Source organism: Pongo abelii, chromosome 1 (genome assembly GCF_028885655.2).
Source record: "Pongo abelii isolate AG06213 chromosome 1, NHGRI_mPonAbe1-v2.0_pri, whole genome shotgun sequence".
NCBI lineage: Eukaryota > Metazoa > Chordata > Mammalia > Primates > Hominidae > Pongo > Pongo abelii.
In genome coordinates this window covers 107070152-107142240 of record NC_071985.2, presented here as the reverse complement: position 1 = coordinate 107142240, position 72089 = coordinate 107070152, and positions in this window count along the sequence as shown.

The window sequence follows — 72089 nt, the reverse complement described above, 5'->3', positions numbered from 1 at the left end:
AAAGAGTGTTTAGAAACTTCTCTGTCAAAAGGAATGTTCAACTCCGTGAGTTGAATGCACGCACCAAAAAGAAGTTTCAGAGAATTCTTCTGTATACTTGTTATGTGAAGATAGTTCCTTTTCCACCACATGCCTCAAAGCGCTCCAAATGTCCACATGCAGATGTTAGAAAAAGAGTGTTTCAAAACTACTCGATCAGAAGAAAAGTTCACCTCTGTGAGTTGAAAGCACACATCAAAAAGTAGTTTGTGAGAGTGCTTCTGTCTCATTTTTGTAAGAAGATGTCCCGTTTCCAACAAATTCCTATCAGTGGTCCAAATACCAACATGCAGATTCTACAAAAAGAGACTTTCAAACCTGCTCAAACAAAAGGAATGTTCAACTCCGTGAGTTGAATGCAAACATCACAAACTGGTTTTTGAGAATGCTTCTTTCTATGTTTTATATGAAGCTATTTCGTGATCTACCACAGGCCTCCGAGCTCTCCAAAGTCCAAATGCAGATTATACAAAAAGAGTGTTTCATGGATGCTCTAACAAAAGGAATGCTCCACTCTGTGAGTTGAATGCAAACAACACAGAGTAGCTTCGGAGAATGCTACTTTCTAGGTTATACGTGAATATATTTCCTTTTCAAACACAGGCCTCAAAGCGCTCGGAATGACCACTTGCATATACTGCAAAAGGAGTGTTTCAAAACTGCTTCATGAAAAGAAAGGTTAAACTCCGTGAGCTGAATGCACACATCACAGAGAAGTTTGTGAGAATGCTTCTGTCTAGTTTCTGCGTGAGGGTGTCCCGTTGCCAACAAGTTCCTATAAGCGGTCCAAATTTCCACTTGCAGATTCTAAAAAAAATGTGTTTCAAAACTTCTCCGTGAAAAGGAATGTTCAACACCTTGAGGTGAATGCACACCCCACAAATAAGTGTCAGAGAATGCTTCTGTCTAGTTTTTATGTGAAGATATTTCCTTTCCACTGCAGGCCTCAAAGCGCTCCAAATGTCCACTTGCAGATTCTTGAAAAAGAGTGTTTCAAAACTGCTCTATCAAAAGAAAGGTTCAGCTCTGTGAGTTGAATGCAAACATAACAAAGTTGTTTGTGAGAATGCTTCTGTCTCGTTTTTGTGTGAGGATGTCACGTTGCCAACAAATTCCTATAGGTGGTCCAAATACCCACATGCAGATTCTACAAAAAGAGTTTCTCAAACCTCCTCTACCAAAAGGAATGTTCAACTCCGTGAGTTGAATGCACACGTCACAAAGTGGTTTCTGTGAATGCTTCTTTCTATGTTTTATGTGAAGATCTTTCGTGTTCTACCACAGGCCCCAGAGCTCTCCAAATGTCCAATTGCAGATTATACAAAAAGAGTGTTTCATGGCTGCTCTAACAAAAGGAATGCTCCACTCTGTGAGTCGAATGTAACCAACACAAAGTAGCTTCTGAAAATGCTACTTTCTAGGTTATACGTGAAGATATTTCCTTTTCGAACACAGGCCTCAAAGCTCTCTGATGACCACTTGCATATACTGCAAAAAGAGTGTTTCAACACTGCTTCAGGAAAAGAAACGTTAAGCTCTGTGAGTTGAATGCACACATCACAGAGAAGTTTGTGAGAATGCTTCTGTCTAGTTTTTGTGTGAGGGTGTCCGGTTTCCAACGAGTTCCTATAAGTGGTCCAAATTTCCACTTTCAGATTCTAAAAAAAGAGTGTTTCAAAACTTCTCTGTCAAAAGGAATGTTCAACTTTTTGAGCTGAATGTGCACATCACATGGTGGTTACGGAGAATGCTTCTTTCTATGTTTTATGCGAAGATATTTCGTGTTCTACCACAGGCCTCAGAGCTCTCCCAATGTCCCATTGCAGACTATACAAAAAGAGTGTTTCATGGCTGCTCCAGAAAAAGGAATGCTCCACTCTGTGAGTTGAATGTAAACAACACAAAGTAGCTTCTAGAAGGCTACTTTCTAGGTTATATGTGAAGATATTTCCTTTTCTAACACAGGCCTCAAAGCTCTCTGAATGACCGCTTGCATATACTGCAAAAAGAGTGTCTCAATACTGCTTCATGAAAAGAAACGTTAAACTCTGTGAGTTGAATGCACACATCACAGAGAAGTTTGTGAGGATGCTTCCGTCTAGCTTTTATGTGAGGGTGTGCCGTTTCCAATGAGTTCCTATAGGTGGTCCAAATTTGCACTTTCAGATTCTAAAAAAGGAGTGTTTCAAAACTTCTCCGTCAAAAGGCAGTTCAACTCTTTGAGTTGAATGCACACAACACAGAGAAGTTTCAGAGAATGCTTCTATCTAGTGTTTATGTGAAGATATATCCTTTCCACCACAGGCCTCAAAGCGCTCCAAATGTCCACTTGCAGATTCCAGAAAAAGAGTGTTTCAAAAGTGCTCTATCAAAAGAAATGTTCTGCTCTGTGAACTGAATGAGGATACCAGGCAGAAATTTTTGAGAATACTTCCGTCTAGTTTTTGTGTGAGAGTGTCCCGTTTCCAACGAATTATTATAAGTGGTCCAAATATCCACTTGCAGATTCTGTAAAAGGAGTGTTTAAAAACTTCTCTGTCAAAAGGAATGTTCAATTCCTTGAGTTGAATGCACGCACCAAAAAGTAGTTTCAGAGAATTCTTCTGTCTACTTGTTATGTGAAGATAGATCCTTTTCCACCACAGGCCTCAAAGCGCTCCAAATGTCCACTTGCAGATACTAGAAAAAGAAAGTTTCAAAACTGCTCTATCAAAAGATAGCTTCAGCTCTGTGAGTTGAAAGCCGGCATCAAATTCATTGGTGAGAATGAGTCCGTCTAGTTTTTGTATGAGGGTGTCCCGTTTCCAACGAATTCCGATAAGCGGTCCAAATTTCCACTTGCAGATTCAACAAAAAGAGTGTTTCAAATCTTCTCTGTCAAAAGGAATGTTCAGCTCTGTGAATTCAATGCACACCACACAAAGAAGTTTCAGAGAATGCGTCTGTCCAGTTCTTATGGGAAGATATTTTCTTTCCACCACAGGCCTCAAAGCGCTCCGAGTGTCCATTTGCAGGTTATACAAAAAGAGTGTTTCATGGCGGCTCTAACTAGAGGAATGCTCCACTCTGTGAGTTGAATGCAAACAACGCGAAGTAGCTTCTGAGAATGCTACTTTCTAGGTTATATGTGAAGATATTTCCTTTTCGAACACAGGCCTCAAAGCTCTCCGAATGACCACATCCGTATACTGCAAAAAGAGTGTTTCAAAACTGCTTCATGAAAAGAAATGTTCAACTCTGTAAGTTGAATGCACACCTCAGAGAGAAGTTTGTGAGAATGCTTCTGTCTAGTTTTTGTGTGAGGGTGTCCCGTTTCCAACGAGTTCCTATAAGTGGTCCAAATTTCCACTTGCAGATATTAAAAAAAGAGTGTTTCAAAACTTCTCTGTCAAAAGGAATGTTCAACCCTTTGAGTTGAACGCACACAACACAAAGAAGTTTCAGAGAATGCTTCTATCTAGTGTTTATCTGAAGATACATCCTTTCCACCACAGGCCTCTAAGCGCACCAATTGTCCACTTGCAGATTCTAGAAAAAGAGTGTTTCAAAACTGCTCTATCAAAAGAAATGTTCTGCTCTGTGAACTGAATTCGCATATCACACAGAAGTTTGTGAGAATGCTTCTGTCTAGTTTTTATGTGAGAGTGTCCAGTTTCCAACGAATTCGTATAAGTGGTCCAAATTTCCACTTGCAGATTCTGTAAAAAGAGTGTTTAGAAACTTCTCTGTCAAAAGGAATGTTCAACTCCGTGAGTTGAATGCACGCACCAAAAAGAAGTTTCAGAGAATTCTTCCGTATACTTGTTATGTGAAGATAGTTCCTTTTCCACCACAGGCCTCAAAGCGCTCCAAATGTCCACATGCAGATGTTAGAAAAAGAGTGTTTCAAAACTACTCGATCAGAAGAAAAGTTCACCTCTGTGAGTTGAAAGCACACATCAAAAAGTAGTTTGTGAGAGTGCTTCTGTCTCATTTTTGTAAGAAGATGTCCCGTTTCCAACAAATTCCTATCAGTGGTCCAAATACCAACATGCAGATTCTACAAAAAGAGACTTTCAAACCTGCTCAAACAAAAGGAATGTTCAACTCCGTGAGTTGAATGCAAACATCACAAACTGGTTTTTGAGAATGCTTCTTTCTATGTTTTATATGAAGCTATTTCGTGATCTACCACAGGCCTCCGAGCTCTCCAAAGTCCAAATGCAGATTATACAAAAAGAGTGTTTCATGGATGCTCTAACAAAAGGAATGCTCCACTCTGTGAGTTGAATGCAAACAACACAGAGTAGCTTCGGAGAATGCTACTTTCTAGGTTATACGTGAATAGATTTCCTTTTCAAACACAGGCCTCAAAGCGCTCGGAATGACCACTTGCATATACTGCAAAAGGAGTGTTTCAAAACTGCTTCATGAAAAGAAAGGTTAAACTCCGTGAGTTGAATGCACACATCACAGAGAAGTTTGTGAGAATGCTTCTGTCTAGTTTCTGCGTGAGGGTGTCCCGTTGCCAACAAGTTCCTATAAGCGGTCCAAATTTCCACTTGCAGATTCTAAAAAAAATGTGTTTCAAAACTTCTCCGTGAAAAGGAATGTTCAACACCTTGAGGTGAATGCACACCCCACAAATAAGTGTCAGAGAATGCTTCTGTCTAGTTTTTATGTGAAGATATTTCCTTTCCACTGCAGGCCTGAAAGCGCTCCAAATGTCCACTTGCAGATTCTTGAAAAAGAGTGTTTCAAAACTGCTCTATCAAAAGAAAGGTTCAACTCTGTGAGTTGAATGCAAACATAACAAAGTTGTTTGTGAGAATGCTTCTGTCTCGTTTTTGTGTGAGGATGTCACGTTGCCAACAAATTCCTATAGGTGGTCCAAATACCCACATGCAGATTCTACAAAAAGAGTTTCTCAAACCTCCTCTACCAAAAGGAATGTTCAACTCCGTGAGTTGAATGCACACGTCACAAAGTGGTTTCTGTGAATGCTTCTTTCTATGTTTTATGTGAAGATCTTTCGTGTTCTACCACAGGCCCCAGAGCTCTCCAAATGTCCAATTGCAGATTATACAAAAAGAGTGTTTCATGGCTGCTCTAACAAAAGGAATGCTCCACTCTGTGAGTCGAATGTAACCAACACAAAGTAGCTTCTGAAAATGCTACTTTCTAGGTTATACGTGAAGATATTTCCTTTTCGAACACAGGCCTCAAAGCTCTCTGATGACCACTTGCATATACTGCAAAAAGAGTGTTTCAACACTGCTTCAGGAAAAGAAACGTTAAACTCTGTGAGTTGAATGCACACATCACAGAGAAGTTTGTGAGAATGCTTCTGTCTAGTTTTTGTGTGAGGGTGTCCGGTTTCCAACGAGTTCCTATAAGTGGTCCAAATTTCCACTTTCAGATTCTAAAAAAAGAGTGTTTCAAAACTTCTCTGTCAAAAGGAATGTTCAACTTTTTGAGCTGAATGTGCACATCACATGGTGGTTACGGAGAATGCTTCTTTCTATGTTTTATGCGAAGATATTTCGTGTTCTACCACAGGCCTCAGAGCTCTCCAAATGTCCCATTGCAGACTATACAAAAAGAGTGTTTCATGGCTGCTCCAGAAAAAGGAATGCTCCACTCTGTGAGTTGAATGTAAACAACACAAAGTAGCTTCTAGAAGGCTACTTTCTAGGTTATATGTGAAGATATTTCCTTTTCGAACACAGGCCTCAAAGCTCTCTGAATGACCGCTTGCATATACTGCAAAAAGAGTGTCTCAATACTGCTTCATGAAAAGAAACGTTAAACTCTGTGAGTTGAATGCACACATCACAGAGAAGTTTGTGAGGATGCTTCTGTCTAGCTTTTGTGTGAGGGTGTGCCGTTTCCAATGAGTTCCTATAGGTGGTCCAAATTTGCACTTTCAGATTCTAAAAAAGGAGTGTTTCAAAACTTCTCTGTCGAAAGGAAGTTCAACTCTTTGGGTTGAATGGACACAACACAAAGAAGTTTCAGAGAATGCTTCTATCTAGTGTTTATGTGAAGATATATCCTTTCCACCACAGGCCCCAAAGCGCTCCAAATGTCCACTTGCAGAGTCTAGAAAAAGAGTGTTTCAAAACTGCTCTATCAAAAGAAATGTTCTGCTCTGTGAACTGAATGAGGATACCACGCAGAAATTTTTGAGAATACTTCCGTCTAGTTTTTGTGTGAGAGTGTCCCGTTTCCAACGAATTATTATAAGTGGTCCAAATATCCACTTGCAGATTCTGTAAAAGGAGTGTTTAAAAACTTCTCTGTCAAAAGGAATGTTCAATTCCTTGAGTTGAATGCACGCACCAAAAAGAAGTTTCAGAGAATTCTTCTGTCTACTTGTTATGTGAAGATAGTTCCTTTTCCACCACAGGCCTCAAAGCGCTCCAAATGTCCACTTGCAGATACTAGAAAAAGAAAGTTTCAAAACTGCTCTATCAAAAGATAGCTTCAGCTCTGTGAGTTGAAAGCCGGCATCAAATTCATTGGTGAGAATGAGTCCGTCTAGTTTTTGTATGAGGGTGTCCCGTTTCCAACGAATTCCGATAAGCGGTCCAAATTTCCACTTGCAGATTCAACAAAAAGAGTGTTTCAAATCTTCTCTGTCAAAAGGAATGTTCAGCTCTGTGAATTCAATGCACACCACACAAAGAAGTTTCAGAGAATGCGTCTGTCCAGTTCTTATGGGAAGATATTTTCTTTCCACCACAGGCCTCAAAGCGCTCCGAGTGTCCATTTGCAGGTTATACAAAAAGAGTGTTTCATGGCGGCTCTAACTAGAGGAATGCTCCACTCTGTGAGTTGAATGCAAACAACGCGAAGTAGCTTCTGAGAATGCTACTTTCTAGGTTATATGTGAAGATATTTCCTTTTCGAACACAGGCCTCAAAGCTCTCCGAATGACCACATCCGTATACTGCAAAAAGAGTGTTTCAAAACTGCTTCATGAAAAGAAATGTTCAACTCTCTAAGTTGAATGCACACCTCAGAGAGAAGTTTGTGAGAATGCTTCTGTCTAGTTTTTGTGTGAGGGTGTCCCGTTTCCAACGAGTTCCTATAAGTGGTCCAAATTTCCACTTGCAGATATTAAAAAAAGAGTGTTTCAAAGCTTCTCTGTCAAAAGGAATGTTCAACTCTTTGAGTTGAACGCACACAACACAAAGAAGTTTCAGAGAATGCTTCTATCTAGTGTTTATCTGAAGATACATCCTTTCCACCACAGGCCTCTAAGCGCACCAATTGTCCACTTGCAGATTCTAGAAAAAGAGTGTTTCAAAACTGCTCTATCAAAAGAAATGTTCTGCTCTGTGAACTGAATTCGCATATCACACAGAAGTTTGTGAGAATGCTTCTGTCTAGTTTTTGTGTGAGAGTGTCCAATTTCCAAACGAATTCGTATAAGTGGTCCAAATTTCCACTTGCAGATTCTGTAAAAAGAATGTTTAGAAACTTCTCTGTCAAAAGGAATGTTCAACTCCGTGAGTTGAATGCACGCACCAAAAAGAAGTTTCAGAGAATTCTTCTGTATACTTGTTATGTGAAGATAGTTCCTTTTCCACCACATGCCTCAAAGCGCTCCAAATGTCCACATGCAGATGTTAGAAAAAGAGTGTTTCAAAACTACTCGATCAGAAGAAAAGTTCACCTCTGTGAGTTGAAAGCACACATCAAAAAGTAGTTTGTGAGAGTGCTTCTGTCTCATTTTTGTAAGAAGATGTCCCGTTTCCAACAAATTCCTATCAGTGGTCCAAATACCAACATGCAGATTCTACAAAAAGAGACTTTCAAACCTGCTCAAACAAAAGGAATGTTCAACTCCGTGAGTTGAATGCAAACATCACAAACTGGTTTTTGAGAATGCTTCTTTCTATGTTTTATATGAAGCTATTTCGTGATCTACCACAGGCCTCCGAGCTCTCCAAAGTCCAAATGCAGATTATACAAAAAGAGTGTTTCATGGATGCTCTAACAAAAGGAATGCTCCACTCTGTGAGTTGAATGCAAACAACACAGAGTAGCTTCGGAGAATGCTACTTTCTAGGTTATACGTGAATATATTTCCTTTTCAAACACAGGCCTCAAAGCGCTCGGAATGACCACTTGCATATACTGCAAAAGGAGTGTTTCAAAACTGCTTCATGAAAAGAAAGGTTAAACTCCGTGAGCTGAATGCACACATCACAGAGAAGTTTGTGAGAATGCTTCTGTCTAGTTTCTGCGTGAGGGTGTCCCGTTGCCAACAAGTTCCTATAAGCGGTCCAAATTTCCACTTGCAGATTCTAAAAAAAATGTGTTTCAAAACTTCTCCGTGAAAAGGAATGTTCAACACCTTGAGGTGAATGCACACCCCACAAATAAGTGTCAGAGAATGCTTCTGTCTAGTTTTTATGTGAAGATATTTCCTTTCCACTGCAGGCCTCAAAGCGCTCCAAATGTCCACTTGCAGATTCTTGAAAAAGAGTGTTTCAAAACTGCTCTATCAAAAGAAAGGTTCAGCTCTGTGAGTTGAATGCAAACATAACAAAGTTGTTTGTGAGAATGCTTCTGTCTCGTTTTTGTGTGAGGATGTCACGTTGCCAACAAATTCCTATAGGTGGTCCAAATACCCACATGCAGATTCTACAAAAAGAGTTTCTCAAACCTCCTCTACCAAAAGGAATGTTCAACTCCGTGAGTTGAATGCACACGTCACAAAGTGGTTTCTGTGAATGCTTCTTTCTATGTTTTATGTGAAGATCTTTCGTGTTCTACCACAGGCCCCAGAGCTCTCCAAATGTCCAATTGCAGATTATACAAAAAGAGTGTTTCATGGCTGCTCTAACAAAAGGAATGCTCCACTCTGTGAGTCGAATGTAACCAACACAAAGTAGCTTCTGAAAATGCTACTTTCTAGGTTATACGTGAAGATATTTCCTTTTCGAACACAGGCCTCAAAGCTCTCTGATGACCACTTGCATATACTGCAAAAAGAGTGTTTCAACACTGCTTCAGGAAAAGAAACGTTAAGCTCTGTGAGTTGAATGCACACATCACAGAGAAGTTTGTGAGAATGCTTCTGTCTAGTTTTTGTGTGAGGGTGTCCGGTTTCCAACGAGTTCCTATAAGTGGTCCAAATTTCCACTTTCAGATTCTAAAAAAAGAGTGTTTCAAAACTTCTCTGTCAAAAGGAATGTTCAACTTTTTGAGCTGAATGTGCACATCACATGGTGGTTACGGAGAATGCTTCTTTCTATGTTTTATGCGAAGATATTTCGTGTTCTACCACAGGCCTCAGAGCTCTCCCAATGTCCCATTGCAGACTATACAAAAAGAGTGTTTCATGGCTGCTCCAGAAAAAGGAATGCTCCACTCTGTGAGTTGAATGTAAACAACACAAAGTAGCTTCTAGAAGGCTACTTTCTAGGTTATATGTGAAGATATTTCCTTTTCTAACACAGGCCTCAAAGCTCTCTGAATGACCGCTTGCATATACTGCAAAAAGAGTGTCTCAATACTGCTTCATGAAAAGAAACGTTAAACTCTGTGAGTTGAATGCACACATCACAGAGAAGTTTGTGAGGATGCTTCCGTCTAGCTTTTATGTGAGGGTGTGCCGTTTCCAATGAGTTCCTATAGGTGGTCCAAATTTGCACTTTCAGATTCTAAAAAAGGAGTGTTTCAAAACTTCTCCGTCAAAAGGCAGTTCAACTCTTTGAGTTGAATGCACACAACACAGAGAAGTTTCAGAGAATGCTTCTATCTAGTGTTTATGTGAAGATATATCCTTTCCACCACAGGCCTCAAAGCGCTCCAAATGTCCACTTGCAGATTCCAGAAAAAGAGTGTTTCAAAAGTGCTCTATCAAAAGAAATGTTCTGCTCTGTGAACTGAATGAGGATACCAGGCAGAAATTTTTGAGAATACTTCCGTCTAGTTTTTGTGTGAGAGTGTCCCGTTTCCAACGAATTATTATAAGTGGTCCAAATATCCACTTGCAGATTCTGTAAAAGGAGTGTTTAAAAACTTCTCTGTCAAAAGGAATGTTCAATTCCTTGAGTTGAATGCACGCACCAAAAAGTAGTTTCAGAGAATTCTTCTGTCTACTTGTTATGTGAAGATAGATCCTTTTCCACCACAGGCCTCAAAGCGCTCCAAATGTCCACTTGCAGATACTAGAAAAAGAAAGTTTCAAAACTGCTCTATCAAAAGATAGCTTCAGCTCTGTGAGTTGAAAGCCGGCATCAAATTCATTGGTGAGAATGAGTCCGTCTAGTTTTTGTATGAGGGTGTCCCGTTTCCAACGAATTCCGATAAGCGGTCCAAATTTCCACTTGCAGATTCAACAAAAAGAGTGTTTCAAATCTTCTCTGTCAAAAGGAATGTTCAGCTCTGTGAATTCAATGCACACCACACAAAGAAGTTTCAGAGAATGCGTCTGTCCAGTTCTTATGGGAAGATATTTTCTTTCCACCACAGGCCTCAAAGCGCTCCGAGTGTCCATTTGCAGGTTATACAAAAAGAGTGTTTCATGGCGGCTCTAACTAGAGGAATGCTCCACTCTGTGAGTTGAATGCAAACAACGCGAAGTAGCTTCTGAGAATGCTACTTTCTAGGTTATATGTGAAGATATTTCCTTTTCGAACACAGGCCTCAAAGCTCTCCGAATGACCACATCCGTATACTGCAAAAAGAGTGTTTCAAAACTGCTTCATGAAAAGAAATGTTCAACTCTGTAAGTTGAATGCACACCTCAGAGAGAAGTTTGTGAGAATGCTTCTGTCTAGTTTTTGTGTGAGGGTGTCCCGTTTCCAACGAGTTCCTATAAGTGGTCCAAATTTCCACTTGCAGATATTAAAAAAAGAGTGTTTCAAAACTTCTCTGTCAAAAGGAATGTTCAACCCTTTGAGTTGAACGCACACAACACAAAGAAGTTTCAGAGAATGCTTCTATCTAGTGTTTATCTGAAGATACATCCTTTCCACCACAGGCCTCTAAGCGCACCAATTGTCCACTTGCAGATTCTAGAAAAAGAGTGTTTCAAAACTGCTCTATCAAAAGAAATGTTCTGCTCTGTGAACTGAATTCGCATATCACACAGAAGTTTGTGAGAATGCTTCTGTCTAGTTTTTATGTGAGAGTGTCCAGTTTCCAACGAATTCGTATAAGTGGTCCAAATTTCCACTTGCAGATTCTGTAAAAAGAGTGTTTAGAAACTTCTCTGTCAAAAGGAATGTTCAACTCCGTGAGTTGAATGCACGCACCAAAAAGAAGTTTCAGAGAATTCTTCCGTATACTTGTTATGTGAAGATAGTTCCTTTTCCACCACAGGCCTCAAAGCGCTCCAAATGTCCACATGCAGATGTTAGAAAAAGAGTGTTTCAAAACTACTCGATCAGAAGAAAAGTTCACCTCTGTGAGTTGAAAGCACACATCAAAAAGTAGTTTGTGAGAGTGCTTCTGTCTCATTTTTGTAAGAAGATGTCCCGTTTCCAACAAATTCCTATCAGTGGTCCAAATACCAACATGCAGATTCTCCAAAAAGAGACTTTCAAACCTGCTCAAACAAAAGGAATGTTCAACTCCGTGAGTTGAATGCAAACATCACAAACTGGTTTTTGAGAATGCTTCTTTCTATGTTTTATATGAAGCTATTTCGTGATCTACCACAGGCCTCCGAGCTCTCCAAAGTCCAAATGCAGATTATACAAAAAGAGTGTTTCATGGATGCTCTAACAAAAGGAATGCTCCACTCTGTGAGTTGAATGCAAACAACACAGAGTAGCTTCGGAGAATGCTACTTTCTAGGTTATACGTGAATAGATTTCCTTTTCAAACACAGGCCTCAAAGCGCTCGGAATGACCACTTGCATATACTGCAAAAGGAGTGTTTCAAAACTGCTTCATGAAAAGAAAGGTTAAACTCCGTGAGTTGAATGCACACATCACAGAGAAGTTTGTGAGAATGCTTCTGTCTAGTTTCTGCGTGAGGGTGTCCCGTTGCCAACAAGTTCCTATAAGCGGTCCAAATTTCCACTTGCAGATTCTAAAAATAATGTGTTTCAAAACTTCTCCGTGAAAAGGAATGTTCAACACCTTGAGGTGAATGCACACCCCACAAATAAGTGTCAGAGAATGCTTCTGTCTAGTTTTTATGTGAAGATATTTCCTTTCCACTGCAGGCCTCAAAGCGCTCCAAATGTCCACTTGCAGATTCTTGAAAAAGAGTGTTTCAAAACTGCTCTATCAAAAGAAAGGTTCAGCTCTGTGAGTTGAATGCAAACATAACAAAGTTGTTTGTGAGAATGCTTCTGTCTCGTTTTTGTGTGAGGATGTCCCGTTGCCAACAAATTCCTATAGGTGGTCCAAATACCCACATGCAGATTCTACAAAACGAGTTTCTCAAACCTCCTCTACCAAAAGGAATGTTCAACTCCGTGAGTTGAATGCACACGTCACAAAGTGGTTTCTGTGAATGCTTCTTTCTATGTTTTATGTGAAGATATTTCGTGTTCTACCACAGGCCCCAGAGCTCTCCAAATGTCCAATTGCAGATTATACAAAAAGAGTGTTTCATGGCTGCTCTAACAAAAGGAATGCTCCACTCTGTGAGTCGAATGTAACCAACACAAAGTAGCTTCTGAAAATGCTACTTTCTAGGTTATACGTGAAGATATTTCCTTTTCGAACACAGGCCTCAAAGCTCTCTGATGACCACTTGCATATACTGCAAAAAGAGTGTTTCAATACTGCTTCAGGAAAAGAAACGTTAAACTCTGTGAGTTGAATGCACACATCACAGAGAAGTTTGTGAGAATGCTTCTGTCTAGTTTTTGTGTGAGGGTGTCCCGTTTCCAACGAGTTCCTATAAGTGGTCCAAATTTCCACTTTCAGATTCTAAAAAAAGAGTGTTTCAAAACCTCTCTGTCAAAAGGAATGTTCAACTTTTTGAGCTGAATGTGCACATCACATGGTGGTTACGGAGAATGCTTCTTTCTATGTTTTATGCGAAGATATTTCGTGTTCTACCACAGGCCTCAGAGCTCTCCAATTGTCCCATTGCAGACTATACAAAAAGAGTGTTTCATGGCTGCTCCAGAAAAAGGAATGCTCCACTCTGTGAGTTGAATGTAAACAACACAAAGTAGCTTCTAGAAGGCTACTTTCTAGGTTATATGTGAAGATATTTCCTTTTCGAACACAGGCCTCAAAGCTCTCTGAATGACCGCTTGCATATACTGCAAAAAGAGTGTCTCAATACTGCTTCATGAAAAGAAACGTTAAACTCTGTGAGTTGAATGCACACAACACAGAGAAGTTTGTGAGGATGCTTCTGTCTAACTTTTGTGTGAGGGTGTGCCGTTTCCAATGAGTTCCTATAGGTGGTCCAAATTTGCACTTTCAGATTCTAAAAAAGGAGTGTTTCAAAACTTCTCTGTCGAAAGGAAGTTCAACTCTTTGGGTTGAATGGACACAACACAAAGAAGTTTCAGAGAATGCTTCTATCTAGTGTTTATGTGAAGATATATCCTTTCCACCACAGGCCCCAAAGCGCTCCAAATGTCCACTTGCAGAGTCTAGAAAAAGAGTGTTTCAAAACTGCTCTATCAAAAGAAATGTTCTGCTCTGTGAACTGAATGAGGATACCACGCAGAAATTTTTGAGAATACTTCCGTCTAGTTTTTGTGTGAGAGTGTCCCGTTTCCAACGAATTATTATAAGTGGTCCAAATATCCACTTGCAGATTCTGTAAAAGGAGTGTTTAAAAACTTCTCTGTCAAAAGGAATGTTCAATTCCTTGAGTTGAATGCACGCACCAAAAAGAAGTTTCAGAGAATTCTTCTGTCTACTTGTAATGTGAAGATAGTTCCCTTTCCACCACAGGCCTCAAAGCGCTCCAAATGTCCACTTGCAGATACTAGAAAAAGAAAGTTTCAAAACTGCTCTATCAAAAGATAGCTTCAGCTCTGTGAGTTGAAAGCCGGCATCAAATTCATTGGTGAGAATGAGTCTGTCTAGTTTTTGTATGAGGGTGTCCCGTTTCCAACGAATTCCGATAAGCGGTCCAAATTTCCACTTGCAGATTCAACAAAAAGAGTGTTTCAAATCTTCTCTGTCAAAAGGAATGTTCAGCTCTGTGAATTCAATGCACACCACACAAAGAAGTTTCAGAGAATGCATCTGTCCAGTTCTTATGTGAAGATATTTTCTTTCCACCACAGGCCTCAAAGCGCTCCGAGTGTCCATTTGCAGGTTATACAAAAAGAGTGTTTCATGGCGGCTCTAACTAGAGGAATGCTCCACTCTGTGAGTTGAATGCAAACAACGCGAAGTAGCTTCTGAGAATGCTACTTTCTAGGTTATATGTGAAGATATTTCCTTTTCGAACACAGGCCTCAAAGCTCTCCGAATGACCACATCCGTATACTGCAAAAAGAGTGTTTCAAAACTGCTTCATGAAAAGAAATGTTCAACTCTCTAAGTTGAATGCACACCTCAGAGAGAAGTTTGTGAGAATGCTTCTGTCTAGTTTTTGTGTGAGGGTGTCCCGTTTCCAACGAGTTCCTATAAGTGGTCCAAATTTCCACTTGCAGATATTAAAAAAAGAGTGTTTCAAAACTTCTCTGTCAAAAGGAATGTTCAACTCTTTGAGTTGAACGCACACAACACAAAGAAGTTTCAGAGAATGCTTCTATCTAGTGTTTATCTGAAGATACATCCTTTCCACCACAGGCCTCTAAGCGCACCAATTGTCCACTTGCAGATTCTAGAAAAAGAGTGTTTCAAAACTCCTCTATCAAAAGAAATGTTCTGCTCTGTGAACTGAATTCGCATATCACACAGAAGTTTGTGAGAATGCTTCTGTCTAGTTTTTGTGTGAGAGTGTCCAGTTTCCAACGAATTCGTATAAGTGGTCCAAATTTCCACTTGCAGATTCTGTAAAAAGAGTGTTTAGAAACTTCTCTGTCAAAAGGAATGTTCAACTCCGTGAGTTGAATGCACGCACCAAAAAGAAGTTTCAGAGAATTCTTCCGTATACTTGTTATGTGAAGATAGTTCCTTTTCCACCACAGGCCTCAAAGCGCTCCAAATGTCCACATGCAGATGTTAGAAAAAGAGTGTTTCAAAACTACTCGATCAGAAGAAAAGTTCACCTCTGTGAGTTGAAAGCACACATCAAAAAGTAGTTTGTGAGAGTGCTTCTGTCTCATTTTTGTAAGAAGATGTCCCGTTTCCAACAAATTCCTATAAGTGGTCCAAATACCAACATGCAGATTCTCCAAAAAGAGACTTTCAAACCTGCTCAAACAAAAGGAATGTTCAACTCCGTGAGTTGAATGCAAACATCACAAACTGGTTTTTGAGAATGCTTCTTTCTATGTTTTATATGAAGCTATTTCGTGATCTACCACAGGCCTCCGAGCTCTCCAAAGTCCAAATGCAGATTATACAAAAAGAGTGTTTCATGGATGCTCTAACAAAAGGAATGCTCCACTCTGTGAGTTGAATGCAAACAACACAGAGTAGCTTCGGAGAATGCTACTTTCTAGGTTATACGTGAATAGATTTCCTTTTCAAACACAGGCCTCAAAGCGCTCGGAATGACCACTTGCATATACTGCAAAAGGAGTGTTTCAAAACTGCTTCATGAAAAGAAAGGTTAAACTCCGTGAGTTGAATGCACACATCACAGAGAAGTTTGTGAGAATGCTTCTGTCTAGTTTCTGCGTGAGGGTGTCCCGTTGCCAACAAGTTCCTATAAGCGGTCCAAATTTCCACTTGCAGATTCTAAAAAAAATGTGTTTCAAAACTTCTCCGTGAAAAGGAATGTTCAACACCTTGAGGTGAATGCACACCCCACAAATAAGTGTCAGAGAATGCTTCTGTCTAGTTTTTATGTGAAGATATTTCCTTTCCACTGCAGGCCTCAAAGCGCTCCAAATGTCCACTTGCAGATTCTTGAAAAAGAGTGTTTCAAAACTGCTCTATCAAAAGAAAGGTTCAGCTCTGTGAGTTGAATGCAAACATAACAAAGTTGTTTCTGAGAATGCTTCTGTCTCGTTTTTGTGTGAGGATGTCCCGTTGCCAACAAATTCCTATAGGTGGTCCAAATACCCACATGCAGATTCTACAAAAAGAGTTTCTCAAACCTCCTCTACCAAAAGGAATGTTCAACTCCGTGAGTTGAATGCACACGTCACAAAGTGGTTTCTGTGAATGCTTCTTTCTATGTTTTATGTGAAGATATTTCGTGTTCTACCACAGGCCCCAGAGCTCTCCAAATGTCCAATTGCAGATTATACAAAAAGAGTGTTTCATGGCTGCTCTAACAAAAGGAATGCTCCACTCTGTGAGTCGAATGTAACCAACACAAAGTAGCTTCTGAAAATGCTACTTTCTAGGTTATACGTGAAGATATTTCCTTTTCGAACACAGGCCTCCAAGCTCTCTGATGACCACTTGCATATACTGCAAAAAGAGTGTTTCAATACTGCTTCAGGAAAAGAAACGTTAAACTCTGTGAGTTGAATGCACACATCACAGAGAAGTTTGTGAGAATGCTTCTGTCTAGTTTTTGTGTGAGGGTGTCCGGTTTCCAACGAGTTCCTATAAGTGGTCCAAATTTCCACTTTCAGATTCTAAAAAAAGAGTGTTTCAAAACCTCTCTGTCAAAAGGAATGTTCAACTTTTTGAGCTGAATGTGCACATCACATGGTGGTTACGGAGAATGCTTCTTTCTATGTTTTATGCGAAGATATTTCGTGTTCTACCACAGGCCTCAGAGCTCTCCAAATGTCCCCTTGCAGACTATACAAAAAGAGTGTTTCAAGGCTGCTCCAGAAAAAGGAATGCTCCACTCTGTGAGTTGAATGTAAACAACACAAAGTAGCTTCTAGAAGGCTACTTTCTAGGTTATATGTGAAGATATTTCCTTTTCGAACACAGGCCTCAAAGCTCTCTGAATGACTGCTTGCATATACTGCAAAAAGAGTGTCTCAATACTGCTTCATGAAAAGAAACGTTAAACTCTGTGAGTTGAATGCACACAACACAGAGAAGTTTGTGAGGATGCTTCTGTCTAGCTTTTGTGTGAGGGTGTGCCGTTTCCAATGAGTTCCTATAGGTGGTCCAAATTTGCACTTTCAGATTCTAAAAAAGGAGTGTTTCAAAACTTCTCTGTCGAAAGGAAGTTCAACTCTTTGGGTTGAATGGACACAACACAAAGAAGTTTCAGAGAATGCTTCTATCTAGTGTTTATGTGAAGATATATCCTTTCCACCACAGGCCCCAAAGCGCTCCAAATGTCCACTTGCAGAGTCTAGAAAAAGAGTGTTTCAAAACTGCTCTATCAAAAGAAATGTTCTGCACTGTGAACTGAATGAGGATACCACGCAGAAATTTTTGAGAATACTTCCGTCTAGTTTTTGTGTGAGAGTGTCCCGTTTCCAACGAATTATTATAAGTGGTCCAAATATCCACTTGCAGATTCTGTAAAAGGAGTGTTTAAAAACTTCTCTGTCAAAAGGAATGTTCAATTCCTTGAGTTGAATGCACGCACCAAAAAGAAGTTTCAGAGAATTCTTCTGTCTACTTGTTATGTGAAGATAGTTCCTTTTCCACCACAGGCCTCAAAGCGCTCCAAATGTCCACTTGCAGATACTAGAAAAAGAAAGTTTCAAAACTGCTCTATCAAAAGATAGCTTCAGCTCTGTGAGTTGAAAGCCGGCATCAAATTCATTGGTGAGAATGAGTCTGTCTAGTTTTTGTATGAGGGTGTCCCGTTTCCAACGAATTCCGATAAGCGGTCCAAATTTCCACTTGCAGATTCAACAAAAAGAGTGTTTCAAATCTTCTCTGTCAAAAGGAATGTTCAGCTCTGTGAATTCAATGCACACCACACAAAGAAGTTTCAGAGAATGCGTCTGTCCAGTTCTTATGTGAAGATATTTTCTTTCCACCACAGGCCTCAAAGCGCTCCGAGTGTCCATTTGCAGGTTATACAAAAAGAGTGTTTCATGGCGGCTCTAACTAGAGGAATGCTCCACTCTGTGAGTTGAATGCAAACAACGCGAAGTAGCTTCTGAGAATGCTACTTTCTAGGTTATATGTGAAGATATTTCCTTTTCGAACACAGGCCTCAAAGCTCTCCGAATGACCACATCCGTATACTGCAAAAAGAGTGTTTCAAAACTGCTTCATGAAAAGAAATGTTCAACTCTCTAAGTTGAATGCACACCTCAGAGAGAAGTTTGTGAGAATGCTTCTGTCTAGTTTTTGTGTGAGGGTGTCCCGTTTCCAACGAGTTCCTATAAGTGGTCCAAATTTCCACTTGCAGATATTAAAAAAAGAGTGTTTCAAAACTTCTCTGTCAAAAGGAATGTTCAACTCTTTGAGTTGAACGCACACAACACAAAGAAGTTTCAGAGAATGCTTCTATCTAGTGTTTATCTGAAGATACATCCTTTCCACCACAGGCCTCTAAGCGCACCAATTGTCCACTTGCAGATTCTAGAAAAAGAGTGTTTCAAAACTGCTCTATCAAAAGAAATGTTCTGCTCTGTGAACTGAATTCGCATATCACACAGAAGTTTGTGAGAATGCTTCTGTCTAGTTTTTATGTGAGAGTGTCCAGTTTCCAACGAATTCGTATAAGTGGTCCAAATTTCCACTTGCAGATTCTGTAAAAAGAGTGTTTAGAAACTTCTCTGTCAAAAGGAATGTTCAACTCCGTGAGTTGAATGCACGCACCAAAAAGAAGTTTCAGAGAATTCTTCCGTATACTTGTTATGTGAAGATAGTTCCTTTTCCACCACAGGCCTCAAAGCGCTCCAAATGTCCACATGCAGATGTTAGAAAAAGAGTGTTTCAAAACTACTCGATCAGAAGAAAAGTTCACCTCTGTGAGTTGAAAGCACACATCAAAAAGTAGTTTGTGAGAGTGCTTCTGTCTCATTTTTGTAAGAAGATGTCCCGTTTCCAACAAATTCCTATCAGTGGTCCAAATACCAACATGCAGATTCTCCAAAAAGAGACTTTCAAACCTGCTCAAACAAAAGGAATGTTCAACTCCGTGAGTTGAATGCAAACATCACAAACTGGTTTTTGAGAATGCTTCTTTCTATGTTTTATATGAAGCTATTTCGTGATCTACCACAGGCCTCCGAGCTCTCCAAAGTCCAAATGCAGATTATACAAAAAGAGTGTTTCATGGATGCTCTAACAAAAGGAATGCTCCACTCTGTGAGTTGAATGCAAACAACACAGAGTAGCTTCGGAGAATGCTACTTTCTAGGTTATACGTGAATAGATTTCCTTTTCAAACACAGGCCTCAAAGCGCTCAGAATGACCACTTGCATATACTGCAAAAGGAGTGTTTCAAAACTGCTTCATGAAAAGAAAGGTTAAACTCCGTGAGTTGAATGCACACATCACAGAGAAGTTTGTGAGAATGCTTCTGTCTAGTTTCTGCGTGAGGGTGTCCCGTTGCCAACAAGTTCCTATAAGCGGTCCAAATTTCCACTTGCAGATTCTAAAAAAAATGTGTTTCAAAACTTCTCCGTGAAAAGGAATGTTCAACACCTGGAGGTGAATGCACACCCCACAAATAAGTGTCAGAGAATGCTTCTGTCTAGTTTTTATGTGAAGATATTTCCTTTCCACTGCAGGCCTCAAAGCGCTCCAAATGTCCACTTGCAGATTCTTGAAAAAGAGTGTTTCAAAACTGCTCTATCAAAAGAAAGGTTCAGCTCTGTGAGTTGAATGCAAACATAACAAAGTTGTTTGTGAGAATGCTTCTGTCTCGTTTTTGTGTGAGGATGTCCCGTTGCCAACAAATTCCTATAGGTGGTCCAAATACCCACATGCAGATTCTACAAAACGAGTTTCTCAAACCTCCTCTACCAAAAGGAATGTTCAACTCCGTGAGTTGAATGCACACGTCACAAAGTGGTTTCTGTGAATGCTTCTTTCTATGTTTTATGTGAAGATATTTCGTGTTCTACCACAGGCCCCAGAGCTCTCCAAATGTCCAATTGCAGATTATACAAAAAGAGTGTTTCATGGCTGCTCTAACAAAAGGAATGCTCCACTCTGTGAGTCGAATGTAACCAACACAAAGTAGCTTCTGAAAATGCTACTTTCTAGGTTATACGTGAAGATATTTCCTTTTCGAACACAGGCCTCAAAGCTCTCTGATGACCACTTGCATATACTGCAAAAAGAGTGTTTCAATACTGCTTCAGGAAAAGAAACGTTAAACTCTGTGAGTTGAATGCACACATCACAGAGAAGTTTGTGAGAATGCTTCTGTCTAGTTTTTGTGTGAGGGTGTCCGGTTTCCAACGAGTTCCTATAAGTGGTCCAAATTTCCACTTTCAGATTCTAAAAAAAGAGTGTTTCAAAACCTCTCTGTCAAAAGGAATGTTCAACTTTTTGAGCTGAATGTGCACATCACATGGTGGTTACGGAGAATGCTTCTTTCTATGTTTTATGCGAAGATATTTCGTGTTCTACCACAGGCCTCAGAGCTCTCCAATTGTCCCATTGCAGACTATACAAAAAGAGTGTTTCATGGCTGCTCCAGAAAAAGGAATGCTCCACTCTGTGAGTTGAATGTAAACAACACAAAGTAGCTTCTAGAAGGCTACTTTCTAGGTTATATGTGAAGATATTTCCTTTTCGAACACAGGCCTCAAAGCTCTCTGAATGACCGCTTGCATATACTGCAAAAAGAGTGTCTCAATACTGCTTCATGAAAAGAAACGTTAAACTCTGTGAGTTGAATGCACACATCACAGAGAAGTTTGTGAGGATGCTTCTGTCTAGCTTTTGTGTGAGGGTGTGCCGTTTCCAATGAGTTCCTATAGGTGGTCCAAATTTGCACTTTCAGATTCTAAAAAAGGAGTGTTTCAAAACTTCTCTGTCGAAAGGAAGTTCAACTCTTTGGGTTGAATGGACACAACACAAAGAAGTTTCAGAGAATGCTTCTATCTAGTGTTTATGTGAAGATATATCCTTTCCACCACAGGCCCCAAAGCGCTCCAAATGTCCACTTGCAGAGTCTAGAAAAAGAGTGTTTCAAAACTGCTCTATCAAAAGAAATGTTCTGCTCTGTGAACTGAATGAGGATACCACGCAGAAATTTTTGAGAATACTTCCGTCTAGTTTTTGTGTGAGAGTGTCCCGTTTCCAACGAATTATTATAAGTGGTCCAAATATCCACTTGCAGATTCTGTAAAAGGAGTGTTTAAAAACTTCTCTGTCAAAAGGAATGTTCAATTCCTTGAGTTGAATGCACGCACCAAAAAGAAGTTTCAGAGAATTCTTCTGTCTACATGTTATGTGAAGATAGTTCCTTTTCCACCACAGGCCTCAAAGCGCTCCAAATGTCCACTTGCAGATACTAGAAAAAGAAAGTTTCAAAACTGCTCTATCAAAAGATAGCTTCAGCTCTGTGAGTTGAAAGCCGGCATCAAATTCATTGGTGAGAATGAGTCTGTCTAGTTTTTGTATGAGGGTGTCCCGTTTCCAACGAATTCCGATAAGCGGTCCAAATTTCCACTTGCAGATTCAACAAAAAGAGTGTTTCAAATCTTCTCTGTCAAAAGGAATGTTCAGCTCTGTGAATTCAATGCACACCACACAAAGAAGTTTCAGAGAATGCATCTGTCCAGTTCTTATGTGAAGATATTTTCTTTCCACCACAGGCCTCAAAGCGCTCCGAGTGTCCATTTGCAGGTTATACAAAAAGAGTGTTTCATGGCGGCTCTAACTAGAGGAATGCTCCACTCTGTGAGTTGAATGCAAACAACGCGAAGTAGCTTCTGAGAATGCTACTTTCTAGGTTATATGTGAAGATATTTCCTTTTCGAACACAGGCCTCAAAGCTCTCCGAATGACCACATCCGTATACTGCAAAAAGAGTGTTTCAAAACTGCTTCATGAAAAGAAATGTTCAACTCTGTAAGTTGAATGCACACCTCAGAGAGAAGTTTGTGAGAATGCTTCTGTCTAGTTTTTGTGTGAGGGTGTCCCGTTTCCAACGAGTTCCTATAAGTGGTCCAAATTTCCACTTGCAGATATTAAAAAAAGAGTGTTTCAAAACTTCTCTGTCAAAAGGAATGTTCAACTCTTTGAGTTGAACGCACACAACACAAAGAAGTTTCAGAGAATGCTTCTATCTAGTGTTTATCTGAAGATACATCCTTTCCACCACAGGCCTCTAAGCGCACCAATTGTCCACTTGCAGATTCTAGAAAAAGAGTGTTTCAAAACTCCTCTATCAAAAGAAATGTTCTGCTCTGTGAACTGAATTCGCATATCACACAGAAGTTTGTGAGAATGCTTCTGTCTAGTTTTTGTGTGAGAGTGTCCAGTTTCCAACGAATTCGTATAAGTGGTCCAAATTTCCACTTGCAGATTCTGTAAAAAGAGTGTTTAGAAACTTCTCTGTCAAAAGGAATGTTCAACTCCGTGAGTTGAATGCACGCACCAAAAAGAAGTTTCAGAGAATTCTTCCGTATACTTGTTATGTGAAGATAGTTCCTTTTCCACCACAGGCCTCAAAGCGCTCCAAATGTCCACATGCAGATGTTAGAAAAAGAGTGTTTCAAAACTACTCGATCAGAAGAAAAGTTCACCTCTGTGAGTTGAAAGCACACATCAAAAAGTAGTTTGTGAGAGTGCTTCTGTCTCATTTTTGTAAGAAGATGTCCCGTTTCCAACAAATTCCTATAAGTGGTCCAAATACCAACATGCAGATTCTCCAAAAAGAGACTTTCAAACCTGCTCAAACAAAAGGAATGTTCAACTCCGTGAGTTGAATGCAAACATCACAAACTGGTTTTTGAGAATGCTTCTTTCTATGTTTTATATGAAGCTATTTCGTGATCTACCACAGGCCTCCGAGCTCTCCAAAGTCCAAATGCAGATTATACAAAAAGAGTGTTTCATGGATGCTCTAACAAAAGGAATGCTCCACTCTGTGAGTTGAATGCAAACAACACAGAGTAGCTTCGGAGAATGCTACTTTCTAGGTTATACGTGAATAGATTTCCTTTTCAAACACAGGCCTCAAAGCGCTCGGAATGACCACTTGCATATACTGCAAAAGGAGTGTTTCAAAACTGCTTCATGAAAAGAAAGGTTAAACTCCGTGAGTTGAATGCACACATCACAGAGAAGTTTGTGAGAATGCTTCTGTCTAGTTTCTGCGTGAGGGTGTCCCGTTGCCAACAAGTTCCTATAAGCGGTCCAAATTTCCACTTGCAGATTCTAAAAAAAATGTGTTTCAAAACTTCTCCGTGAAAAGGAATGTTCAACACCTTGAGGTGAATGCACACCCCACAAATAAGTGTCAGAGAATGCTTCTGTCTAGTTTTTATGTGAAGATATTTCCTTTCCACTGCAGGCCTCAAAGCGCTCCAAATGTCCACTTGCAGATTCTTGAAAAAGAGTGTTTCAAAACTGCTCTATCAAAAGAAAGGTTCAGCTCTGTGAGTTGAATGCAAACATAACAAAGTTGTTTGTGAGAATGCTTCTGTCTCGTTTTTGTGTGAGGATGTCCCGTTGCCAACAAATTCCTATAGGTGGTCCAAATACCCACATGCAGATTCTACAAAAAGAGTTTCTCAAACCTCCTCTACCAAAAGGAATGTTCAACTCCGTGAGTTGAATGCACACGTCACAAAGTGGTTTCTGTGAATGCTTCTTTCTATGTTTTATGTGAAGATATTTCGTGTTCTACCACAGGCCCCAGAGCTCTCCAAATGTCCAATTGCAGATTATACAAAAAGAGTGTTTCATGGCTGCTCTAACAAAAGGAATGCTCCACTCTGTGAGTCGAATGTAACCAACACAAAGTAGCTTCTGAAAATGCTACTTTCTAGGTTATACGTGAAGATATTTCCTTTTCGAACACAGGCCTCAAAGCTCTCTGATGACCACTTGCATATACTGCAAAAAGAGTGTTTCAATACTGCTTCAGGAAAAGAAACGTTAAACTCTGTGAGTTGAATGCACACATCACAGAGAAGTTTGTGAGAATGCTTCTGTCTAGTTTTTGTGTGAGGGTGTCCCGTTTCCAACGAGTTCCTATAAGTGGTCCAAATTTCCACTTTCAGATTCTAAAAAAAGAGTGTTTCAAAACCTCTCTGTCAAAAGGAATGTTCAACTTTTTGAGCTGAATGTGCACATCACATGGTGGTTACGGAGAATGCTTCTTTCTATGTTTTATGCGAAGATATTTCGTGTTCTACCACAGGCCTCAGAGCTCTCCAAATGTCCCCTTGCAGACTATACAAAAAGAGTGTTTCATGGCTGCTCCAGAAAAAGGAATGCTCCACTCTGTGAGTTGAATGTAAACAACACAAAGTAGCTTCTAGAAGGCTACTTTCTAGGTTATATGTGAAGATATTTCCTTTTCGAACACAGGCCTCAAAGCTCTCTGAATGACTGCTTGCATATACTGCAAAAAGAGTGTCTCAATACTGCTTCATGAAAAGAAACGTTAAACTCTGTGAGTTGAATGCACACAACACAGAGAAGTTTGTGAGGATGCTTCTGTCTAGCTTTTGTGTGAGGGTGTGCCGTTTCCAATGAGTTCCTATAGGTGGTCCAAATTTGCACTTTCAGATTCTAAAAAAGGAGTGTTTCAAAACTTCTCTGTCGAAAGGAAGTTCAACTCTTTGGGTTGAATGGACACAACACAAAGAAGTTTCAGAGAATGCTTCTATCTAGTGTTTATGTGAAGATATATCCTTTCCACCACAGGCCCCAAAGCGCTCCAAATGTCCACTTGCAGAGTCTAGAAAAAGAGTGTTTCAAAACTGCTCTATCAAAAGAAATGTTCTGCACTGTGAACTGAATGAGGATACCACGCAGAAATTTTTGAGAATACTTCCGTCTAGTTTTTGTGTGAGAGTGTCCCGTTTCCAACGAATTATTATAAGTGGTCCAAATATCCACTTGCAGATTCTGTAAAAGGAGTGTTTAAAAACTTCTCTGTCAAAAGGAATGTTCAATTCCTTGAGTTGAATGCACGCACCAAAAAGAAGTTTCAGAGAATTCTTCTGTCTACTTGTTATGTGAAGATAGTTCCTTTTCCACCACAGGCCTCAAAGCGCTCCAAATGTCCACTTGCAGATACTAGAAAAAGAAAGTTTCAAAACTGCTCTATCAAAAGATAGCTTCAGCTCTGTGAGTTGAAAGCCGGCATCAAATTCATTGGTGAGAATGAGTCTGTCTAGTTTTTGTATGAGGGTGTCCCGTTTCCAACGAATTCCGATAAGCGGTCCAAATTTCCACTTGCAGATTCAACAAAAAGAGTGTTTCAAATCTTCTCTGTCAAAAGGAATGTTCAGCTCTGTGAATTCAATGCACACCACACAAAGAAGTTTCAGAGAATGCGTCTGTCCAGTTCTTATGTGAAGATATTTTCTTTCCACCACAGGCCTCAAAGCGCTCCGAGTGTCCATTTGCAGGTTATACAAAAAGAGTGTTTCATGGCGGCTCTAACTAGAGGAATGCTCCACTCTGTGAGTTGAATGCAAACAACGCGAAGTAGCTTCTGAGAATGCTACTTTCTAGGTTATATGTGAAGATATTTCCTTTTCGAACACAGGCCTCAAAGCTCTCCGAATGACCACATCCGTATACTGCAAAAAGAGTGTTTCAAAACTGCTTCATGAAAAGAAATGTTCAACTCTCTAAGTTGAATGCACACCTCAGAGAGAAGTTTGTGAGAATGCTTCTGTCTAGTTTTTGTGTGAGGGTGTCCCGTTTCCAACGAGTTCCTATAAGTGGTCCAAATTTCCACTTGCAGATATTAAAAAAAGAGTGTTTCAAAACTTCTCTGTCAAAAGGAATGTTCAACTCTTTGAGTTGAACGCACACAACACAAAGAAGTTTCAGAGAATGCTTCTATCTAGTGTTTATCTGAAGATACATCCTTTCCACCACAGGCCTCTAAGCGCACCAATTGTCCACTTGCAGATTCTAGAAAAAGAGTGTTTCAAAACTGCTCTATCAAAAGAAATGTTCTGCTCTGTGAACTGAATTCGCATATCACACAGAAGTTTGTGAGAATGCTTCTGTCTAGTTTTTCTGTGAGAGTGTCCAGTTTCCAACGAATTCGTATAAGTGGTCCAAATTTCCACTTGCAGATTCTGTAAAAAGAGTGTTTAGAAACTTCTCTGTCAAAAGGAATGTTCAACTCCGTGAGTTGAATGCACGCACCAAAAAGAAGTTTCAGAGAATTCTTCCGTATACTTGTTATGTGAAGATAGTTCCTTTTCCACCACAGGCCTCAAAGCGCTCCAAATGTCCACATGCAGATGTTAGAAAAAGAGTGTTTCAAAACTACTCGATCAGAAGAAAAGTTCACCTCTGTGAGTTGAAAGCACACATCAAAAAGTAGTTTGTGAGAGTGCTTCTGTCTCATTTTTGTAAGAAGATGTCCCGTTTCCAACAAATTCCTATCAGTGGTCCAAATACCAACATGCAGATTCTCCAAAAAGAGACTTTCAAACCTGCTCAAACAAAAGGAATGTTCAACTCCGTGAGTTGAATGCAAACATCACAAACTGGTTTTTGAGAATGCTTCTTTCTATGTTTTATATGAAGCTATTTCGTGATCTACCACAGGCCTCCGAGCTCTCCAAAGTCCAAATGCAGATTATACAAAAAGAGTGTTTCATGGATGCTCTAACAAAAGGAATGCTCCACTCTGTGAGTTGAATGCAAACAACACAGAGTAGCTTCGGAGAATGCTACTTTCTAGGTTATACGTGAATAGATTTCCTTTTCAAACACAGGCCTCAAAGCGCTCAGAATGACCACTTGCATATACTGCAAAAGGAGTGTTTCAAAACTGCTTCATGAAAAGAAAGGTTAAACTCCGTGAGTTGAATGCACACATCACAGAGAAGTTTGTGAGAATGCTTCTGTCTAGTTTCTGCGTGAGGGTGTCCCGTTGCCAACAAGTTCCTATAAGCGGTCCAAATTTCCACTTGCAGATTCTAAAAAAAATGTGTTTCAAAACTTCTCCGTGAAAAGGAATGTTCAACACCTGGAGGTGAATGCACACCCCACAAATAAGTGTCAGAGAATGCTTCTGTCTAGTTTTTATGTGAAGATATTTCCTTTCCACTGCAGGCCTCAAAGCGCTCCAAATGTCCACTTGCAGATTCTTGAAAAAGAGTGTTTCAAAACTGCTCTATCAAAAGAAAGGTTCAGCTCTGTGAGTTGAATGCAAACATAACAAAGTTGTTTGTGAGAATGCTTCTGTCTCGTTTTTGTGTGAGGATGTCCCGTTGCCAACAAATTCCTATAGGTGGTCCAAATACCCACATGCAGATTCTACAAAACGAGTTTCTCAAACCTCCTCTACCAAAAGGAATGTTCAACTCCGTGAGTTGAATGCACACGTCACAAAGTGGTTTCTGTGAATGCTTCTTTCTATGTTTTATGTGAAGATATTTCGTGTTCTACCACAGGCCCCAGAGCTCTCCAAATGTCCAATTGCAGATTATACAAAAAGAGTGTTTCATGGCTGCTCTAACAAAAGGAATGCTCCACTCTGTGAGTCGAATGTAACCAACACAAAGTAGCTTCTGAAAATGCTACTTTCTAGGTTATACGTGAAGATATTTCCTTTTCGAACACAGGCCTCAAAGCTCTCTGATGACCACTTGCATATACTGCAAAAAGAGTGTTTCAATACTGCTTCAGGAAAAGAAACGTTAAACTCTGTGAGTTGAATGCACACATCACAGAGAAGTTTGTGAGAATGCTTCTGTCTAGTTTTTGTGTGAGGGTGTCCGGTTTCCAACGAGTTCCTATAAGTGGTCCAAATTTCCACTTTCAGATTCTAAAAAAAGAGTGTTTCAAAACCTCTCTGTCAAAAGGAATGTTCAACTTTTTGAGCTGAATGTGCACATCACATGGTGGTTACGGAGAATGCTTCTTTCTATGTTTTATGCGAAGATATTTCGTGTTCTACCACAGGCCTCAGAGCTCTCCAATTGTCCCATTGCAGACTATACAAAAAGAGTGTTTCATGGCTGCTCCAGAAAAAGGAATGCTCCACTCTGTGAGTTGAATGTAAACAACACAAAGTAGCTTCTAGAAGGCTACTTTCTAGGTTGTATGTGAAGATATTTCCTTTTCGAACACAGGCCTCAAAGCTCTCTGAATGACCGCTTGCATATACTGCAAAAAGAGTGTCTCAATACTGCTTCATGAAAAGAAACGTTAAACTCTGTGAGTTGAATGCACACAACACAGAGAAGTTTGTGAGGATGCTTCTGTCTAACTTTTGTGTGAGGGTGTGCCGTTTCCAATGAGTTCCTATAGGTGGTCCAAATTTGCACTTTCAGATTCTAAAAAAGGAGTGTTTCAAAACTTCTCTGTCGAAAGGAAGTTCAACTCTTTGGGTTGAATGGACACAACACAAAGAAGTTTCAGAGAATGCTTCTATCTAGTGTTTATGTGAAGATATATCCTTTCCACCACAGGCCCCAAAGCGCTCCAAATGTCCACTTGCAGAGTCTAGAAAAAGAGTGTTTCAAAACTGCTCTATCAAAAGAAATGTTCTGCTCTGTGAACTGAATGAGGATACCACGCAGAAATTTTTGAGAATACTTCCGTCTAGTTTTTGTGTGAGAGTGTCCCGTTTCCAACGAATTATTATAAGTGGTCCAAATATCCACTTGCAGATTCTGTAAAAGGAGTGTTTAAAAACTTCTCTGTCAAAAGGAATGTTCAATTCCTTGAGTTGAATGCACGCACCAAAAAGAAGTTTCAGAGAATTCTTCTGTCTACTTGTTATGTGAAGATAGTTCCTTTTCCACCACAGGCCTCAAAGCGCTCCAAATGTCCACTTGCAGATACTAGAAAAAGAAAGTTTCAAAACTGCTCTATCAAAAGATAGCTTCAGCTCTGTGAGTTGAAAGCCGGCATCAAATTCATTGGTGAGAATGAGTCTGTCTAGTTTTTGTATGAGGGTGTCCCGTTTCCAACGAATTCCGATAAGCGGTCCAAATTTCCACTTGCAGATTCAACAAAAAGAGTGTTTCAAATCTTCTCTGTCAAAAGGAATGTTCAGCTCTGTGAATTCAATGCACACCACACAAAGAAGTTTCAGAGAATGCATCTGTCCAGTTCTTATGTGAAGATATTTTCTTTCCACCACAGGCCTCAAAGCGCTCCGAGTGTCCATTTGCAGGTTATACAAAAAGAGTGTTTCATGGCGGCTCTAACTAGAGGAATGCTCCACTCTGTGAGTTGAATGCAAACAACGCGAAGTAGCTTCTGAGAATGCTACTTTCTAGGTTATATGTGAAGATATTTCCTTTTCGAACACAGGCCTCAAAGCTCTCCGAATGACCACATCCGTATACTGCAAAAAGAGTGTTTCAAAACTGCTTCATGAAAAGAAATGTTCAACTCTCTAAGTTGAATGCACACCTCAGAGAGAAGTTTGTGAGAATGCTTCTGTCTAGTTTTTGTGTGAGGGTGTCCCGTTTCCAACGAGTTCCTATAAGTGGTCCAAATTTCCACTTGCAGATATTAAAAAAAGAGTGTTTCAAAACTTCTCTGTCAAAAGGAATGTTCAACTCTTTGAGTTGAACGCACACAACACAAAGAAGTTTCAGAGAATGCTTCTATCTAGTGTTTATCTGAAGATACATCCTTTCCACCACAGGCCTCTAAGCGCACCAATTGTCCACTTGCAGATTCTAGAAAAAGAGTGTTTCAAAACTGCTCTATCAAAAGAAATGTTCTGCTCTGTGAACTGAATTCGCATATCACACAGAAGTTTGTGAGAATGCTTCTGTCTAGTTTTTGTGTGAGAGTGTCCAGTTTCCAACGAATTCGTATAAGTGGTCCAAATTTCCACTTGCAGATTCTGTAAAAAGAGTGTTTAGAAACTTCTCTGTCAAAAGGAATGTTCAACTCCGTGAGTTGAATGCACGCACCAAAAAGAAGTTTCAGAGAATTCTTCCGTATACTTGTTATGTGAAGATAGTTCCTTTTCCACCACAGGCCTCAAAGCGCTCCAAATGTCCACATGCAGATGTTAGAAAAAGAGTGTTTCAAAACTACTCGATCAGAAGAAAAGTTCACCTCTGTGAGTTGAAAGCACACATCAAAAAGTAGTTTGTGAGAGTGCTTCTGTCTCATTTTTGTAAGAAGATGTCCCGTTTCCAACAAATTCCTATCAGTGGTCCAAATACCAACATGCAGATTCTACAAAAAGAGACTTTCAAACCTGCTCAAACAAAAGGAATGTTCAACTCCGTGAGTTGAATGCAAACATCACAAACTGGTTTTTGAGAATGCTTCTTTCTATGTTTTATATGAAGCTATTTCGTGATCTACCACAGGCCTCCGAGCTCTCCAAAGTCCAAATGCAGATTATACAAAAAGAGTGTTTCATGGATGCTCTAACAAAAGGAATGCTTCACTCTGTGAGTTGAATGCAAACAACACAGAGTAGCTTCGGAGAATGCTACTTTCTAGGTTATACGTGAATAGATTTCCTTTTCAAACACAGGCCTCAAAGCGCTCGGAATGACCACTTGCATATACTGCAAAAGGAGTGTTTCAAAACTGCTTCATGAAAAGAAAGGTTAAACTCCGTGAGTTGAATGCACACATCACAGAGAAGTTTGTGAGAATGCTTCTGTCTAGTTTCTGCGTGAGGGTGTCCCGTTGCCAACAAGTTCCTATAAGCGGTCCAAATTTCCACTTGCAGATTCTAAAAAAAATGTGTTTCAAAACTTCTCCGTGAAAAGGAATGTTCAACACCTTGAGGTGAATGCACACCCCACAAATAAGTGTCAGAGAATGCTTCTGTCTAGTTTTTATGTGAAGATATTTCCTTTCCACTGCAGGCCTCAAAGCGCTCCAAATGTCCACTTGCAGATTCTTGAAAAAGAGTGTTTCAAAACTGCTCTATCAAAAGAAAGGTTCAGCTCTGTGAGTTGAATGCAAACATAACAAAGTTGTTTGTGAGAATGCTTCTGTCTCGTTTTTGTGTGAGGATGTCCCGTTGCCAACAAATTCCTATAGGTGGTCCAAATACCCACATGCAGATTCTACAAAAAGAGTTTCTCAAACCTCCTCTACCAAAAGGAATGTTCAACTCCGTGAGTTGAATGCACACGTCACAAAGTGGTTTCTGTGAATGCTTCTTTCTATGTTTTATGTGAAGATATTTCGTGTTCTACCACAGGCCCCAGAGCTCTCCAAATGTCCAATTGCAGATTATACAAAAAGAGTGTTTCATGGCTGCTCTAACAAAAGGAATGCTCCACTCTGTGAGTCGAATGTAACCAACACAAAGTAGCTTCTGAAAATGCTACTTTCTAGGTTATACGTGAAGATATTTCCTTTTCGAACACAGGCCTCAAAGCTCTCTGATGACCACTTGCATATACTGCAAAAAGAGTGTTTCAATACTGCTTCAGGAAAAGAAACGTTAAGCTCTGTGAGTTGAATGCACACATCACAGAGAAGTTTGTGAGAATGCTTCTGTCTAGTTTTTGTGTGAGGGTGTCCGGTTTCCAACGAGTTCCTATAAGTGGTCCAAATTTCCACTTTCAGATTCTAAAAAAAGAGTGTTTCAAAACTTCTCTGTCAAAAGGAATGTTCAACTTTTTGAGCTGAATGTGCACATCACATGGTGGTTACGGAGAATGCTTCTTTCTATGTTTTATGCGAAGATATTTCGTGTTCTACCACAGGCCTCAGAGCTCTCCAAATGTCCCATTGCAGACTATACAAAAAGAGTGTTTCATGGCTGCTCCAGAAAAAGGAATGCTCCACTCTGTGAGTTGAATGTAAACAACACAAAGTAGCTTCTAGAAGGCTACTTTCTAGGTTATATGTGAAGATATTTCCTTTTCGAACACAGGCCTCAAAGCTCTCTGAATGACCGCTTGCATATACTGCAAAAAGAGTGTCTCAATACTGCTTCATGAAAAGAAACGTTAAACTCTGTGAGTTGAATGCACACATCACAGAGATGTTTGTGAGGATGCTTCTGTCTAGCTTTTATGTGAGGGTGTGCCGTTTCCAATGAGTTCCTATAGGTGGTCCAAATTTGCACTTTCAGATTCTAAAAAAGGAGTGTTTCAAAACTTCTCTGTCAAAAGGCAGTTCAACTCTTTGAGTTGAATGCACACAACACAAAGAAGTTTCAGAGAATGCTTCTATCTAGTGTTTATGTGAAGATATATCCTTTCCACCACAGGCCCCAAAGCGCTCCAAATGTCCACTTGCAGATTCCAGAAAAAGAGTGTTTCAAAAGTGCTCTATCAAAAGAAATGTTCTGCTCTGTGAACTGAATGAGGATACCAGGCAGAAATTTTTGAGAATACTTCCGTCTAGTTTTTGTGTGAGAGTGTCCCGTTTCCAACGAATTATTATAAGTGGTCCAAATATCCACTTGCAGATTCTGTAAAAGGAGTGTTTAAAAACTTCTCTGTCAAAAGGAATGTTCAATTCCTTGAGTTGAATGCACGCACCAAAAAGAAGTTTCAGAGAATTCTTCTGTCTACTTGTTATGTGAAGATAGTTCCTTTTCCACCACAGGCCTCAAAGCGCTCCAAATGTCCACTTGCAGATACTAGAAAAAGAAAGTTTCAAAACTGCTCTATCAAAAGATAGCTTCAGCTCTGTGAGTTGAAAGCCGGCATCAAATTCATTGGTGAGAATGAGTCCGTCTAGTTTTTGTATGAGGGTGTCCCGTTTCCAACGAATTCCGATAAGCGGTCCAAATTTCCACTTGCAGATTCAACAAAAAGAGTGTTTCAAATCTTCTCTGTCAAAAGGAATGTTCAGCTCTGTGAATTCAATGCACACCACACAAAGAAGTTTCAGAGAATGCGTCTGTCCAGTTCTTATGTGAAGATATTTTCTTTCCACCACAGGCCTCAAAGCGCTCCGAGTGTCCATTTGCAGGTTATACAAAAAGAGTGTTTCATGGCGGCTCTAACTAGAGGAATGCTCCACTCTGTGAGTTGAATGCAAACAACGCGAAGTAGCTTCTGAGAATGCTACTTTCTAGGTTATATGTGAAGATATTTCCTTTTCGAACACAGGCCTCAAAGCTCTCCGAATGACCACATCCGTATACTGCAAAAAGAGTGTTTCAAAACTGCTTCATGAAAAGAAATGTTCAACTCTCTAAGTTGAATGCACACCTCAGAGAGAAGTTTGTGAGAATGCTTCTGTCTAGTTTTTGTGTGAGGGTGTCCCGTTTCCAACGAGTTCCTATAAGTGGTCCAAATTTCCACTTGCAGATATTAAAAAAAGAGTGTTTCAAAACTTCTCTGTCAAAAGGAATGTTCAACTCTTTGAGTTGAACGCACACAACACAAAGAAGTTTCAGAGAATGCTTCTATCTAGTGTTTATCTGAAGATACATCCTTTCCACCACAGGCCTCTAAGCGCACCAATTGTCCACTTGCAGATTCTAGAAAAAGAGTGTTTCAAAACTGCTCTATCAAAAGAAATGTTCTGCTCTGTGAACTGAATTCGCATATCACACAGAAGTTTGTGAGAATGCTTCTGTCTAGTTTTTCTGTGAGAGTGTCCAGTTTCCAACGAATTCGTATAAGTGGTCCAAATTTCCACTTGCAGATTCTGTAAAAAGAGTGTTTAGAAACTTCTCTGTCAAAAGGAATGTTCAACTCCGTGAGTTGAATGCACGCACCAAAAAGAAGTTTCAGAGAATTCTTCCGTATACTTGTTATGTGAAGATAGTTCCTTTTCCACCACAGGCCTCAAAGCGCTCCAAATGTCCACATGCAGATGTTAGAAAAAGAGTGTTTCAAAACTACTCGATCAGAAGAAAAGTTCACCTCTGTGAGTTGAAAGCACACATCAAAAAGTAGTTTGTGAGAGTGCTTCTGTCTCATTTTTGTAAGAAGATGTCCCGTTTCCAACAAATTCCTATCAGTGGTCCAAATACCAACATGCAGATTCTCCAAAAAGAGACTTTCAAACCTGCTCAAACAAAAGGAATGTTCAACTCCGTGAGTTGAATGCAAACATCACAAACTGGTTTTTGAGAATGCTTCTTTCTATGTTTTATATGAAGCTATTTCGTGATCTACCACAGGCCTCCGAGCTCTCCAAAGTCCAAATGCAGATTATACAAAAAGAGTGTTTCATGGATGCTCTAACAAAAGGAATGCTCCACTCTGTGAGTTGAATGCAAACAACACAGAGTAGCTTCGGAGAATGCTACTTTCTAGGTTATACGTGAATAGATTTCCTTTTCAAACACAGGCCTCAAAGCGCTCAGAATGACCACTTGCATATACTGCAAAAGGAGTGTTTCAAAACTGCTTCATGAAAAGAAAGGTTAAACTCCGTGAGTTGAATGCACACATCACAGAGAAGTTTGTGAGAATGCTTCTGTCTAGTTTCTGCGTGAGGGTGTCCCGTTGCCAACAAGTTCCTATAAGCGGTCCAAATTTCCACTTGCAGATTCTAAAAAAAATGTGTTTCAAAACTTCTCCGTGAAAAGGAATGTTCAACACCTGGAGGTGAATGCACACCCCACAAATAAGTGTCAGAGAATGCTTCTGTCTAGTTTTTATGTGAAGATATTTCCTTTCCACTGCAGGCCTCAAAGCGCTCCAAATGTCCACTTGCAGATTCTTGAAAAAGAGTGTTTCAAAACTGCTCTATCAAAAGAAAGGTTCAGCTCTGTGAGTTGAATGCAAACATAACAAAGTTGTTTGTGAGAATGCTTCTGTCTCGTTTTTGTGTGAGGATGTCCCGTTGCCAACAAATTCCTATAGGTGGTCCAAATACCCACATGCAGATTCTACAAAACGAGTTTCTCAAACCTCCTCTACCAAAAGGAATGTTCAACTCCGTGAGTTGAATGCACACGTCACAAAGTGGTTTCTGTGAATGCTTCTTTCTATGTTTTATGTGAAGATATTTCGTGTTCTACCACAGGCCCCAGAGCTCTCCAAATGTCCAATTGCAGATTATACAAAAAGAGTGTTTCATGGCTGCTCTAACAAAAGGAATGCTCCACTCTGTGAGTCGAATGTAACCAACACAAAGTAGCTTCTGAAAATGCTACTTTCTAGGTTATACGTGAAGATATTTCCTTTTCGAACACAGGCCTCAAAGCTCTCTGATGACCACTTGCATATACTGCAAAAAGAGTGTTTCAATACTGCTTCAGGAAAAGAAACGTTAAACTCTGTGAGTTGAATGCACACATCACAGAGAAGTTTGTGAGAATGCTTCTGTCTAGTTTTTGTGTGAGGGTGTCCGGTTTCCAACGAGTTCCTATAAGTGGTCCAAATTTCCACTTTCAGATTCTAAAAAAAGAGTGTTTCAAAACCTCTCTGTCAAAAGGAATGTTCAACTTTTTGAGCTGAATGTGCACATCACATGGTGGTTACGGAGAATGCTTCTTTCTATGTTTTATGCGAAGATATTTCGTGTTCTACCACAGGCCTCAGAGCTCTCCAATTGTCCCATTGCAGACTATACAAAAAGAGTGTTTCATGGCTGCTCCAGAAAAAGGAATGCTCCACTCTGTGAGTTGAATGTAAACAACACAAAGTAGCTTCTAGAAGGCTACTTTCTAGGTTGTATGTGAAGATATTTCCTTTTCGAACACAGGCCTCAAAGCTCTCTGAATGACCGCTTGCATATACTGCAAAAAGAGTGTCTCAATACTGCTTCATGAAAAGAAACGTTAAACTCTGTGAGTTGAATGCACACAACACAGAGAAGTTTGTGAGGATGCTTCTGTCTAACTTTTGTGTGAGGGTGTGCCGTTTCCAATGAGTTCCTATAGGTGGTCCAAATTTGCACTTTCAGATTCTAAAAAAGGAGTGTTTCAAAACTTCTCTGTCGAAAGGAAGTTCAACTCTTTGGGTTGAATGGACACAACACAAAGAAGTTTCAGAGAATGCTTCTATCTAGTGTTTATGTGAAGATATATCCTTTCCACCACAGGCCCCAAAGCGCTCCAAATGTCCACTTGCAGAGTCTAGAAAAAGAGTGTTTCAAAACTGCTCTATCAAAAGAAATGTTCTGCTCTGTGAACTGAATGAGGATACCACGCAGAAATTTTTGAGAATACTTCCGTCTAGTTTTTGTGTGAGAGTGTCCCGTTTCCAACGAATTATTATAAGTGGTCCAAATATCCACTTGCAGATTCTGTAAAAGGAGTGTTTAAAAACTTCTCTGTCAAAAGGAATGTTCAATTCCTTGAGTTGAATGCACGCACCAAAAAGAAGTTTCAGAGAATTCTTCTGTCTACTTGTTATGTGAAGATAGTTCCTTTTCCACCACAGGCCTCAAAGCGCTCCAAATGTCCACTTGCAGATACTAGAAAAAGAAAGTTTCAAAACTGCTCTATCAAAAGATAGCTTCAGCTCTGTGAGTTGAAAGCCGGCATCAAATTCATTGGTGAGAATGAGTCTGTCTAGTTTTTGTATGAGGGTGTCCCGTTTCCAACGAATTCCGATAAGCGGTCCAAATTTCCACTTGCAGATTCAACAAAAAGAGTGTTTCAAATCTTCTCTGTCAAAAGGAATGTTCAGCTCTGTGAATTCAATGCACACCACACAAAGAAGTTTCAGAGAATGCATCTGTCCAGTTCTTATGTGAAGATATTTTCTTTCCACCACAGGCCTCAAAGCGCTCCGAGTGTCCATTTGCAGGTTATACAAAAAGAGTGTTTCATGGCGGCTCTAACTAGAGGAATGCTCCACTCTGTGAGTTGAATGCAAACAACGCGAAGTAGCTTCTGAGAATGCTACTTTCTAGGTTATATGTGAAGATATTTCCTTTTCGAACACAGGCCTCAAAGCTCTCCGAATGACCACATCCGTATACTGCAAAAAGAGTGTTTCAAAACTGCTTCATGAAAAGAAATGTTCAACTCTCTAAGTTGAATGCACACCTCAGAGAGAAGTTTGTGAGAATGCTTCTGTCTAGTTTTTGTGTGAGGGTGTCCCGTTTCCAACGAGTTCCTATAAGTGGTCCAAATTTCCACTTGCAGATATTAAAAAAAGAGTGTTTCAAAACTTCTCTGTCAAAAGGAATGTTCAACTCTTTGAGTTGAACGCACACAACACAAAGAAGTTTCAGAGAATGCTTCTATCTAGTGTTTATCTGAAGATACATCCTTTCCACCACAGGCCTCTAAGCGCACCAATTGTCCACTTGCAGATTCTAGAAAAAGAGTGTTTCAAAACTGCTCTATCAAAAGAAATGTTCTGCTCTGTGAACTGAATTCGCATATCACACAGAAGTTTGTGAGAATGCTTCTGTCTAGTTTTTGTGTGAGAGTGTCCAGTTTCCAACGAATTCGTATAAGTGGTCCAAATTTCCACTTGCAGATTCTGTAAAAAGAGTGTTTAGAAACTTCTCTGTCAAAAGGAATGTTCAACTCCGTGAGTTGAATGCACGCACCAAAAAGAAGTTTCAGAGAATTCTTCCGTATACTTGTTATGTGAAGATAGTTCCTTTTCCACCACAGGCCTCAAAGCGCTCCAAATGTCCACATGCAGATGTTAGAAAAAGAGTGTTTCAAAACTACTCGATCAGAAGAAAAGTTCACCTCTGTGAGTTGAAAGCACACATCAAAAAGTAGTTTGTGAGAGTGCTTCTGTCTCATTTTTGTAAGAAGATGTCCCGTTTCCAACAAATTCCTATCAGTGGTCCAAATACCAACATGCAGATTCTACAAAAAGAGACTTTCAAACCTGCTCAAACAAAAGGAATGTTCAACTCCGTGAGTTGAATGCAAACATCACAAACTGGTTTTTGAGAATGCTTCTTTCTATGTTTTATATGAAGCTATTTCGTGATCTACCACAGGCCTCCGAGCTCTCCAAAGTCCAAATGCAGATTATACAAAAAGAGTGTTTCATGGATGCTCTAACAAAAGGAATGCTTCACTCTGTGAGTTGAATGCAAACAACACAGAGTAGCTTCGGAGAATGCTACTTTCTAGGTTATACGTGAATAGATTTCCTTTTCAAACACAGGCCTCAAAGCGCTCGGAATGACCACTTGCATATACTGCAAAAGGAGTGTTTCAAAACTGCTTCATGAAAAGAAAGGTTAAACTCCGTGAGTTGAATGCACACATCACAGAGAAGTTTGTGAGAATGCTTCTGTCTAGTTTCTGCGTGAGGGTGTCCCGTTGCCAACAAGTTCCTATAAGCGGTCCAAATTTCCACTTGCAGATTCTAAAAAAAATGTGTTTCAAAACTTCTCCGTGAAAAGGAATGTTCAACACCTTGAGGTGAATGCACACCCCACAAATAAGTGTCAGAGAATGCTTCTGTCTAGTTTTTATGTGAAGATATTTCCTTTCCACTGCAGGCCTCAAAGCGCTCCAAATGTCCACTTGCAGATTCTTGAAAAAGAGTGTTTCAAAACTGCTCTATCAAAAGAAAGGTTCAGCTCTGTGAGTTGAATGCAAACATAACAAAGTTGTTTGTGAGAATGCTTCTGTCTCGTTTTTGTGTGAGGATGTCCCGTTGCCAACAAATTCCTATAGGTGGTCCAAATACCCACATGCAGATTCTACAAAAAGAGTTTCTCAAACCTCCTCTACCAAAAGGAATGTTCAACTCCGTGAGTTGAATGCACACGTCACAAAGTGGTTTCTGTGAATGCTTCTTTCTATGTTTTATGTGAAGATATTTCGTGTTCTACCACAGGCCCCAGAGCTCTCCAAATGTCCAATTGCAGATTATACAAAAAGAGTGTTTCATGGCTGCTCTAACAAAAGGAATGCTCCACTCTGTGAGTCGAATGTAACCAACACAAAGTAGCTTCTGAAAATGCTACTTTCTAGGTTATACGTGAAGATATTTCCTTTTCGAACACAGGCCTCAAAGCTCTCTGATGACCACTTGCATATACTGCAAAAAGAGTGTTTCAATACTGCTTCAGGAAAAGAAACGTTAAGCTCTGTGAGTTGAATGCACACATCACAGAGAAGTTTGTGAGAATGCTTCTGTCTAGTTTTTGTGTGAGGGTGTCCGGTTTCCAACGAGTTCCTATAAGTGGTCCAAATTTCCACTTTCAGATTCTAAAAAAAGAGTGTTTCAAAACTTCTCTGTCAAAAGGAATGTTCAACTTTTTGAGCTGAATGTGCACATCACATGGTGGTTACGGAGAATGCTTCTTTCTATGTTTTATGCGAAGATATTTCGTGTTCTACCACAGGCCTCAGAGCTCTCCAAATGTCCCATTGCAGACTATACAAAAAGAGTGTTTCATGGCTGCTCCAGAAAAAGGAATGCTCCACTCTGTGAGTTGAATGTAAACAACACAAAGTAGCTTCTAGAAGGCTACTTTCTAGGTTATATGTGAAGATATTTCCTTTTCGAACACAGGCCTCAAAGCTCTCTGAATGACCGCTTGCATATACTGCAAAAAGAGTGTCTCAATACTGCTTCATGAAAAGAAACGTTAAACTCTGTGAGTTGAATGCACACATCACAGAGATGTTTGTGAGGATGCTTCTGTCTAGCTTTTATGTGAGGGTGTGCCGTTTCCAATGAGTTCCTATAGGTGGTCCAAATTTGCACTTTCAGATTCTAAAAAAGGAGTGTTTCAAAACTTCTCTGTCAAAAGGCAGTTCAACTCTTTGAGTTGAATGCACACAACACAAAGAAGTTTCAGAGAATGCTTCTATCTAGTGTTTATGTGAAGATATATCCTTTCCACCACAGGCCCCAAAGCGCTCCAAATGTCCACTTGCAGATTCCAGAAAAAGAGTGTTTCAAAAGTGCTCTATCAAAAGAAATGTTCTGCTCTGTGAACTGAATGAGGATACCAGGCAGAAATTTTTGAGAATACTTCCGTCTAGTTTTTGTGTGAGAGTGTCCCGTTTCCAACGAATTATTATAAGTGGTCCAAATATCCACTTGCAGATTCTGTAAAAGGAGTGTTTAAAAACTTCTCTGTCAAAAGGAATGTTCAATTCCTTGAGTTGAATGCACGCACCAAAAAGAAGTTTCAGAGAATTCTTCTGTCTACTTGTTATGTGAAGATAGTTCCTTTTCCACCACAGGCCTCAAAGCGCTCCAAATGTCCACTTGCAGATACTAGAAAAAGAAAGTTTCAAAACTGCTCTATCAAAAGATAGCTTCAGCTCTGTGAGTTGAAAGCCGGCATCAAATTCATTGGTGAGAATGAGTCCGTCTAGTTTTTGTATGAGGGTGTCCCGTTTCCAACGAATTCCGATAAGCGGTCCAAATTTCCACTTGCAGATTCAACAAAAAGAGTGTTTCAAATCTTCTCTGTCAAAAGGAATGTTCAGCTCTGTGAATTCAATGCACACCACACAAAGAAGTTTCAGAGAATGCGTCTGTCCAGTTCTTATGTGAAGATATTTTCTTTCCACCACAGGCCTCAAAGCGCTCCGAGTGTCCATTTGCAGGTTATACAAAAAGAGTGTTTCATGGCGGCTCTAACTAGAGGAATGCTCCACTCTGTGAGTTGAATGCAAACAACGCGAAGTAGCTTCTAAGAATGCTACTTTCTACGTTATATGTGAAGATATTTCCTTTTCGAACACAGGCCTCAAAGCTCTCCGAATGACCACATCCGTATACTGCAAAAAGAGTGTTTCAAAACTGCTTCATGAAAAGAAATGTTCAACTCTCTAAGTTGAATGCACACCTCAGAGAGAAGTTTGTGAGAATGCTTCTGTCTAGTTTTTGTGTGAGGGTGTCCCGTTTCCAACGAGTTCCTATAAGTGGTCCAAATTTCCACTTGCAGATATTAAAAAAAGAGTGTTTCAAAACTTCTCTGTCAAAAGGAATGTTCAACCCTTTGAGTTGAACGCACACAACACAAAGAAGTTTCAGAGAATGCTTCTATCTAGTGTTTATCTGAAGATACATCCTTTCCACCACAGGCCTCTAAGCGCACCAATTGTCCACTTGCAGATTCTAGAAAAAGAGTGTTTCAAAACTGCTCTATCAAAAGAAATGTTCTGCTCTGTGAACTGAATTCGCATATCACACAGAAGTTTGTGAGAATGCTTCTGTCTAGTTTTTATGTGAGAGTGTCCAGTTTCCAACGAATTCGTATAAGTGGTCCAAATTTCCACTTGCAGATTCTGTAAAAAGAGTGTTTAGAAACTTCTCTGTCAAAAGGAATGTTCAACTCCGTGAGTTGAATGCACGCACCAAAAAGAAGTTTCAGAGAATTCTTCCGTATACTTGTTATGTGAAGATAGTTCCTTTTCCACCACAGGCCTCAAAGCGCTCCAAATGTCCACATGCAGATGTTAGAAAAAGAGTGTTTCAAAACTACTCGATCAGAAGAAAAGTTCACCTCTGTGAGTTGAAAGCACACGTCAAAAAGTAGTTTGTGAGAGTGCTTCTGTCTCATTTTTGTAAGAAGATGTCCCGTTTCCAACAAATTCCTATAAGTGGTCCAAATACCAACATGCAGATTCTCCAAAAAGAGACTTTCAAACCTGCTCAAACAAAAGGAATGTTCAACTCCGTGAGTTGAATGCAAACATCACAAACTGGTTTTTGAGAATGCTTCTTTCTATGTTTTATATGAAGCTATTTCGTGATCTACCACAGGCCTCCGAGCTCTCCAAAGTCCAAATGCAGATTATACAAAAAGAGTGTTTCATGGATGCTCTAACAAAAGGAATGCTCCACTCTGTGAGTTGAATGCAAACAACACAGAGTAGCTTCGGAGAATGCTACTTTCTAGGTTATACGTGAATAGATTTCCTTTTCAAACACAGGCCTCAAAGCGCTCGGAATGACCACTTGCATATACTGCAAAAGGAGTGTTTCAAAACTGCTTCATGAAAAGAAAGGTTAAACTCCGTGAGTTGAATGCACACATCACAGAGAAGTTTGTGAGAATGCTTCTGTCTAGTTTCTGCGTGAGGGTGTCCCGTTGCCAACAAGTTCCTGTAAGCGGTCCAAATTTCCACTTGCAGATTCTAAAAAAAATGTGTTTCAAAACTTCTCCGTGAAAAGGAATGTTCAACACCTGGAGGTGAATGCACACCCCACAAATAAGTGTCAGAGAATGCTTCTGTCTAGTTTTTATGTGAAGATATTTCCTTTCCACTGCAGGCCTCAAAGCGCTCCAAATGTCCACTTGCAGATTCTTGAAAAAGAGTGTTTCAAAACTGCTCTATCAAAAGAAAGGTTCAGCTCTGTGAGTTGAATGCAAACATAACAAAGTTGTTTGTGAGAATGCTTCTGTCTCGTTTTTGTGTGAGGATGTCCCGTTGCCAACAAATTCCTATAGGTGGTCCAAATACCCACATGCAGATTCTACAAAAAGAGTTTCTCAAACCTCCTCTACCAAAAGGAATGTTCAACTCCGTGAGTTGAATGCACACGTCACAAAGTGGTTTCTGTGAATGCTTCTTTCTACGTTTTATGTGAAGATATTTCGTGTTCTACCACAGGCCCCAGAGCTCTCCAAATGTCCAATTGCAGATTATACAAAAAGAGTGTTTCATGGCTGCTCTAACAAAAGGAATGCTCCACTCTGTGAGTCGAATGTAACCAACACAAAGTAGCTTCTGAAAATGCTACTTTCTAGGTTATACGTGAAGATATTTCCTTTTCGAACACAGGCCTCAAAGCTCTCTGATGACCACTTGCATATACTGCAAAAAGAGTGTTTCAATACTGCTTCAGGAAAAGAAACGTTAAGCTCTGTGAGTTGAATGCACACATCACAGAGAAGTTTGTGAGAATGCTTCTGTCTAGTTTTTGTGTGAGGGTGTCCGGTTTCCAACGAGTTCCTATAAGTGGTCCAAATTTCCACTTTCAGATTCTAAAAAAAGAGTGTTTCAAAACTTCTCTGTCAAAAGGAATGTTCAACTTTTTGAGCTGAATGTGCACATCACATGGTGGTTACGGAGAATGCTTCTTTCTATGTTTTATGCGAAGATATTTCGTGTTCTACCACAGGCCTCAGAGCTCTCCAAATGTCCCATTGCAGACTATACAAAAAGAGTGTTTCATGGCTGCTCCAGAAAAAGGAATGCTCCACTCTGTGAGTTGAATGTAAACAACACAAAGTAGCTTCTAGAAGGCTACTTTCTAGGTTATATGTGAAGATATTTCCTTTTCGAACACAGGCCTCAAAGCTCTCTGAATGACCGCTTGCATATACTGCAAAAAGAGTGTCTCAATACTGCTTCATGAAAAGAAACGTTAAACTCTGTGAGTTGAATGCACACATCACAGAGAAGTTTGTGAGGATGCTTCTGTCTAGCTTTTATGTGAGGGTGTGCCGTTTCCAATGAGTTCCTATAGGTGGTCCAAATTTGCACTTTCAGATTCTAAAAAAGGAGTGTTTCAAAACTTCTCTGTCAAAAGGCAGTTCAACTCTTTGAGTTGAATGCACACAACACAAAGAAGTTTCAGAGAATGCTTCTATCCAGTGTTTATGTGAAGATATATCCTTTCCACCACAGGCCCCAAAGCGCTCCAAATGTCCACTTGCAGATTCCACAAAAAGAGTGTTTCAAAAGTGCTCTATCAAAAGAAATGTTCTGCTCTGTGAACTGAATGAGGATACCAGGCAGAAATTTTTGAGAATACTTCCGTCTAGTTTTTGTGTGAGAGTGTCCCGTTTCCAACGAATTATTATAAGTGGTCCAAATATCCACTTGCAGATTCTGTAAAAGGAGTGTTTAAAAACTTCTCTGTCAAAAGGAATGTTCAATTCCTTGAGTTGAATGCACGCACCAAAAAGAAGTTTCAGAGAATTCTTCTGTCTACTTGTTATGTGAAGATAGTTCCTTTTCCACCACAGGCCTCAAAGCGCTCCAAATGTCCACTTGCAGATACTAGAAAAAGAAAGTTTCAAAACTGCTCTATCAAAAGATAGCTTCAGCTCTGTGAGTTGAAAGCCGGCATCAAATTCATTGGTGAGAATGAGTCCGTCTAGTTTTTGTATGAGGGTGTCCCGTTTCCAACGAATTCCGATAAGCGGTCCAAATTTCCACTTGCAGATTCAACAAAAAGAGTGTTTCAAATCTTCTCTGTCCAAAGGAATGTTCAGCTCTGTGAATTCAATGCACACCACACAAAGAAGTTTCAGAGAATGCATCTGTCCAGTTCTTATGTGAAGATATTTTCTTTCCACCACAGGCCTCAAAGCGCTCCGAGTGTCCATTTGCAGGTTATACAAAAAGAGTGTTTCATGGCGGCTCTAACTAGAGGAATGCTCCACTCTGTGAGTTGAATGCAAACAACGCGAAGTAGCTTCTGAGAATGCTACTTTCTAGGTTATATGTGAAGATATTTCCTTTTCGAACACAGGCCTCAAAGCTCTCCGAATGACCACATCCGTATACTGCAAAAAGAGTGTTTCAAAACTGCTTCATGAAAAGAAATGTTCAACTCTGTAAGTTGAATGCACACCTCAGAGAGAAGTTTGTGAGAATGCTTCTGTCTAGTTTTTGTGTGAGGGTGTCCCGTTTCCAACGAGTTCCTATAAGTGGTCCAAATTTCCACTTGCAGATATTAAAAAAAGAGTGTTTCAAAACTTCTCTGTCAAAAGGAATGTTCAACTCTTTGAGTTGAACGCACACAACACAAAGAAGTTTCAGAGAATGCTTCTATCTAGTGTTTATCTGAAGATACATCCTTTCCACCACAGGCCTCTAAGCGCACCAATTGTCCACTTGCAGATTCTAGAAAAAGAGTGTTTCAAAACTGCTCTATCAAAAGAAATGTTCTGCTCTGTGAACTGAATTCGCATATCACACAGAAGTTTGTGAGAATGCTTCTGTCTAGTTTTTGTGTGAGAGTGTCCAGTTTCCAACGAATTCGTATAAGTGGTCCAAATTTCCACTTGCAGATTCTGTAAAAAGAGTGTTTAGAAACTTCTCTGTCAAAAGGAATGTTCAACTCCGTGAGTTGAATGCACGCACCAAAAAGAAGTTTCAGAGAATTCTTCCGTATACTTGTTATGTGAAGATAGTTCCTTTTCCACCACAGGCCTCAAAGCGCTCCAAATGTCCACATGCAGATGTTAGAAAAAGAGTGTTTCAAAACTACTCGATCAGAAGAAAAGTTCACCTCTGTGAGTTGAAAGCACACATCAAAAAGTAGTTAGTGAGAGTGCTTCTGTCTCATTTTTGTAAGAAGATGTCCCGTTTCCAACAAATTCCTATAAGTGGACCAAATACCAACATGCAGATTCTCCAAAAAGAGACTTTCAAACCTGCTCAAACAAAAGGAATGTTCAACTCCGTGAGTTGAATGCAAACATCACAAACTGGTTTTTGAGAATGCTTCTTTCTATGTTTTATATGAAGCTATTTCGTGATCTACCACAGGCCTCCGAGCTCTCCAAAGTCCAAATGCAGATTATACAAAAAGAGTGTTTCATGGATGCTCTAACAAAAGGAATGCTCCACTCTGTGAGTTGAATGCAGACAACACAGAGTAGCTTCGGAGAATGCTACTTTCTAGGTTATACGTGAATAGATTTCCTTTTCAAACACAGGCCTCAAAGCGCTCGGAATGACCGCTTGCATATACTGCAAAAGGAGTGTTTCAAAACTGCTTCATGAAAAGAAAGGTTAAACTCCGTGAGTTGAATGCACACATCACAGAGAAGTTTGTGAGAATGCTTCTGTCTAGTTTCTGCGTGAGGGTGTCCCGTTGCCAACAAGTTCCTGTAAGCGGTCCAAATTTCCACTTGCAGATTCTAAAAAAAATGTGTTTCAAAACTTCTCCGTGAAAAGGAATGTTCAACACCTTGAGGTGAATGCACACCCCACAAATAAGTGTCAGAGAATGCTTCTGTCTAGTTTTCATGTGAAGATATTTCCTTTCCACTGCAGGCCTCAAAGCGCTCCAAATGTCCACTTGCAGATTCTTGAAAAAGAGTGTTTCAAAACTGCTCTATCAAAAGAAAGGTTCAGCTCTGTGAGTTGAATGCAAACATAACAAAGTTGTTTGTGAGAATGCTTCTGTCTCGTTTTTGTGTGAGGATGTCCCGTTGCCAACAAATTCCTATAGGTGGTCCAAATACCCACATGCAGATTCTACAAAAAGAGTTTTTCAAACCTCCTCTACCAAAAGGAATGTTCAACTCCGTGAGTTGAATGCACACGTCACAAAGTGGTTTCTGTGAATGCTTCTTTCTATGTTTTATGTGAAGATATTTCGTGTTCTACCACAGGCCCCAGAGCTCTCCAAATGTCCAATTGCAGATTATACAAAAAGAGTGTTTCATGGCTGCTCTAACAAAAGGAATGCTCCACTCTGTGAGTCGAATGTAACCAACACAAAGTAGCTTCTGAAAATGCTACTTTCTAGGTTATACGTGAAGATATTTCCTTTTCGAACACAGGCCTCAAAGCTCTCTGATGACCACTTGCATATACTGCAAAAAGAGTGTTTCAATACTGCTTCAGGAAAAGAAACGTTAAACTCTGTGAGTTGAATGCACACATCACAGAGAAGTTTGTGAGAATGCTTCTGTCTAGTTTTTGTGTGAGGGTGTCCGGTTTCCAACGAGTTCCTATAAGTGGTCCAAATTTCCACTTTCAGATTCTAAAAAAAGAGTGTTTCAAAACTTCTCTGTCAAAAGGAATGTTCAACTTTTTGAGCTGAATGTGCACATCACATGGTGGTTACGGAGAATGCTTCTTTCTATGTTTTATGCGAAGATATTTCGTGTTCTACCACAGGCCTCAGAGCTCTCCAAATGTCCCATTGCAGACTATACAAAAAGAGTGTTTCATGGCTGCTCCAGAAAAAGGAATGCTCCACTCTGTGAGTTGAATGTAAACAACACAAAGTAGCTTCTAGAAGGCTACTTTCTAGGTTATATGTGAAGATATTTCCTTTTCGAACACAGGCCTCAAAGCTCTCTGAATGACCGCTTGCATATACTGCAAAAAGAGTGTCTCAATACTGCTTCATGAAAAGAAACGTTAAACTCTGTGAGTTGAATGCACACATCACAGAGAAGTTTGTGAGGATGCTTCTGTCTAGCTTTTGTGTGAGGGTGTGCCGTTTCCAATGAGTTCCTATAGGTGGTCCAAATTTGCACTTTCAGATTCTAAAAAAGGAGTGTTTCAAAACTTCTCTGTCGAAAGGAAGTTCAACTCTTTGGGTTGAATGGACACAACACAAAGAAGTTTCAGAGAATGCTTCTATCTAGTGTTTATGTGAAGATATATCCTTTCCAACACAGGCCCCAAAGCGCTCCAAATGTCCACTTGCAGAGTCTAGAAAAAGAGTGTTTCAAAACTGCTCTATCAAAAGAAATGTTCTGCTCTGTGAACTGAATGAGGATACCACGCAGAAATTTTTGAGAATACTTCCGTCTAGTTTTTGTGTGAGAGTGTCCCGTTTCCAACGAATTATTATAAGTGGTCCAAATATCCACTTGCAGATTCTGTAAAAGGAGTGTTTAAAAACTTCTCTGTCAAAAGGAATGTTCAAGTCCTTGAGTTGAATGCACGCACCAAAAAGTAGTTTCAGAGAATTCTTCTGTCTACTTGTTATGTGAAGATAGTTCCTTTTCCACCACAGGCCTCAAAGCGCTCCAAATGTCCACTTGCAGATACTAGAAAAAGAAAGTTTCAAAACTGCTCTATCAAAAGATAGCTTCAGCTCTGTGAGTTGAAAGCCGGCATCAAATTCATTGGTGAGAATGAGTCCGTCTAGTTTTTGTATGAGGGTGTCCCGTTTCCAACGAATTCCGATAAGCGGTCCAAATTTCCACTTGCAGATTCAACAAAAAGAGTGTTTCAAATCTTCTCTGTCCAAAGGAATGTTCAGCTCTGTGAATTCAATGCACACCACACAAAGAAGTTTCAGAGAATGCATCTGTCCAGTTCTTATGTGAAGATATTTTCTTTCCACCACAGGCCTCAAAGCGCTCCGAGTGTCCATTTGCAGGTTATACAAAAAGAGTGTTTCATGGCGGCTCTAACTAGAGGAATGCTCCACTCTGTGAGTTGAATGCAAACAACGCGAAGTAGCTTCTGAGAATGCTACTTTCTAGGTTATATGTGAAGATATTTCCTTTTCGAACACAGGCCTCAAAGCTCTCCGAATGACCACATCCGTATACTGCAAAAAGAGTGTTTCAAAACTGCTTCATGAAAAGAAATGTTCAACTCTGTAAGTTGAATGCACACCTCAGAGAGAAGTTTGTGAGAATGCTTCTGTCTAGTTTTTGTGTGAGGGTGTCCCGTTTCCAACGAGTTCCTATAAGTGGTCCAAATTTCCACTTGCAGATATTAAAAAAAGAGTGTTTCAAAACCTCTCTGTCAAAAGGAATGTTCAACTCTTTGAGTTGAACGCACACAACACAAAGAAGTTTCAGAGAATGCTTCTATCTAGTGTTTATCTGAAGATACATCCTTTCCACCACAGGCCTCTAAGCGCACCAATTGTCCACTTGCAGATTCTAGAAAAAGAGTGTTTCAAAACTGCTCTATCAAAAGAAATGTTCTGCTCTGTGAACTGAATTCGCATATCACACAGAAGTTTGTGAGAATGCTTCTGTCTAGTTTTTGTGTGAGAGTGTCCAGTTTCCAACGAATTCGTATAAGTGGTCCAAATTTCCACTTGCAGATTCTGTAAAAAGAGTGTTTAGAAACTTCTCTGTCAAAAGGAATGTTCAACTCCGTGAGTTGAATGCACGCACCAAAAAGAAGTTTCAGAGAATTCTTCCGTATACTTGTTATGTGAAGATAGTTCCTTTTCCACCACAGGCCTCAAAGCGCTCCAAATGTCCACATGCAGATGTTAGAAAAAGAGTGTTTCAAAACTACTCGATCAGAAGAAAAGTTCACCTCTGTGAGTTGAAAGCACACATCAAAAAGTAGTTAGTGAGAGTGCTTCTGTCTCATTTTTGTAAGAAGATGTCCCGTTTCCAACAAATTCCTATCAGTGGACCAAATACCAACATGCAGATTCTCCAAAAAGAGACTTTCAAACCTGCTCAAACAAAAGGAATGTTCAACTCCGTGAGTTGAATGCAAACATCACAAACTGGTTTTTGAGAATGCTTCTTTCTATGTTTTATATGAAGCTATTTCGTGATCTACCACAGGCCTCCGAGCTCTCCAAAGTCCAAATGCAGATTATACAAAAAGAGTGTTTCATGGATGCTCTAACAAAAGGAATGCTCCACTCTGTGAGTTGAATGCAGACAACACAGAGTAGCTTCGGAGAATGCTACTTTCTAGGTTATACGTGAATATATTTCCTTTTCAAACACAGGCCTCAAAGCGCTCGGAATGACCGCTTGCATATACTGCAAAAGGAGTGTTTCAAAACTGCTTCATGAAAAGAAAGGTTAAACTCCGTGAGTTGAATGCACACATCACAGAGAAGTTTGTGAGAATGCTTCTGTCTAGTTTCTGCGTGAGGGTGTCCCGTTGCCAACAAGTTCCTGTAAGCGGTCCAAATTTCCACTTGCAGATTCTAAAAAAAATGTGTTTCAAAACTTCTCCGTGAAAAGGAATGTTCAACACCTTGAGGTGAATGCACACCCCACAAATAAGTGTCAGAGAATGCTTCTGTCTAGTTTTCATGTGAAGATATTTCCTTTCCACTGCAGGCCTCAAAGCGCTCCAAATGTCCACTTGCAGATTCTTGAAAAAGAGTGTTTCAAAACTGCTCTATCAAAAGAAAGGTTCAGCTCTGTGAGTTGAATGCAAACATAACAAAGTTGTTTGTGAGAATGCTTCTGTCTCGTTTTTGTGTGAGGATGTCCCGTTGCCAACAAATTCCTATAGGTGGTCCAAATACCCACATGCAGATTCTACAAAAAGAGTTTTTCAAACCTCCTCTACCAAAAGGAATGTTCAACTCCGTGAGTTGAATGCACACGTCACAAAGTGGTTTCTGTGAATGCTTCTTTCTATGTTTTATGTGAAGATATTTCGTGTTCTACCACAGGCCCCAGAGCTCTCCAAATGTCCAATTGCAGATTATACAAAAAGAGTGTTTCATGGCTGCTCTAACAAAAGGAATGCTCCACTCTGTGAGTCGAATGTAACCAACACAAAGTAGCTTCTGAAAATGCTACTTTCTAGGTTATACGTGAAGATATTTCCTTTTCGAACACAGGCCTCAAAGCTCTCTGATGACCACTTGCATATACTGCAAAAAGAGTGTTTCAATACTGCTTCAGGAAAAGAAACGTTAAACTCTGTGAGTTGAATGCACACATCACAGAGAAGTTTGTGAGAATGCTTCTGTCTAGTTTTTGTGTGAGGGTGTCCGGTTTCCAACGAGTTCCTATAAGTGGTCCAAATTTCCACTTTCAGATTCTAAAAAAAGAGTGTTTCAAAACTTCTCTGTCAAAAGGAATGTTCAACTTTTTGAGCTGAATGTGCACATCACATGGTGGTTACGGAGAATGCTTCTTTCTATGTTTTATGCGAAGATATTTCGTGTTCTACCACAGGCCTCAGAGCTCTCCAAATGTCCCATTGCAGACTATACAAAAAGAGTGTTTCATGGCTGCTCCAGAAAAAGGAATGCTCCACTCTGTGAGTTGAATGTAAACAACACAAAGTAGCTTCTAGAAGGCTACTTTCTAGGTTATATGTGAAGATATTTCCTTTTCGAACACAGGCCTCAAAGCTCTCTGAATGACCGCTTGCATATACTGCAAAAAGAGTGTCTCAATACTGCTTCATGAAAAGAAACGTTAAACTCTGTGAGTTGAATGCACACATCACAGAGAAGTTTGTGAGGATGCTTCTGTCTAGCTTTTGTGTGAGGGTGTGCCGTTTCCAATGAGTTCCTATAGGTGGTCCAAATTTGCACTTTCAGATTCTAAAAAAGGAGTGTTTCAAAACTTCTCTGTCGAAAGGAAGTTCAACTCTTTGGGTTGAATGGACACAACACAAAGAAGTTTCAGAGAATGCTTCTATCTAGTGTTTATGTGAAGATATATCCTTTCCACCACAGGCCCCAAAGCGCTCCAAATGTCCACTTGCAGAGTCTAGAAAAAGAGTGTTTCAAAACTGCTCTATCAAAAGAAATGTTCTGCACTGTGAACTGAATGAGGATACCACGCAGAAATTTTTGAGAATACTTCCGTCTAGTTTTTGTGTGAGAGTGTCCCGTTTCCAACGAATTATTATAAGTGGTCCAAATATCCACTTGCAGATTCTGTAAAAGGAGTGTTTAAAAACTTCTCTGTCAAAAGGAATGTTCAAGTCCTTGAGTTGAATGCACGCACCAAAAAGAAGTTTCAGAGAATTCTTCTGTCTACTTGTTATGTGAAGATAGTTCCTTTTCCACCACAGGCCTCAAAGCGCTCCAAATGTCCACTTGCAGATACTAGAAAAAGAAAGTTTCAAAACTGCTCTATCAAAAGATAGCTTCAGCTCTGTGAGTTGAAAGCCGGCATCAAATTCATTGGTGAGAATGAGTCCGTCTAGTTTTTGTATGAGGGTGTCCCGTTTCCAACGAATTCCGATAAGCGGTCCAAATTTCCACTTGCAGATTCAACAAAAAGAGTGTTTCAAATCTTCTCTGTCCAAAGGAATGTTCAGCTCTGTGAATTCAATGCACACCACACAAAGAAGTTTCAGAGAATGCATCTGTCCAGTTCTTATGTGAAGATATTTTCTTTCCACCACAGGCCTCAAAGCGCTCCGAGTGTCCATTTGCAGGTTATACAAAAAGAGTGTTTCATGGCGGCTCTAACTAGAGGAATGCTCCACTCTGTGAGTTGAATGCAAACAACGCGAAGTAGCTTCTGAGAATGCTACTTTCTAGGTTATATGTGAAGATATTTCCTTTTCGAACACAGGCCTCAAAGCTCTCCGAATGACCACATCCGTATACTGCAAAAAGAGTGTTTCAAAACTGCTTCATGAAAAGAAATGTTCAACTCTGTAAGTTGAATGCACACCTCAGAGAGAAGTTTGTGAGAATGCTTCTGTCTAGTTTTTGTGTGAGGGTGTCCCGTTTCCAACGAGTTCCTATAAGTGGTCCAAATTTCCACTTGCAGATATTAAAAAAAGAGTGTTTCAAAACCTCTCTGTCAAAAGGAATGTTCAACTCTTTGAGTTGAACGCACACAACACAAAGAAGTTTCAGAGAATGCTTCTATCTAGTGTTTATCTGAAGATACATCCTTTCCACCACAGGCCTCTAAGCGCACCAATTGTCCACTTGCAGATTCTAGAAAAAGAGTGTTTCAAAACTGCTCTATCAAAAGAAATGTTCTGCTCTGTGAACTGAATTCGCATATCACACAGAAGTTTGTGAGAATGCTTCTGTCTAGTTTTTGTGTGAGAGTGTCCAGTTTCCAACGAATTCGTATAAGTGGTCCAAATTTCCACTTGCAGATTCTGTAAAAAGAGTGTTTAGAAACTTCTCTGTCAAAAGGAATGTTCAACTCCGTGAGTTGAATGCACGCACCAAAAAGAAGTTTCAGAGAATTCTTCCGTATACTTGTTATGTGAAGATAGTTCCTTTTCCACCACAGGCCTCAAAGCGCTCCAAATGTCCACATGCAGATGTTAGAAAAAGAGTGTTTCAAAACTACTCGATCAGAAGAAAAGTTCACCTCTGTGAGTTGAAAGCACACATCAAAAAGTAGTTAGTGAGAGTGCTTCTGTCTCATTTTTGTAAGAAGATGTCCCGTTTCCAACAAATTCCTATCAGTGGACCAAATACCAACATGCAGATTCTCCAAAAAGAGACTTTCAAACCTGCTCAAACAAAAGGAATGTTCAACTCCGTGAGTTGAATGCAAACATCACAAACTGGTTTTTGAGAATGCTTCTTTCTATGTTTTATATGAAGCTATTTCGTGATCTACCACAGGCCTCCGAGCTCTCCAAAGTCCAAATGCAGATTATACAAAAAGAGTGTTTCATGGATGCTCTAACAAAAGGAATGCTCCACTCTGTGAGTTGAATGCAGACAACACAGAGTAGCTTCGGAGAATGCTACTTTCTAGGTTATACGTGAATATATTTCCTTTTCAAACACAGGCCTCAAAGCGCTCGGAATGACCGCTTGCATATACTGCAAAAGGAGTGTTTCAAAACTGCTTCATGAAAAGAAAGGTTAAACTCCGTGAGTTGAATGCACACATCACAGAGAAGTTTGTGAGAATGCTTCTGTCTAGTTTCTGCGTGAGGGTGTCCCGTTGCCAACAAGTTCCTGTAAGCGGTCCAAATTTCCACTTGCAGATTCTAAAAAAAATGTGTTTCAAAACTTCTCCGTGAAAAGGAATGTTCAACACCTTGAGGTGAATGCACACCCCACAAATAAGTGTCAGAGAATGCTTCTGTCTAGTTTTCATGTGAAGATATTTCCTTTCCACTGCAGGCCTCAAAGCGCTCCAAATGTCCACTTGCAGATTCTTGAAAAAGAGTGTTTCAAAACTGCTCTATCAAAAGAAAGGTTCAGCTCTGTGAGTTGAATGCAAACATAACAAAGTTGTTTGTGAGAATGCTTCTGTCTCGTTTTTGTGTGAGGATGTCCCGTTGCCAACAAATTCCTATAGGTGGTCCAAATACCCACATGCAGATTCTACAAAAAGAGTTTTTCAAACCTCCTCTACCAAAAGGAATGTTCAACTCCGTGAGTTGAATGCACACGTCACAAAGTGGTTTCTGTGAATGCTTCTTTCTATGTTTTATGTGAAGATATTTCGTGTTCTACCACAGGCCCCAGAGCTCTCCAAATGTCCAATTGCAGATTATACAAAAAGAGTGTTTCATGGCTGCTCTAACAAAAGGAATGCTCCACTCTGTGAGTCGAATGTAACCAACACAAAGTAGCTTCTGAAAATGCTACTTTCTACGTTATACGTGAAGATATTTCCTTTTCGAACACAGGCCTCAAAGCTCTCTGATGACCACTTGCATATACTGCAAAAAGAGTGTTTCAATACTGCTTCAGGAAAAGAAACGTTAAACTCTGTGAGTTGAATGCACACATCACAGAGAAGTTTGTGAGAATGCTTCTGTCTAGTTTTTGTGTGAGGGTGTCCGGTTTCCAACGAGTTCCTATAAGTGGTCCAAATTTCCACTTTCAGATTCTAAAAAAAGAGTGTTTCAAAACTTCTCTGTCAAAAGGAATGTTCAACTTTTTGAGCTGAATGTGCACATCACATGGTGGTTACGGAGAATGCTTCTTTCTATGTTTTATGCGAAGATATTTCGTGTTCTACCACAGGCCTCAGAGCTCTCCAAATGTCCCATTGCAGACTATACAAAAAGAGTGTTTCATGGCTGCTCCAGAAAAAGGAATGCTCCACTCTGTGAGTTGAATGTAAACAACACAAAGTAGCTTCTAGAAGGCTACTTTCTAGGTTATATGTGAAGATATTTCCTTTTCGAACACAGGCCTCAAAGCTCTCTGAATGACTGCTTGCATATACTGCAAAAAGAGTGTCTCAATACTGCTTCATGAAAAGAAACGTTAAACTCTGTGAGTTGAATGCACACATCACAGAGAAGTTTGTGAGGATGCTTCTGTCTAGCTTTTGTGTGAGGGTGTGCCGTTTCCAATGAGTTCCTATAGGTGGTCCAAATTTGCACTTTCAGATTCTAAAAAAGGAGTGTTTCAAAACTTCTCTGTCGAAAGGAAGTTCAACTCTTTGGGTTGAATGGACACAACACAAAGAAGTTTCAGAGAATGCTTCTATCTAGTGTTTATGTGAAGATATATCCTTTCCACCACAGGCCCCAAAGCGCTCCAAATGTCCACTTGCAGAGTCTAGAAAAAGAGTGTTTCAAAACTGCTCTATCAAAAGAAATGTTCTGCACTGTGAACTGAATGAGGATACCACGCAGAAATTTTTGAGAATACTTCCGTCTAGTTTTTGTGTGAGAGTGTCCCGTTTCCAACGAATTATTATAAGTGGTCCAAATATCCACTTGCAGATTCTGTAAAAGGAGTGTTTAAAAACTTCTCTGTCAAAAGGAATGTTCAAGTCCTTGAGTTGAATGCACGCACCAAAAAGAAGTTTCAGAGAATTCTTCTGTCTACTTGTTATGTGAAGATAGTTCCTTTTCCACCACAGGCCTCAAAGCGCTCCAAATGTCCACTTGCAGATACTAGAAAAAGAAAGTTTCAAAACTGCTCTATCAAAAGATAGCTTCAGCTCTGTGAGTTGAAAGCCGGCATCAAATTCATTGGTGAGAATGAGTCCGTCTAGTTTTTGTATGAGGGTGTCCCGTTTCCAACGAATTCCGATAAGCGGTCCAAATTTCCACTTGCAGATTCAACAAAAAGAGTGTTTCAAATCTTCTCTGTCCAAAGGAATGTTCAGCTCTGTGAATTCAATGCACACCACACAAAGAAGTTTCAGAGAATGCATCTGTCCAGTTCTTATGTGAAGATATTTTCTTTCCACCACAGGCCTCAAAGCGCTCCGAGTGTCCATTTGCAGGTTATACAAAAAGAGTGTTTCATGGCGGCTCTAACTAGAGGAATGCTCCACTCTGTGAGTTGAATGCAAACAACGCGAAGTAGCTTCTGAGAATGCTACTTTCTAGGTTATATGTGAAGATATTTCCTTTTCGAACACAGGCCTCAAAGCTCTCCGAATGACCACATCCGTATACTGCAAAAAGAGTGTTTCAAAACTGCTTCATGAAAAGAAATGTTCAACTCTGTAAGTTGAATGCACACCTCAGAGAGAAGTTTGTGAGAATGCTTCTGTCTAGTTTTTGTGTGAGGGTGTCCCGTTTCCAACGAGTTCCTATAAGTGGTCCAAATTTCCACTTGCAGATATTAAAAAAAGAGTGTTTCAAAACCTCTCTGTCAAAAGGAATGTTCAACTCTTTGAGTTGAACGCACACAACACAAAGAAGTTTCAGAGAATGCTTCTATCTAGTGTTTATCTGAAGATACATCCTTTCCACCACAGGCCTCTAAGCGCACCAATTGTCCACTTGCAGATTCTAGAAAAAGAGTGTTTCAAAACTGCTCTATCAAAAGAAATGTTCTGCTCTGTGAACTGAATTCGCATATCACACAGAAGTTTGTGAGAATGCTTCTGTCTAGTTTTTGTGTGAGAGTGTCCAGTTTCCAACGAATTCGTATAAGTGGTCCAAATTTCCACTTGCAGATTCTGTAAAAAGAGTGTTTAGAAACTTCTCTGTCAAAAGGAATGTTCAACTCCGTGAGTTGAATGCACGCACCAAAAAGAAGTTTCAGAGAATTCTTCCGTATACTTGTTATGTGAAGATAGTTCCTTTTCCACCACAGGCCTCAAAGCGCTCCAAATGTCCACATGCAGATGTTAGAAAAAGAGTGTTTCAAAACTACTCGATCAGAAGAAAAGTTCACCTCTGTGAGTTGAAAGCACACATCAAAAAGTAGTTAGTGAGAGTGCTTCTGTCTCATTTTTGTAAGAAGATGTCCCGTTTCCAACAAATTCCTATCAGTGGACCAAATACCAACATGCAGATTCTCCAAAAAGAGACTTTCAAACCTGCTCAAACAAAAGGAATGTTCAACTCCGTGAGTTGAATGCAAACATCACAAACTGGTTTTTGAGAATGCTTCTTTCTATGTTTTATATGAAGCTATTTCGTGATCTACCACAGGCCTCCGAGCTCTCCAAAGTCCAAATGCAGATTATACAAAAAGAGTGTTTCATGGATGCTCTAACAAAAGGAATGCTCCACTCTGTGAGTTGAATGCAGACAACACAGAGTAGCTTCGGAGAATGCTACTTTCTAGGTTATACGTGAATATATTTCCTTTTCAAACACAGGCCTCAAAGCGCTCGGAATGACCGCTTGCATATACTGCAAAAGGAGTGTTTCAAAACTGCTTCATGAAAAGAAAGGTTAAACTCCGTGAGTTGAATGCACACATCACAGAGAAGTTTGTGAGAATGCTTCTGTCTAGTTTCTGCGTGAGGGTGTCCCGTTGCCAACAAGTTCCTGTAAGCGGTCCAAATTTCCACTTGCAGATTCTAAAAAAAATGTGTTTCAAAACTTCTCCGTGAAAAGGAATGTTCAACACCTTGAGGTGAATGCACACCCCACAAATAAGTGTCAGAGAATGCTTCTGTCTAGTTTTCATGTGAAGATATTTCCTTTCCACTGCAGGCCTCAAAGCGCTCCAAATGTCCACTTGCAGATTCTTGAAAAAGAGTGTTTCAAAACTGCTCTATCAAAAGAAAGGTTCAGCTCTGTGAGTTGAATGCAAACATAACAAAGTTGTTTGTGAGAATGCTTCTGTCTCGTTTTTGTGTGAGGATGTCCCGTTGCCAACAAATTCCTATAGGTGGTCCAAATACCCACATGCAGATTCTACAAAAAGAGTTTTTCAAACCTCCTCTACCAAAAGGAATGTTCAACTCCGTGAGTTGAATGCACACGTCACAAAGTGGTTTCTGTGAATGCTTCTTTCTATGTTTTATGTGAAGATATTTCGTGTTCTACCACAGGCCCCAGAGCTCTCCAAATGTCCAATTGCAGATTATACAAAAAGAGTGTTTCATGGCTGCTCTAACAAAAGGAATGCTCCACTCTGTGAGTCGAATGTAACCAACACAAAGTAGCTTCTGAAAATGCTACTTTCTAGGTTATACGTGAAGATATTTCCTTTTCGAACACAGGCCTCAAAGCTCTCTGATGACCACTTGCATATACTGCAAAAAGAGTGTTTCAATACTGCTTCAGGAAAAGAAACGTTAAACTCTGTGAGTTGAATGCACACATCACAGAGAAGTTTGTGAGAATGCTTCTGTCTAGTTTTTGTGTGAGGGTGTCCGGTTTCCAACGAGTTCCTATAAGTGGTCCAAATTTCCACTTTCAGATTCTAAAAAAAGAGTGTTTCAAAACTTCTCTGTCAAAAGGAATGTTCAACTTTTTGAGCTGAATGTGCACATCACATGGTGGTTACGGAGAATGCTTCTTTCTATGTTTTATGCGAAGATATTTCGTGTTCTACCACAGGCCTCAGAGCTCTCCAAATGTCCCATTGCAGACTATACAAAAAGAGTGTTTCATGGCTGCTCCAGAAAAAGGAATGCTCCACTCTGTGAGTTGAATGTAAACAACACAAAGTAGCTTCTAGAAGGCTACTTTCTAGGTTATATGTGAAGATATTTCCTTTTCGAACACAGGCCTCAAAGCTCTCTGAATGACCGCTTGCATATACTGCAAAAAGAGTGTCTCAATACTGCTTCATGAAAAGAAACGTTAAACTCTGTGAGTTGAATGCACACATCACAGAGAAGTTTGTGAGGATGCTTCTGTCTAGCTTTTGTGTGAGGGTGTGCCGTTTCCAATGAGTTCCTATAGGTGGTCCAAATTTGCACTTTCAGATTCTAAAAAAGGAGTGTTTCAAAACTTCTCTGTCGAAAGGAAGTTCAACTCTTTGGGTTGAATGGACACAACACAAAGAAGTTTCAGAGAATGCTTCTATCTAGTGTTTATGTGAAGATATATCCTTTCCAACACAGGCCCCAAAGCGCTCCAAATGTCCACTTGCAGAGTCTAGAAAAAGAGTGTTTCAAAACTGCTCTATCAAAAGAAATGTTCTGCTCTGTGAACTGAATGAGGATACCACGCAGAAATTTTTGAGAATACTTCCGTCTAGTTTTTGTGTGAGAGTGTCCCGTTTCCAACGAATTATTATAAGTGGTCCAAATATCCACTTGCAGATTCTGTAAAAGGAGTGTTTAAAAACTTCTCTGTCAAAAGGAATGTTCAAGTCCTTGAGTTGAATGCACGCACCAAAAAGTAGTTTCAGAGAATTCTTCTGTCTACTTGTTATGTGAAGATAGTTCCTTTTCCACCACAGGCCTCAAAGCGCTCCAAATGTCCACTTGCAGATACTAGAAAAAGAAAGTTTCAAAACTGCTCTATCAAAAGATAGCTTCAGCTCTGTGAGTTGAAAGCCGGCATCAAATTCATTGGTGAGAATGAGTCCGTCTAGTTTTTGTATGAGGGTGTCCCGTTTCCAACGAATTCCGATAAGCGGTCCAAATTTCCACTTGCAGATTCAACAAAAAGAGTGTTTCAAATCTTCTCTGTCCAAAGGAATGTTCAGCTCTGTGAATTCAATGCACACCACACAAAGAAGTTTCAGAGAATGCATCTGTCCAGTTCTTATGTGAAGATATTTTCTTTCCACCACAGGCCTCAAAGCGCTCCGAGTGTCCATTTGCAGGTTATACAAAAAGAGTGTTTCATGGCGGCTCTAACTAGAGGAATGCTCCACTCTGTGAGTTGAATGCAAACAACGCGAAGTAGCTTCTGAGAATGCTACTTTCTAGGTTATATGTGAAGATATTTCCTTTTCGAACACAGGCCTCAAAGCTCTCCGAATGACCACATCCGTATACTGCAAAAAGAGTGTTTCAAAACTGCTTCATGAAAAGAAATGTTCAACTCTGTAAGTTGAATGCACACCTCAGAGAGAAGTTTGTGAGAATGCTTCTGTCTAGTTTTTGTGTGAGGGTGTCCCGTTTCCAACGAGTTCCTATAAGTGGTCCAAATTTCCACTTGCAGATATTAAAAAAAGAGTGTTTCAAAACTTCTCTGTCAAAAGGAATGTTCAACTCTTTGAGTTGAACGCACACAACACAAAGAAGTTTCAGAGAATGCTTCTATCTAGTGTTTATCTGAAGATACATCCTTTCCACCACAGGCCTCTAAGCGCACCAATTGTCCACTTGCAGATTCTAGAAAAAGAGTGTTTCAAAACTGCTCTATCAAAAGAAATGTTCTGCTCTGTGAACTGAATTCGCATATCACACAGAAGTTTGTGAGAATGCTTCTGTCTAGTTTTTGTGTGAGAGTGTCCAGTTTCCAACGAATTCGTATAAGTGGTCCAAATTTCCACTTGCAGATTCTGTAAAAAGAGTGTTTAGAAACTTCTCTGTCAAAAGGAATGTTCAACTCCGTGAGTTGAATGCACGCACCAAAAAGAAGTTTCAGAGAATTCTTCCGTATACTTGTTATGTGAAGATAGTTCCTTTTCCACCACAGGCCTCAAAGCGCTCCAAATGTCCACATGCAGATGTTAGAAAAAGAGTGTTTCAAAACTACTCGATCAGAAGAAAAGTTCACCTCTGTGAGTTGAAAGCACACATCAAAAAGTAGTTAGTGAGAGTGCTTCTGTCTCATTTTTGTAAGAAGATGTCCCGTTTCCAACAAATTCCTATCAGTGGACCAAATACCAACATGCAGATTCTCCAAAAAGAGACTTTCAAACCTGCTCAAACAAAAGGAATGTTCAACTCCGTGAGTTGAATGCAAACATCACAAACTGGTTTTTGAGAATGCTTCTTTCTATGTTTTATATGAAGCTATTTCGTGATCTACCACAGGCCTCCGAGCTCTCCAAAGTCCAAATGCAGATTATACAAAAAGAGTGTTTCATGGATGCTCTAACAAAAGGAATGCTCCACTCTGTGAGTTGAATGCAGACAACACAGAGTAGCTTCGGAGAATGCTACTTTCTAGGTTATACGTGAATATATTTCCTTTTCAAACACAGGCCTCAAAGCGCTCGGAATGACCGCTTGCATATACTGCAAAAGGAGTGTTTCAAAACTGCTTCATGAAAAGAAAGGTTAAACTCCGTGAGTTGAATGCACACATCACAGAGAAGTTTGTGAGAATGCTTCTGTCTAGTTTCTGCGTGAGGGTGTCCCGTTGCCAACAAGTTCCTGTAAGCGGTCCAAATTTCCACTTGCAGATTCTAAAAAAAATGTGTTTCAAAACTTCTCCGTGAAAAGGAATGTTCAACACCTTGAGGTGAATGCACACCCCACAAATAAGTGTCAGAGAATGCTTCTGTCTAGTTTTCATGTGAAGATATTTCCTTTCCACTGCAGGCCTCAAAGCGCTCCAAATGTCCACTTGCAGATTCTTGAAAAAGAGTGTTTCAAAACTGCTCTATCAAAAGAAAGGTTCAGCTCTGTGAGTTGAATGCAAACATAACAAAGTTGTTTGTGAGAATGCTTCTGTCTCGTTTTTGTGTGAGGATGTCCCGTTGCCAACAAATTCCTATAGGTGGTCCAAATACCCACATGCAGATTCTACAAAAAGAGTTTTTCAAACCTCCTCTACCAAAAGGAATGTTCAACTCCGTGAGTTGAATGCACACGTCACAAAGTGGTTTCTGTGAATGCTTCTTTCTATGTTTTATGTGAAGATATTTCGTGTTCTACCACAGGCCCCAGAGCTCTCCAAATGTCCAATTGCAGATTATACAAAAAGAGTGTTTCATGGCTGCTCTAACAAAAGGAATGCTCCACTCTGTGAGTCGAATGTAACCAACACAAAGTAGCTTCTGAAAATGCTACTTTCTAGGTTATACGTGAAGATATTTCCTTTTCGAACACAGGCCTCAAAGCTCTCTGATGACCACTTGCATATACTGCAAAAAGAGTGTTTCAATACTGCTTCAGGAAAAGAAACGTTAAACTCTGTGAGTTGAATGCACACATCACAGAGAAGTTTGTGAGAATGCTTCTGTCTAGTTTTTGTGTGAGGGTGTCCGGTTTCCAACGAGTTCCTATAAGTGGTCCAAATTTCCACTTTCAGATTCTAAAAAAAGAGTGTTTCAAAACTTCTCTGTCAAAAGGAATGTTCAACTTTTTGAGCTGAATGTGCACATCACATGGTGGTTACGGAGAATGCTTCTTTCTATGTTTTATGCGAAGATATTTCGTGTTCTACCACAGGCCTCAGAGCTCTCCAAATGTCCCATTGCAGACTATACAAAAAGAGTGTTTCATGGCTGCTCCAGAAAAAGGAATGCTCCACTCTGTGAGTTGAATGTAAACAACACAAAGTAGCTTCTAGAAGGCTACTTTCTAGGTTATATGTGAAGATATTTCCTTTTCGAACACAGGCCTCAAAGCTCTCTGAATGACCGCTTGCATATACTGCAAAAAGAGTGTCTCAATACTGCTTCATGAAAAGAAACGTTAAACTCTGTGAGTTGAATGCACACATCACAGAGAAGTTTGTGAGGATGCTTCTGTCTAGCTTTTGTGTGAGGGTGTGCCGTTTCCAATGAGTTCCTATAGGTGGTCCAAATTTGCACTTTCAGATTCTAAAAAAGGAGTGTTTCAAAACTTCTCTGTCGAAAGGAAGTTCAACTCTTTGGGTTGAATGGACACAACACAAAGAAGTTTCAGAGAATGCTTCTATCTAGTGTTTATGTGAAGATATATCCTTTCCAACACAGGCCCCAAAGCGCTCCAAATGTCCACTTGCAGAGTCTAGAAAAAGAGTGTTTCAAAACTGCTCTATCAAAAGAAATGTTCTGCTCTGTGAACTGAATGAGGATACCACGCAGAAATTTTTGAGAATACTTCCGTCTAGTTTTTGTGTGAGAGTGTCCCGTTTCCAACGAATTATTATAAGTGGTCCAAATATCCACTTGCAGATTCTGTAAAAGGAGTGTTTAAAAACTTCTCTGTCAAAAGGAATGTTCAAGTCCTTGAGTTGAATGCACGCACCAAAAAGAAGTTTCAGAGAATTCTTCTGTCTACTTGTTATGTGAAGATAGTTCCTTTTCCACCACAGGCCTCAAAGCGCTCCAAATGTCCACTTGCAGATACTAGAAAAAGAAAGTTTCAAAACTGCTCTATCAAAAGATAGCTTCAGCTCTGTGAGTTGAAAGCCGGCATCAAATTCATTGGTGAGAATGAGTCCGTCTAGTTTTTGTATGAGGGTGTCCCGTTTCCAACGAATTCCGATAAGCGGTCCAAATTTCCACTTGCAGATTCAACAAAAAGAGTGTTTCAAATCTTCTCTGTCCAAAGGAATGTTCAGCTCTGTGAATTCAATGCACACCACACAAAGAAGTTTCAGAGAATGCATCTGTCCAGTTCTTATGTGAAGATATTTTCTTTCCACCACAGGCCTCAAAGCGCTCCGAGTGTCCATTTGCAGGTTATACAAAAAGAGTGTTTCATGGCGGCTCTAACTAGAGGAATGCTCCACTCTGTGAGTTGAATGCAAACAACGCGAAGTAGCTTCTGAGAATGCTACTTTCTAGGTTATATGTGAAGATATTTCCTTTTCGAACACAGGCCTCAAAGCTCTCCGAATGACCACATCCGTATACTGCAAAAAGAGTGTTTCAAAACTGCTTCATGAAAAGAAATGTTCAACTCTGTAAGTTGAATGCACACCTCAGAGAGAAGTTTGTGAGAATGCTTCTGTCTAGTTTTTGTGTGAGGGTGTCCCGTTTCCAACGAGTTCCTATAAGTGGTCCAAATTTCCACTTGCAGATATTAAAAAAAGAGTGTTTCAAAACCTCTCTGTCAAAAGGAATGTTCAACTCTTTGAGTTGAACGCACACAACACAAAGAAGTTTCAGAGAATGCTTCTATCTAGTGTTTATCTGAAGATACATCCTTTCCACCACAGGCCTCTAAGCGCACCAATTGTCCACTTGCAGATTCTAGAAAAAGAGTGTTTCAAAACTGCTCTATCAAAAGAAATGTTCTGCTCTGTGAACTGAATTCGCATATCACACAGAAGTTTGTGAGAATGCTTCTGTCTAGTTTTTGTGTGAGAGTGTCCAGTTTCCAACGAATTCGTATAAGTGGTCCAAATTTCCACTTGCAGATTCTGTAAAAAGAGTGTTTAGAAACTTCTCTGTCAAAAGGAATGTTCAACTCCGTGAGTTGAATGCACGCACCAAAAAGAAGTTTCAGAGAATTCTTCCGTATACTTGTTATGTGAAGATAGTTCCTTTTCCACCACAGGCCTCAAAGCGCTCCAAATGTCCACATGCAGATGTTAGAAAAAGAGTGTTTCAAAACTACTCGATCAGAAGAAAAGTTCACCTCTGTGAGTTGAAAGCACACATCAAAAAGTAGTTAGTGAGAGTGCTTCTGTCTCATTTTTGTAAGAAGATGTCCCGTTTCCAACAAATTCCTATCAGTGGACCAAATACCAACATGCAGATTCTCCAAAAAGAGACTTTCAAACCTGCTCAAACAAAAGGAATGTTCAACTCCGTGAGTTGAATGCAAACATCACAAACTGGTTTTTGAGAATGCTTCTTTCTATGTTTTATATGAAGCTATTTCGTGATCTACCACAGGCCTCCGAGCTCTCCAAAGTCCAAATGCAGATTATACAAAAAGAGTGTTTCATGGATGCTCTAACAAAAGGAATGCTCCACTCTGTGAGTTGAATGCAGACAACACAGTGTAGCTTCGGAGAATGCTACTTTCTAGGTTATACGTGAATATATTTCCTTTTCAAACACAGGCCTCAAAGCGCTCGGAATGACCGCTTGCATATACTGCAAAAGGAGTGTTTCAAAACTGCTTCATGAAAAGAAAGGTTAAACTCCGTGAGTTGAATGTACACATCACAGAGAAGTTTGTGAGAATGCTTCTGTCTAGTTTCTGCGTGAGGGTGTCCCGTTGCCAACAAGTTCCTGTAAGCGGTCCAAATTTCCACTTGCAGATTCTAAAAAAAATGTGTTTCAAAACTTCTCCGTGAAAAGGAATGTTCAACACCTTGAGGTGAATGCACACCCCACAAATAAGTGTCAGAGAATGCTTCTGTCTAGTTTTCATGTGAAGATATTTCCTTTCCACTGCAGGCCTCAAAGCGCTCCAAATGTCCACTTGCAGATTCTTGAAAAAGAGTGTTTCAAAACTGCTCTATCAAAAGAAAGGTTCAGCTCTGTGAGTTGAATGCAAACATAACAAAGTTGTTTGTGAGAATGCTTCTGTCTCGTTTTTGTGTGAGGATGTCCCGTTGCCAACAAATTCCTATAGGTGGTCCAAATACCCACATGCAGATTCTACAAAAAGAGTTTTTCAAACCTCCTCTACCAAAAGGAATGTTCAACTCCGTGAGATGAATGCACACGTCACAAAGTGGTTTCTGTGAATGCTTCTTTCTATGTTTTATGTGAAGATATTTCGTGTTCTAACACAGGCCCCAGAGCTCTCCAAATGTCCAATTGCAGATTATACAAAAAGAGTGTTTCATGGCTGCTCTAACAAAAGGAATGCTCCACTCTGTGAGTCGAATGTAACCAACACAAAGTAGCTTCTGAAAATGCTACTTTCTAGGTTATACGTGAAGATATTTCCTTTTCGAACACAGGCCTCAAAGCTCTCTGATGACCACTTGCATATACTGCAAAAAGAGTGTTTCAATACTGCTTCAGGAAAAGAAACGTTAAACTCTGTGAGTTGAATGCACACATCACAGAGAAGTTTGTGAGAATGCTTCTGTCTAGTTTTTGTGTGAGGGTGTCCGGTTTCCAACGAGTTCCTATAAGTGGTCCAAATTTCCACTTTCAGATTCTAAAAAAAGAGTGTTTCAAAACTTCTCTGTCAAAAGGAATGTTCAACTTTTTGAGCTGAATGTACACATCACATGGTGGTTACGGAGAATGCTTCTTTCTTTGTTTTATGCGAAGATATTTCGTGTTCTACCACAGGCCTCAGAGCTCTCCAAATGTCCCATTGCAGACTATACAAAAAGAGTGTTTCATGGCTGCTCCAGAAAAAGGAATGCTCCACTCTGTGAGTTGAATGTAAACAACACAAAGTAGCTTCTAGAAGGCTACTTTCTAGGTTATATGTGAAGATATTTCCTTTTCGAACACAGGCCTCAAAGCTCTCTGAATGACCGCTTGCATATAGTGCAAAAAGAGTGTCTCAATACTGCTTCATGAAAAGAAACGTTAAACTCTGTGAGTTGAATGCACACATCACAGAGAAGTTTGTGAGGATGCTTCTGTCTAGCTTTTGTGTGAGGGTGTGCCGTTTCCAATGAGTTCCTATGGGTGGTCCAAATTTGCACTTTCAGATTCTAAAAAAGGAGTGTTTCAAAACTTCTCTGTCGAAAGGAAGTTCAACTCTTTGGGTTGAATGGACACAACACAAAGAAGTTTCAGAGAATGCTTCTATCTAGTGTTTATGTGAAGATATATCCTTTCCACCACAGGCCCCAAAGCGCTCCAAATGTCCACTTGCAGAGTCTAGAAAAAGAGTGTTTCAAAACTGCTCTATCAAAAGAAATGTTCTGCTCTGTGAACTGAATGAGGATACAACGCAGAAATTTTTGAGAATACTTCCGTCTAGTTTTTGTGTGAGAGTGTCCCGTTTCCAACGATTTATTATAAGTGGTCCAAATATCCACTTGCAGATTCTGTAAAAGGAGTGTTTAAAAACTTCTCTGTCAAAAGGAATGTTCAATTCCTTGAGTTGAATGCACGCACCAAAAAGAAGTTTCAGAGAATTCTTCTGTCTACTTGTTATGTGAAGATAGTTCCTTTTCCACCACAGGCCTCAAAGCGCTCCAAATGTCCACTTGCAGATACTAGAAAAAGAAAGTTTCAAAACTGCTCTATCAAAAGATAGCTTCAGCTCTGTGAGTTGAAAGCCGGCATCAAATTCATTGGTGAGAATGAGTCCGTCTAGTTTTTGTATGAGGGTGTCCCGTTTCCAACGAATTCCGATAAGCGGTCCAAATTTCCACTTGCAGATTCAACAAAAAGAGTGTTTCAAATCTTCTCTGTCCAAAGGAATGTTCAGCTCTGTGAATTCAATGCACACCACACAAAGAAGTTTCAGAGAATGCATCTGTCCAGTTCTTATGTGAAGATATTTTCTTTCCACCACAGGCCTCAAAGCGCTCCGAGTGTCCATTTGCAGGTTATACAAAAAGAGTGTTTCATGGCGGCTCTAACTAGAGGAATGCTCCACTCTGTGAGTTGAATGCAAACAACGCGAAGTAGCTTCTGAGAATGCTACTTTCTAGGTTATATGTGAAGATATTTCCTTTTCGAACACAGGCCTCAAAGCTCTCCGAATGACCACATCCGTATACTGCAAAAAGAGTGTTTCAAAACTGCTTCATGAAAAGAAATGTTCAACTCTGTAAGTTGAATGCACACCTCAGAGAGAAGTTTGTGAGAATGCTTCTGTCTAGTTTTTGTGTGAGGGTGTCCCGTTTCCAACGAGTTCCTATAAGTGGTCCAAATTTCCACTTGCAGATATTAAAAAAAGAGTGTTTCAAAACTTCTCTGTCAAAAGGAATGTTCAACTCTTTGAGTTGAATGCACACAACACAAAGAAGTTTCAGAGAATGCTTCTATCTAGTGTTTATCTGAAGATACATCCTTTCCACCACAGGCCTCTAAGCGCACCAATTGTCCACTTGCAGATTCTAGAAAAAGAGTGTTTCAAAACTGCTCTATCAAAAGAAATGTTCTGCTCTGTGAACTGAATTCGCATATCACACAGAAGTTTGTGAGAATGCTTCTGTCTAGTTTTTGTGTGAGAGTGTCCAGTTTCCAACGAATTCGTATAAGTGGTCCAAATTTCCACTTGCAGATTCTGTAAAAAGAGTGTTTAGAAACTTCTCTGTCAAAAGGAATGTTCAACTCCGTGAGTTGAATGCACGCACCAAAAAGAAGTTTCAGAGAATTCTTCCGTATACTTGTTATGTGAAGATAGTTCCTTTTCCACCACAGGCCTCAAAGCGCTCCAAATGTCCACATGCAGATGTTAGAAAAAGAGTGTTTCAAAACTACTCGATCAGAAGAAAAGTTCACCTCTGTGAGTTGAAAGCACACATCAAAAAGTAGTTTGTGAGAGTGCTTCTGTCTCATTTTTGTAAGAAGATGTCCCGTTTCCAACAAATTCCTATAAGTGGTCCAAATACCAACATGCAGATTCTCCAAAAAGAGACTTTCAAACCTGCTCAAACAAAAGGAATGTTCAACTCCGTGAGTTGAATGCAAACATCACAAACTGGTTTTTGAGAATGCTTCTTTCTATGTTTTATATGAAGCTATTTCGTGATCTACCACAGGCCTCCGAGCTCTCCAAAGTCCAAATGCAGATTATACAAAAAGAGTGTTTCATGGATGCTCTAACAAAAGGAATGCTCCACTCTGTGAGTTGAATGCAGACAACACAGAGTAGCTTCGGAGAATGCTACTTTCTAGGTTATACGTGAATATATTTCCTTTTCAAACACAGGCCTCAAAGCGCTCGGAATGACCGCTTGCATATACTGCAAAAGGAGTGTTTCAAAACTGCTTCATGAAAAGAAAGGTTAAACTCCGTGAGTTGAATGCACACATCACAGAGAAGTTTGTGAGAATGCTTCTGTCTAGTTTCTGCGTGAGGGTGTCCCGTTGCCAACAAGTTCCTGTAAGCGGTCCAAATTTCCACTTGCCGATTCTAAAAAAAATGTGTTTCAAAACTTCTCCGTGAAAAGGAATGTTCAACACCTGGAGGTGAATGCACACCCCACAAATAAGTGTCAGAGAATGCTTCTGTCTAGTTTTTATGTGAAGATATTTCCTTTCCACTGCAGGCCTCAAAGCGCTCCAAATGTCCACTTGCAGATTCTTGAAAAAGAGTGATTCAATACTGCTCTATCAAAAGAAAGGTTCAGCTCTGTGAGTTGAATGCAAACATAACAAAGTTATTTGTGAGAATGCTTCTGTCTCGTTTTTGTGTGAGGATGTCCCGTTGCCAACAAATTCCTATAGGTGGTCCAAATACCCACATGCAGATTCTACAAAAAGAGTTTTTCAAACCTCCTCTACCAAAAGGAATGTTCAACTCCGTGAGTTGAATGCACACGTCACAAAGTGGTTTCTGTGAATGCTTCTTTCTATGTTTTATGTGAAGATATTTCGTGTTCTACCACAGGCCCCAGAGCTCTCCAAATGCCCAATTGCAGATTATAGAAAAAGAGTGTTTCATGGCTGCTCTAACAAAAGGAATGCTCCACTCTGTGAGTCGAATGTAAACAACACAAAGTAGCTTCTGAAAATGCTACTTTCTAGGTTATACGTGAAGATATTTCCTTTTCGAACACAGGCCTCAAAGCTCTCTGATGACCACTTGCATATACTGCAAAAAGAGTGTTTCAATACTGCTTCAGGAAAAGAAACGTTAAACTCTGTGAGTTGAATGCACACATCACAGAGAAGTTTGTGAGAATGCTTCTGTCTAGTTTTTGTGTGAGGGTGTCCGGTTTCCAACGAGTTCCTATAAGTGGTCCAAATTTCCACTTTCAGATTCTAAAAAAAGAGTGTTTCAAAACTTCTCTGTCAAAAGGAATGTTCAACTTTTTGAGCTGAATGTACACATCACATGGTGGTTACGGAGAATGCTTCTTTCTTTGTTTTATGCGAAGATATTTCGTGTTCTACCACAGGCCTCAGAGCTCTCCAAATGTCCCATTGCAGACTATACAAAAAGAGTGTTTCATGGCTGCTCCAGAAAAAGGAATGCTCCACTCTGTGAGTTGAATGTAAACAACACAAAGTAGCTTCTAGAAGGCTACTTTCTAGGTTATATGTGAAGATATTTCCTTTTCGAACACAGGCCTCAAAGCTCTCTGAATGACCGCTTGCATATAGTGCAAAAAGAGTGTCTCAATACTGCTTCATGAAAAGAAACGTTAAACTCTGTGAGTTGAATGCACACATCACAGAGAAGTTTGTGAGGATGCTTCTGTCTAGCTTTTGTGTGAGGGTGTGCCGTTTCCAATGAGTTCCTATGGGTGGTCCAAATTTGCACTTTCAGATTCTAAAAAAGGAGTGTTTCAAAACTTCTCTGTCGAAAGGAAGTTCAACTCTTTGGGTTGAATGGACACAACACAAAGAAGTTTCAGAGAATGCTTCTATCTAGTGTTTATGTGAAGATATATCCTTTCCACCACAGGCCCCAAAGCGCTCCAAATGTCCACTTGCAGAGTCTAGAAAAAGAGTGTTTCAAAACTGCTCTATCAAAAGAAATGTTCTGCTCTGTGAACTGAATGAGGATACAACGCAGAAATTTTTGAGAATACTTCCGTCTAGTTTTTGTGTGAGAGTGTCCCGTTTCCAACGATTTATTATAAGTGGTCCAAATATCCACTTGCAGATTCTGTAAAAGGAGTGTTTAAAAACTTCTCTGTCAAAAGGAATGTTCAATTCCTTGAGTTGAATGCACGCACCAAAAAGAAGTTTCAGAGAATTCTTCTGTCTACTTGTTATGTGAAGATAGTTCCTTTTCCACCACAGGCCTCAAAGCGCTCCAAATGTCCACTTGCAGATACTAGAAAAAGAAAGTTTCAAAACTGCTCTATCAAAAGATAGCTTCAGCTCTGTGAGTTGAAAGCCGGCATCAAATTCATTGGTGAGAATGATTCTGTCTAGTTTTTTTATGAGGGTGTCCCGTTTCCAACGAATTCCGATAAGCGGTCCAAATTTCCACTTGCAGATTCAACAAAAAGAGTGTTTCAAATCTTCTCTGTCCAAAGGAATGTTCAGCTCTGTGAATTCAATGCACACCACACAAAGAAGTTTCAGAGAATGCATCTGTCCAGTTCTTATGTGAAGATATTTTCTTTCCACCACAGGCCTCAAAGCGCTCCGAGTGTCCATTTGCAGGTTATACAAAAAGAGTGTTTCATGGCGGCTCTAACTAGAGGAATGCTCCACTCTGTGAGTTGAATGCAAACAACGCGAAGTAGCTTCTGAGAATGCTACTTTCTAGGTTATATGTGAAGATATTTCCTTTTCGAACACAGGCCTCAAAGCTCTCCGAATGACCACATCCGTATACTGCAAAAAGAGTGTTTCAAAACTGCTTCATGAAAAGAAATGTTCAACTCTGTAAGTTGAATGCACACCTCAGAGAGAAGTTTGTGAGAATGCTTCTGTCTAGTTTTTGTGTGAGGGTGTCCCGTTTCCAACGAGTTCCTATAAGTGGTCCAAATTTCCACTTGCAGATATTAAAAAAAGAGTGTTTCAAAACTTCTCTGTCAAAAGGAATGTTCAACTCTTTGAGTTGAATGCACACAACACAAAGAAGTTTCAGAGAATGCTTCTATCTAGTGTTTATCTGAAGATACATCCTTTCCACCACAGCCCTCTAAGCGCACCAATTGTCCACTTGCAGATTCTAGAAAAAGAGTGTTTCAAAACTGCTCTATCAAAAGAAATGTTCTGCTCTGTGAACTGAATTCGCATATCACACAGAAGTTTGTGAGAATGCTTCTGTCTAGTTTTTGTGTGAGAGTGTCCAATTTCCAACGAATTCGTATAAGTGGTCCAAATTTCCACTTGCAGATTCTGTAAAAAGGGTGTTTAGAAACTTCTCTGTCAAAAGGAATGTTCAACTCCGTGAGTTGAATGCACGCACCAAAAAGAAGTTTCAGAGAATTCTTCCGTATACTTGTTATGTGAAGATAGTTCCTTTTCCACCACAGGCCTCAAAGCGCTCCAAATGTCCACATGCAGATGTTAGAAAAAGAGTGTTTCAAAACTACTCGATCAGAAGAAAAGTTCACCTCTGTGAGTTGAAAGCACACATCAAAAAGTAGTTTGTGAGAGTGCTTCTGTCTCATTTTTGTAAGAAGATGTCCCGTTTCCAACAAATTCCTATAAGTGGTCCAAATACCAACATGCAGATTCTACAAAAAGAGACTTTCAAACCTGCTCAAACAAAAGGAATGTTCAACTCCGTGAGTTGAATGCAAACATCACAAACTGGTTTTTGAGAATGCTTCTTTCTATGTTTTATATGAAGCTATTTCGTGATCTACCACAGGCCTCCGAGCTCTCCAAAGTCCAAATGCAGATTATACAAAAAGAGTGTTTCATGGATGCTCTAACAAAAGGAATGCTCCACTCTGTGAGTTGAATGCAAACAACACAGAGTAGCTTCGGAGAATGCTACTTTCTAGGTTATACGTGAATATATTTCCTTTTCAAACACAGGCCTCAAAGCGCTCGGAATGACCACTTGCATATACTGCAAAAGGAGTGTTTCAAAACTGCTTCATGAAAAGAAAGGTTAAACTCCGTGAGTTGAATGCACACATCACAGAGAAGTTTGTGAGAATGCTTCTGTCTAGTTTCTGCGTGAGGGTGTCCCGTTGCCAACAAGTTCCTATAAGCGGTCCAAATTTCCATTTGCAGATTCTAAAAAAAATGTGTTTCAAAACTTCTCCGTGAAAAGGAATGTTCAACACCTTGAGGTGAATGCACACCCCACAAATAAGTGTCAGAGAATGCTTCTGTCTAGTTTTTATGTGAAGATATTTCCT